Here is a 72,089-nt window from a genome sequence, read left to right on the forward strand (position 1 = left end):
TCACCTGAGTTTCCCTGTCAACTTCTTACAGGAGAGTTTCACAGAGGAGAACTGCTCAATGAGCAAAATGTCCTGTAACCAACCTCATCTGGTCCACATCATACATGGATCCAGGTTTTAGCTCCATTTAGACGACATGACTTAAGTTCTTTGGTGTAATTCCTTAATAGGTGTTCACTGCTCCTTCTCAGAACCACAAGTATGACTTCAGTGAGGTCCATGTTCTCCCCACAAGGGTTAGAAAGCAGAATAAATCTGCCGAGCCTCCTTTTAAGGTTTGAGAGGTTTTTCCTGACTAAAGACATCATAGAAACTTAATAGTTTCCCCAGAAGTCTTTTAATTATAGTTTCTAGGTGTTTTGATTTAAAGAGTAAATAGTTCTGTCTGAGCTGAAGCAGTATCATTTTAACAGCTTTCATAAATCCAGTGAGCTTTCTTTGTACCCCTCTAAAACATGAAAGGAACTTAATTTTTCAAGCCACCTCTTGGCTCAATATGTTTTCCCTTGAATGAAGGAGCAATTCACCAGCCAGTTATCCATATTATACAAAAAAGGGGGAAATTCAGCACCTGTCATAAAAAGGTGCTAATAGAACAGGCAACATTTCAAAATTAAGACATTCTAAATCATTAAGAAAGAATGACTATTCACTAAATGGGGGAAGGGGTGGGTAAAGTAATTGGAGCTGTTCATTCCATGGGGAAAATAAATATGAAGCGGCTCATCATACCTTCATGCTATATAATAATAATAATAATAATAATAATAATAATAATAAATGGCTTAGGAACTACATGTAAACATACTAAAACCCTTAATGACTCAGGAAATCTTCCCATGAAGAATCCACCCTGAAAATCCATGAACTCAAGCCTTCAGATTACAGTAAACTTAGTCAAGGAACTGATAATCTTCTTGCCGTTGCTCAGTGTCCTCTGCTCAGTTCTGACCCACAGCAACCTTCTGTACAACAGAACGAAACATGGCCGGTCCTGAGCCATGCTCACAATTGTTCTTATATTTCATTGTTACAGCCATGATGTCTATCCGTCTTCTCCAGGGCCTTCCTCTTTTACATTGATGCCCTATTTTACCAAGCATGATATCCTTTTGTAGGGACTGGTCTCTCCTAATAACATGTCCAGTGGATGTGAGGCAAAAATCTAGCCATCCTTACCTCTCAGGTGCATTCTGGCCGCATTTCCTCTGAGACAGATGTGCTGTTCTTCTGCCTATCCATGGTACTTTTAATATTACTCAGTCACCACATCCTCCAAATGCATTGATTTTTCTTTAGTTTTCCTTATTTAGTGTCCAACTTTCACATGGGTGTGAAACAACTGAAAATGCCAGGGCTCGGGTCAGGTTCACCTTAGTCCTCAAAGTGCCATCCTTGCTTTTCAACACTCCAAAGAGGTCTTGTGCAGCAAATCTACCAAATGCAATACATGGTGTGACCTCTTGACTTCTTTATGCAGCAGATTTATTCAATACAGTGCATCTTTTGCTTCATGAGCATTGATTATGGGGCCAAGCAAGATGCAATCCTTGCCAACTTTGATCTTTTCTCTGTGTCTCATGCTGGTCCAGCTGTGAGGATTCTCTTTTCTTTATAGTGAGTTGTAATCCACAGAGAGGATGCAATCCCTGATCTTCATCGGTGAATGCTTCAAGTCCTATTCATGTTCAACAAGCAAGTTTGTGTCATCTCCATATCACAGGTTGTTCATAAACTTTCCTCCAATCTTGATGCCCCATTCTATAATCCAGCTCTTCTGATCATTTGCTCAGCAAACAGATTCAATATGTATGGCAGAGGGTGATGCATCCCTGACACACACCTTTCCTGATTACAAACCATGCAATGTGCTCTTGTTCTGGTCGCAAAACTGCCTCGATGTATGTACCAGTTCTCCAAGAACACAATCAAGTGTTCTAGAATTCTCGTTCTTCTTAAGGTTATCCAGAGTTATGATCCACATATGCCTTTGCATAGTCAATGATACACAAGTAAGCACTTTATGCTATTCTCTGATTTCAGTATAGACCTATATGAAATAAACATTTTTATTTCTTCTTCCACTTATATCATTTTCAAAATCTGGCCCAAACCTCTGGAAGCTCTCTGTCAATGTATTGCTGCAAGTGTTCTTGAATTACTTTCAGCAAAAATTTACCTGCATGTGATATTAGTGATATTGTCCCATAGTTTGAGCATTCTGTTAGATTATGTTTTTTTTAATTGGTACAAATATGGATCTCTTCCAGCCAGTTGGCCAAGTAGCTGTCTTCTGAATTTCTTGGTATGGATGCGTGTGTGCTTTCAGTGCTTCATCAGTGTATTGCACAGTTCAATTGGCTTTTTGATAATCTCATGAGAGACCCTGAAAGAAAATCACTCAACCAATCTGCTCCAGGAATCTAACCCAGAGAAATTTGCGATACATTGATTTCTCTTTGTTGAACTAATTTTCAAACTTTCGGCTAATAATTTACATGCCAAAAAAATCTCTTGGCATCCTGGGTTAAGAATGGGGCTGATAATTGTAAGGTCAGTGGTTCAAACTGCCAAGAAGAAAGCAAGGCTGTCTGCTTCCATGTAGAACGCAGTCTCGGCACTCTACGCAGTCCTCATTTACCCTAGAGGGCTGCTATGAGATAAGATTCACTCGATGGGAGTAGAGTTTTGCTTTAGTTTTTGTTTTCTGGTTTGGATACCTATGTAACACTGACTGTAACTAACCTATTTTTCCATTCTTTTGTGTGATTTCTTTTTCTAATTCTTAGAATTTAAATAAACTTGAATAAATAGTCTATTTGGGTTTTTCCTATTCCATATTCCTGTGAAAGCTAAGAAAAAAAACAGAGCAAACAAAGACCCCACCACTAATATCTTTCCCAGAATTCAATGTATTGCTTTGCATTTATGTAATCAGTTGGGGGAGATGAAATCTCTATGCCTCTGTATCTCCCTCATTATGAATATGATACATTCCAATTTAGCACAGGCTGATCAGTAAAAGGGCTAAGGAGATTATTTAAGGAGGCCAGTTTTTCTTAGCCATCACTAAACACTAAAAGCACCTGGCAAGTTAATAAATATTGCAGAGATGCTGATTTAATTGGTGCATATTGAAACTGAATGTTTGCTTCCCTTAAAATCTCCCAGGTAGCTTAAATATGGCAGCCACATTTAGGAACTAGCAATCTCAGATTACTATATGATTGCAAACAAGCGATTTATGAAAGAGACAAGGATTCTAGTCTTCTTATTGGTGTGATCCTCTCGTGTTCAATCCTGTTATTGTTATTCTAAGTAAAATTAAGGACTTTTTTGATGAAAGGATTTCCCAGAATTCCATCAAAAAAGATCTAGTCCTTTCATTGGCATCTACTTGTCAATGTTCACTGCTTATCACCTTCCAGTACAATGCTTCTTGTTTGTCATTCACAATAACCTGCATTTTACACCATAAGATAGGTGGCAAATTCAAATACTTCAAGGTCACTCCCTCAGTGCTGTTTGGTTGATTCTGACAGGTAGCAATCCTCAGTCGGCTTGTGACTCTTTAAGGAAGCACGTCACCCCCTCTCCTCTGAAATGGCCGAAGGGTTCTAACTATGGAGTTTTCTGATTACCACCAGGGTTGCAGTTCAGTGTTGAACCAGGATCCTACATCAAGTTTACAGTAAAAGAATGATCTTTATTATTATATCCTTATCACAATCCATTCTTAGTTTACCCTACAAGGAGAATAGATAGACTGGAGGTCTTAATCCAAGGGATTTGGAACTGCTGTGTACTGATTTCTAAGGTTCCCTGGTGGCATTGTGGATGGTTCCAATTCTCCAATCACACCTTGGGAGAAAGATGTGACACAGATGTGTCGCGGATGTGACAGCCTGCTTCTGTGCATGGGAAGCCCAATTCACTGGCTTTGAGTCAGTGAAATCACTATCAGTTTTGACTCCTAGTGGCCTGACACTCTACCTTGGAAACACTGCGGAATGACTTTAATTCTGTTCTGTAGGGTTGATATGTATTGGAATTGATTCAACAGCTGGAAGGTTATATGTCTATTTACTGGTCCAGATTTTTCTGGAAGCAATCTGAGAAATGGTTAATAACAGGGAGTGGAATTTGGCTGCTTGTCATAACATTCTTTATCTCATGGGTTTAAAGGAGTTTTTCTCAAATCAGTGATCAAGTCATAGATTCTATATAAATATATATAATCTTTACAACAGAAAACAATTTATTAGGTATTAGCCATAATTGACTTTTTGTGGAAATTCTGGAATAAGTCAAAGGAGACTAAGATGCCTTGCCTAAATTCACTAGAGGACCATGAGTGTTACTTACAGCAATAACAAAAATTTGTGACAAGCAAACTTCTAAACCCAAACTCAAATCCAAGCTGCCTGCCATCCAATCCATCAGAACTCGTTTTGGCCCATGTGGACTGAGGAGAACTCTTCCATTGGCTTTCCGAGGTTTTCTGGACCTTTATAGGAACAGACAGTCTTATCTTTATTCGCCCAACCCACCAACTCAGTGGTTTGTCCGTCTGAACAATTGATCTTTGATTAGCCTCCAAATTCTTAACCACTTTACCACACTCAAAACGCAACTCACTACATAGTCAGGTCTGTTCCAAATCACAGTGACCTATAGGACTGCCTCTGTGCCTCTGTGGGTTTCTGATATTGTAATTCTTTAGGAAATGGAAGCTCTTGTCTTTCCCCCTCAGAGGGTCAGGTGCTTTTGAATTGCAGACCTTGTGATTAATAGCCCTGCATGTACCCCAACCATAAAATTCTTTTTGTTGCTACTTCCTACCTGTAACTTTGCTACTGTTATGAATCATAATGTAATATGCAGGATGTTTTTTCATTGTTACAAATTAAATATAATTAAAGCATAGTGATCCTTCACAAAACAATATGTAATTATATATTATGAAATATTTATTTCTAATGGCAAATAAATGAAACTTTGTCTTTCTTTAGTGAGTGAGTGAGTGAGTGAGAGAGTGAGTGACAGTGAGTGAGTGAATGAGTGAGTGAGTGAGAGTGAGTGAGAGAATAAGTAAGTGAGTGAGTGAGTGAGTGAGTGGGAGAGTGAGTGACAGTGAGTGAGTGAATGAGTGAGTGAGTGAGTGAGTGAGTGAGAGGGTGAGAGTGAGAGAATAAGTAAGTGAGTGAGAGAGTGAGTGAGAAAGTGAGTGAGAGAGTGAGTGGGAGAGTTAGTCGAGAAATTTTGTCTTGAAGCATGGTATAGCATGGGTAACAGTCTAATATAGCAACATTAAACTACATTGCTACATTTTCTGACAATATGTCCAAGTGCATTAGATGGAGTCTTCCCATCCTTGCTTCTCAGGAGCCCTCTGGCTCAACTTCTTCCAAAACAGATCTGTTTGTTTTTTGGCAGTCTGTGGTACTTTCACCACCAACATAATTCAAAAGCACTGGTTCTGCTTTGGCCTCCTTTATTCAATGTCCAATGTCATAGACTTTTATAGCTTAAAAATATAAGTACACACATAAATGTGGTTTATATAATATTAAAACCGGTACTTAGTGTACATATATATGACATCCTTAACTAGTTTTAAGTCTAAACTATGTGTACATCATAGCTGTGCGTAGCACTAGATATGAGTAATTGCTATAATGGTCCATCTATGTCATTCTCTTTTAAAATGACTTGTGTAACCAGAATTCTGCATGTAGGAACATGGCATACAAGGGACTAACCAACTGATAAATCCTTATTGAAAATATTAAGAATTTCAAAATAGATTTCAATAGAATATGGTTTATTGAACTTCCCAGATAACAGTACAGAGAGAGGAGAGCCAGAAGTAAGGAAAACTTATCTTCCATGAAGCACAACTAGAGATAAGGAAAATAAGCGGCTTCTACTAACCCTTTCTTACTTTTAGGTGATCAAAATGAATGGATGATTCTCTATGTAAACCAGAGAATTAAGTAAATTTCTCATCATTTACTAAAGCATTACGACTACCTAATGCATGGAAGTGAGATCAGATTATTTAGTGTGGCAGAATTAAATTTCTAAGATTTTATTTAAGGAATAATAAAATGATTTCTATATCACATAGATTATAAGTCCTAAATGCTATTGGCTGGAATTTTGTTTATAGATTTGACTCTTTTTGTTGTTGCTACTTCTGATTGTATAATAATCCAAACACTGGCAATGAAATTCCACATGAAAAACTTGTTTACATTGACTTTTGAAGACAGTTATTCAGAATGCTGAGGCAAATATAGAGGCTTGACTTACAAATTTTTTAATCTATCATTCTTCAATCAGGAGCCCTGATGGGGCCATCAGGCAAGTGATAACTGCTAACGACAAAGTCAGCAGTTCAAATACACCAGCTTCTCTGAGGGAGAAAGATGAGGCTGTCTGCTCACATTAAGAATTTAACCTGAGAAACCTTATGTGAGTTACTATGTGTCAAACCAATGCAACGGCAGTAAGGATGCTATAGTTTCTTTTAAAATAATGTGAGTAATTTGTTATTTTTCACTGACCACCCTCCCCAAGGAAAAGATAATGTTGCTACATTGACACGCTAATCAGTTAATTTATTGCTATATTATAACTCATGACAATGAGAAGACCAAGTCTTCATTTAAAAAAAAGAAAACAAACTATTAGAGCTCAATGAAGAAAACTAAATCCATGTCCTCAAACACACTGATTCAGTAACTTGACTAGTGGCATAGTGGTTACTTGTTGGGCTGCTAACCACAAGGACAATGGTTCAATACCCCAGCCAGCCTGGCAGGAGAAATATGAGGCTTTCATCTCATGTAAAGACTTACAATTTTGGGAGGGCCCCTGAACAGTTCTACCCCATCTTATAGGGTCAGTAGGAGTCAGTATTGACTGGGTGGCAGTGAGTTTGGTTTTGTTTAACCCTAAGCATTTAAGTCAAGAATTTTAAATGTATACATAATTTTAGCGTTGTGTTTCAGATTGTCTCCAGCATATGAAACATGCCATAACTATGCAGTTATATAAGTTTAGGAAAATGTTCCATCTTCCTTTTGTTTAAGGGGTTTTCCTACAGAGAGAAACTACATAGTAACTCTGAACTGTATCTTGAAGAACACTATGTTTTGTTCAATTTTTAAATGTATTTATAAGTATGGAGAACCCTGTTGGTTCAGTGGGTTATGTGTTGGTTTCCTAACCTCAGGATCAGTAGTTCAAAACCACCAGTCTCTTCAAGGGAGAAAGATGAAGCTTCCTACTCCTACGAAGAATTATAGTCTCAGAAACACACCGCAGTGGCAATAGGGTTGCTATCAGTTACAATAGACTCTTCAGAAGTGAGTTTTGGTTTTCATTTTAGATATGCATCTTCTGTTCCTCCTTATTGCTATCTTCTGAATCTGAGTATCTATAAGACGCAGTGTGTGCACATGTTCATGTGGTGGATTATTAGGGGACATTTTCTGAAGGTGTTTTCAAGGTGCAGTCTGATAAATAATGATGTCAAGACTGACTGCAAATCAGTCTCTTAATTTTAGGAAGAAATGCAAGCATCACTTCGATCAAGTGAACTGAGTAATAAAAATTGCACGGGCTGCTAGTGACCTGGAAAGCAGTGCAATCAAAGCTGCAGAAAAGCTACAGAACTCCATGCTGCTCTTTTGGTGTGACAATCTGCTGGGATGTCAACAAGGAAAGGCATGGCTTGGAGCCCATGCCTGCTACAAAACTTCAAAGGGTATGGAACTCATTTTTATAGATGTTTTACTCTGTCATGGAATTTAAACACAAAACCAACAGAGCTAAAATGTGTGTGTGTGTGTGTGTGTGTGTGGCCTTTTTAAAGGGTTGATGTTGTAAAAGAAAATTAAAATGGATAATATGTGGTGCATGTTCTTTCTAAGCAGAATGTATTAATTGAGACAAAACTTGTGGCTTCCTCATTACTAGAATGATTTTCTTATGATAGATTCAAATGTATGTATATCATAATATTAAACAAAACAAAATCCAGCTTACATTATTTGCCAATATTTTTCTTTATCTGACAATTACTAGTATCCCATTCAGAACATGACTCCTGTATACCTGATAACTCTTCTTTAAAGACTATTCCAAATAAAAATTCCAACTATATGTTTGTAAGGATTTGGAGAAAAAAACAATAAGGATTTAGAAAAGTAGGTTTTAAAAAGACAATTTTTAAACAAAATGGCTCCTGTTTTATATTAATATCATAACATTTTAGCTCTATAGATACATTAACTATCCAGGATGAAAAGGTTTATTCTTCAACAAGAAATTATTTAATTCAAGTTAAAATAAGGCAGTGCCAATTTTATTCCAGCCTAGACCATTAGAGTGGGTCTGAAAATACCAGAAACTACTGAAATCCAATAGCGTCTTCCAATCATGTGTACTTTGATCAGAAATCAGTAATGAAATGATAGTACAGAAATCAAAGTTGTTTCTAGAGAATCCATTTTTCAAAGTGGAAATAAATGATTTTTAACTGAATCATAGGGAAAGTTTATGTTAAAACATTTGAGATCAAACTCAATTTATACTTAAATGTAAACATACAGATTTTCATGCTTTTATTAGGGAAAATCTATTCTGAGAAGGAATGAAATAATAATCCATCATTAACAGTTTTAAGCTATAACCAAATAAATTACATGGGTTAAAATAAAAGAATAATGATTTAATTAGAAATTAGTAAATTATAAAACAGATTCAGAATAATCTATATAAAACCAAAAACTATTTATTTTTAAAAAGTGCTGAGATTGACCACCTTCCTGATGGACTGAGCAAAAATAAATCAAGGATATGTAAACTCTTCCAGCTGCCCTGCCCTTTTTGACTATTTCTCTATCTGACAGTTTGCGTGGACTATTATCATGCAAAATCTATGGTCTATTTACTTTGCACAGTAGCATCAGATAGCTGGCAGTGCCAAGTACCACCTTGTGAGACTACTGCAGCTCTGGCTGTGCTGGTTACAGCTCTGTGCTCATTTGTCTGGCTCCTGGTTCTCAGTGGTTTGGCAGCTATGTAGTGATGTCATTTGTCAGTTATGTAAGCATGTCCTCTTCTTTGCATCTCACCAATTTACACAACATGGCAGTCTTGGGAACTTTATCATGTCAATAGGTGAGGAAAGTGTATTATTATATAAGTTCAAACATGGTATGAAGAGTTAAGTGTATATTTTAGACTAATGTCAATAAATATGACATTTTAGATATATATTATTTACGGTCAAAATACAACTTTACAAAACTAAAAAAGGTATGGAAACCCAATTTTAATTCAAATCATATTTAATTTTTATTCATTAATTTTTCCACATAAATCATTCAGGCACAATTAAATTTACTGACGAGTTCTATCAGATATCCAAATCAAGACTCCTGTCACATGAAAATGGTCCCTTAATTAGGAAAAGGAACATAAAGAATACAAGGAATGTTTTTGAGCTAGTTATCACCTTCAAACAAACTATACAAGGATAGTCTGAAAGTATAATAACATGAAAATTACACCTCTAAGTTGAACCAGACATATATGTATATATATGTCATAGGTATATGAATGGAATTTGGACTCATTTAATTTTAGCCCCAATCTAAGAATGATTGCTTGATGCTCATCTTTATGAATAGATCATTGAAGCTACGGGTACAAAATGTGGTGAAGGGACCAGATGGTGCCGGGCCACCAGGACAAACAGTATCTGGATTCTCAAAGGCTTGCCTTCAAACAAGCAACTATCTAAGTGAGGCATCAACTACGTCCATCTGGAAGAAGCTCACCAGCCAGCGTGATCCAAGGTCTGTAAATAATAAAATCCATATACAAAGAAATAATATTAGACCTTCAATTTTGAACACTTGGATGGCAGGAAGGCTATTCAGGACAGTGGAAACCCCCAACTCATTGCCACAGCTACGTAATCCAATTCTCTATAAGGCAAACATCGATATAGTCATTTTGGTGACATCATTACTATGGTGCTTCCTGTGACAATGGTGGTTTTATTAATAGTAGTTTTAGTGTTGTTGTTATTAGGTGCCATCTAGTAGGTTACAACTACCAAAGCAACTTACTGAATAACAACCCAGAATGAAATACTACCCCTCCCTGCACCATCTTCACAATTGTTCTTATACTTGAGCTGACTGGGGCAGCCCAAGTTCTTGAAGGCCTGCTTCTTTTTCACTATCGCTCTACTTAACCAAGTAGAGGTTGATAACATGCCCAAAGCACTAGGGAGGGAATCTCACATCCTTGGCTCTAAGAAGCATTCTGGCTGGACCTCTTCTAACACAGGCTTGTTTGTTCTCCGGGCAGTCCATGGTACACAGTTCAATCATTTTCACCAGCACCACAATTCAAACACATTGATTCATCTTCTGTCTTCTTTATTCAATGTTCACTGTCCAAGTTTCACATGTAAATGAGGTGATAGAAAATACCATGGATTGGGTCAAGCACACCTTAGTCCTCAAAGCAACACCCTTGATTTTCAACTCTTTAAAGAGGTCTTGTGCAGCAGATTTCTCCAAAGGAATGAATCAGTTGATCACTTTACTGTTGCTTTTCAGCAGTGATTGTGGATCCAAACAAGACTAAATCCTTGACAATGTCAATCTTTTTTCCATTTATTGTGAAACCACCTATTGGTCTCATATCTTTAAATTCTAAATTTGTACCTTAACATATCCCTGTAACATCAATGGAAAAATTAATATGAATGAATAACCCTCACTAAAGTTTAATAGTTGTCAGAAATGTTAAGGTATCTTCTAATTATTTTTAATTGAGAACTCTTACAGATATGAGAACAAATAATTCAATTAGATCAAGAATAATTGTACAGTTGCTGCCAACATCATTTTCAAAACATTTTCTTTCTTCTTCAATTCTTTGATATCAGTTACCCTTAATCCCTTTCCTCCCTCTAACTCCCTCCAAGAATATCTATCTATCTATCTATCTATCTATCTATCTATCTATCTATCTATCTATCTATCCTTAAACCATCCAATATATCTATTCACCTGCAATTCTGTTATTCATTCCCCTCAAGTGGGGTTATATTTTCATCATTGCTATCAATTCTCCTTTCTTCCACCTTTTCTTGTACCCTCAGGGAGCCGTTACTCCCATTACAATTTCTAAAGGGGTTTTCCATCTTGGATTTTATACATTGAACTGCCTTAATTATATAAATGAGCATACACAGGTCTCACAAGATTAATGAGGTGAAACTAAGATCATTAACAGTAAGGCGAGGAAATATTAAAGAACTAGGGGATATTTATGTGTTTTAGTTTCTAATACAGATTCCTGTCAACACATCATGATTGCACAGGCTAGTATGCTTCTTCCATGTGGTCTTTGTTGCTCCCCAGCTAGATGACTGCTTGTTTATCTTCAAGCCTTTAAGACTCCAAGAGAAATATCTTTTGATAGCCAGGCACTATCAACTTTCTTCACCACATTTGCTTATGCATCCATTTTGTCTAAAGCAATGTTGCTGGGAGGGTGAGCATTACAGAATGCCAGGTTGTCAGACCAAAGTGTTCTTGCATTGAGGCAAAGCTTGAGCAGAGGCCCCAAAATCCATTCACTACCACAGTATATTGCCATATAATTATATGTACATAGGCCAATTCCTCAATTTTTAGGAATAAATGTATTTACATATGTACACACTTATGTTTATACATCTATCTATAGCTTTGCTTCCTAGATCTTCCCTCCATATACTTCTACCTTCCTCCTGCCCTACCATAATGCTTGCCCTTCTTCTGCCTATTAATAATTCCTCTCAGCTAGATTGCTATTACTCCAACACCCCCAGGATCTCTACATCCTCTTTTTTGTTGATATTAATTTCCTAGTTGTTCCCCTGTCTATGGCATGCTTTTCTCATTGCTCCTTCCCCCACTTCTTCCTCCCCCTAAGTCCCTCTGGAAGAGTTGGTCCCATTGGAAAGACATATTTTAAATTGAATGCTTAGTTCACAATTATTACTCACAGACACCAGGTTAGACAATAGCTATCACTGCTGTTGGGTGCCACAGAGCTGGCTCTGACCCTCGGTGACCCCATGTACAATAGACGGAGACACTGTCTGGTCCTGCATGATTCTCAAAACTGTGCTCCAGCCCATTGCTCCAGCCACTGTGTCAACCCGTCTTATACAGGGCATAGACAGTTTTTATTGACCTACTTTACCAAGCGTGATATCCTTTTCCAAGTCTATGTCCTTCTCATTGTTGATTTTCATATATCTTTTAATAGCTGGGTACCATCAGCTTTCTTCACCACATTTGCTCATGCACCCCTTTGTTTTCAGTGGTCATGTCGAGAAGGTGAAGCGCATGCCACATTATTCGAATAAACCATTCTTGTACTGAAGTAAGATTTAAGTTGCGGTCCCAAGTCCATCTGCTTCCTCTTTGTATTTACGTATACACAGACAATTATACCTATGTTTATATATTTATACATATACATATCTTTATTTATACTTATATATGTTTTACTTTCTTCTTTTTGTTTTTTCTATGTCTTAAGCCAAATAATTTCTGGTCAGTGGGATTTGTGAAAGATAAAAAACACACAAAAAACAAAGAGATACAAAGTTGTGTTTTTTGTAATTATAAGTTGGAATGCTTGCAAAAGTAACTTTAATTTTACCCTGAATTTCCCTTAGATATATAGTCTCACCCTCTATCCATTCACAATTTAAAATTATTTTTCACTTTTAATCATTTTATATGTGAATGTTTTGATTTGACATACTTTAGAGCTTCATATGGGCCTACCTATTGTTTTCTCTAGGAAAGCAGAGTAACTTGTTTTCTTCCCCTTAGAATATGTTTTATTATTTATTCAGAAAACAACTAGGTCAGCAATTAGTTATTAATATTTAAATTTTTGACAAGACTGCCAATGAGGTATATAGCATGATTTTAATTTTAAAAAAGGATATTCATATCTACTCAGGAGAAAAGAGATACATTTTCTTGACTAATTTTTACTAGGAGGAAATCAGATTTTTTAAGAAATCAGAATGTGTAGTTTATTCATACAATATTACTTATGAAGAGTCATTATCATTGCTGAGCAACAACATATTCAACTATATGGTGGATTATTAGTTTTTGAAGTTAATTTGAATTGGGTGCAAAATGGCAGATGAGGTTCATATAATCTGTCACTATTAATTAGGTCTATCAGTCCTGGTGAGAAGCTTATGGAAGGCAAAATAGATGTTTTTCATTAACTAACAATTAACCTGGTTCCATTATGAAGGTCAAAATTAGTCAGTGGCTTACAACATGTTGTTCACAGTTTTTTTTAAATTTAAATAAATGTATTAATCTAAATACTCTCCAGATAATTTAAATAATGAGATAGAAAGACTCACAGTTGGTGAATAAATAGTAACAACAAACCCTAAATAGAAGAAAGTTCCGGGTGGTAAAAAGTCAGATGAAAATAAAGTTTTACTAACCACTCACCGTGTACCTGATATTATCACTTATAGTATTGATTGAGTGGACTTTTCCAGGGTAAAATGAAATAATATCATTGTCAAATAAAATCCAAAGAATCAGAACTTCAGCAATATTAAATAACTTTTCCAAAGTCACAAATAATTTAAGACATGGCTTGGAAAGGTAGATTCCATGTCTGTCTTCTGTCCTAGTAGCAGGTGATACTGTCAGTAAGGGTTGGCATGCTAACCACAAGCTTGGTGATTTTAATCAGTCTTGGAAACCCTATTGAGGTTTACAGTGACTCATAAACCAGGAGATGGCTGTGGATTTGCCTTGGCTTTAGTTGTTGTTAGGTGCTGTCCAATAGGTTTCCACTCACATTGATCCTGTGCCCAACAGAACGAAATACTGCTCAGCCTACCACCATCCTCACAATTCCTATATCCGTGCCTATTGTTGAAGTCATTTTGTCAGTTCATTTCATTAAAGCTTTCCCCCTTTTTGCCATTCCTCTTTTTTTTTTTTTTTTTAACCAAGCCGAATGTTCTTCTCCAGGGACGGGTCTCTCTTGATAACATGATAACCAAAGTGTGTGAGATGAAGTCTCATCATACTTGCTTCGAAGGTGCATTCTGCCTGTACCTCTTCCAGTATGGATTTGTTTCGTTTCTTTGGTAGTCGATGGTACTTCAAATATTCTTCACGAGCATGATAATTTAAATGCATTGATTCTTCTTATAGCTTCTTTTTCCGATGACCGACTTTTGCATACATATGAGGTGATCAACAATACTATGACCTGGGTCAGGTAAGCACAATGATTTTTAAAGGAAATAAATGCAAAGATACATAGACTATTATATAATAATAAATATATCAGTCAAAGTATGTCTATTAAAGTACATAAACATTTCTCCAAGAGTCATTTGACTCATCCTATATTCAAGATTTTTAGTAGATGGCAATGACACGATAGACTAAATGGGAATTAATCCTACCATACTGCAGCTAATATTAGAAGAAGGTTATAGGAATCTTAAAAACGATTGCATTTTATCTGTACATCAATTTGGGTGTTGTTGATGCTAAGTCTTCCAATTCACAAAGATGAAATGCCTTTTCATTATTTTAAGCTTTCTTTCCTTGTTTCAGCAAGGTTTCAGAGTTTTCAGTGAAGAAACATTTACCTCCTTGGTGGGATTTATTTCTCTGTCTCTGCACTCATGACTTGCCTCCATGTGTCCCTGCCTCTATGCTTTGAACTTGATCCACTGCAATCTATTGCTCTACCTATATATGAAGAAGCTATTGTAATTGGGATGGTTTTCTTGGTTTCTCATCTTGTCTGTTCATTGCTGGTGAGTAGAAATACAATTGATATTTTTTGACTAGTGATATTGTATCCCACAATATTAGTGAGAATGTTTACATGTGCTGTGTAGTAGCTGATAGTTTTTAAAGTGGACTCTTGATTTGTCTACACATCAGATCATGTCATCTATGAATATAAAGCATTTTTCTTTCTGATTTGGATTCATTTTGTTTATTTTCCTTGCTTACTACCTCTAGGACAGGGTTGAATATAAACGATCAAAGCAGGCATCCTTGTTCTGTCTCTACTGTTAGGGAAAGCAAACAATAAAAAACTTTTGGACTTTCACCATCGAATCTGATGGTACTTCTGGGCTCTTCGGAGTTATAATTTTGGGAACTCTTTCATTTTTTCCTTAGTCAATCTAGTCTCTGCTTTTGCTTTTTTTACCTTTCACAGACTCTCCATAGGAGCTCTTGGTACTTTACATTGAGTTCTACACAGAGAGCTGAATAGCTCTTCTTGCCGAACAAGAAAGAGGGAAACTGACTAAAAGACTAAATGTCTAAAATCTAGAATAATCCAAGAAGTTGTAACATAACCCAAATAGATAGGAACACTCAATCCTTGAAGAAGTAATTAACGTTCTAATGAGAATTATGTTTCACACACATTATTCCCACCACGGGCATTACTGGCATATTTGACAGGTGGAAAATATCTTCCGGCTCACAGGGAAGGTTTGCATTACCCTCGGTGCAGTCAAACAGGCCTTAGGCTGGGCGTGTTGTTTGATCTCCCTTGGAAGTTGCACTGGTGGTGAAGAGGATTGAGGGTTGGGCAGCTCATGGCAAGATTGACAGATCAAAATCTTCAGCCTCTTTAGGGGAGAGAGATGAAGCTTTCTAGTCCCATAAAGATGTACAGTCTCAGAAACCCACCAGGCCAGGTCTACCTTGCCCTCTAGAACAACTATCAGTCAGAATCAACTCAATGGCAGGGAGTTTGGTTTTTGAGTTTGCACGGTGTGCACGCGCATTATCCTTGCCACTACCATCTCATCAATGTGGCATGTCATCAGATTCAATTTATAGCAGCCTGGTGGTATAAAGTATTTTAAGTCTATTGAATTGTTATATATACAATTCTTATTTCAAATGGTTCAGCTTTAAATGGCTCTCTCAAGGATTGTTTTCATCTTCTGCTTCTAGGATTCCCCAGTTCTGTTTGAAGTCATCCACGGAGAAAAGCACTCTCTGTTTTGGGGTGAATGAGCTGGTGAACATATTCCCTCATTTAAAAGGTAAGCCAGTACCACCCAAGAATTCTCTGTGAAAGGCAGGTTTAGACAAGAATGGTAACATTAGAGTTCAACTTGCTTTCTGTAATTGCGCTAAAATTGTGCATGTATGTGTAACAGTGCTTTAAAACGATGCCTAAGGTTTCTAGAAATTGACAGAATGCCCGTTGACATTTTTCATAAAGCGGAAGGAGCACTAGAAGCACTTACTCGTCGATGCCAGGGAATTTGAAGATGTTTACTTAGCCAACCGAGTGGAAGAGATCCCAATGTGTGCCCATTCCATCAGAATGCTCAAACTATAGAACAATATTATTGATATTGCACACAAGTAAAATTTTGTTTAAGATTAACTAACAACAGTTGTCACAGAGCATTGACAGGGAACTGCCAAAGTTCATGTCGGATTCAGATGAGGACAAGGGATATCATTGGTGATATCAGATGGATCTTGGCTCAAAACAGAGAATACCAGAGAGGGGTTTTACTTATATTTTATTGACCACACAAAGTCATTTGATTATGTGGACCATAATAAACTGTGGATAACCTTGAGAAATGGGAATTTCATACACATCATTGTGCTCATTCATAACTTGCATATGGATCAAGAAGCCCTTCTGCGAAAAGGAAAAGGGAGTACTTCATGGCTTAACCTCTATAAAGGTGTTGGTTGTGATAGGTTTATCTGTTCTGGATTCCCTGTGTTACAGGCTCTTATCTATAGCAGTGTACATGTGCTGGTCTAGTCAGATTTTTAAGGTAGAATTGAGGTCATGATGGGGAGGCATTAAAGAACTAGAGGAAAGTTGTGTTTTATAAGTGCTATACTGTACCCTGACTGGCTCGTCTCTTCCTTGTGACCCTTCTATAAGAGGATGTCCAATTGTCTACAGATGGGCTTTGAATCTCCACTCCTGGTCCACACATCCCCTTCCCCCCATCCCAATTCACATTGATGTGATTTTGTTCTGCGTCTTAGATGCCTGATACCTGACTGATCCCAATGATACCTCATGATCACACAGGCTAATGTGGTTCTTCCATGTTGACCTTGTGGCTTCTCAGCTGGAAGACCACTTGTTTATCTTCAAGCCTTTAACACCCTAGAAGCTATATCTCTTGACAGCTGGGCATCATCAGCTTTCTTCACCACATTTGCTTATGTACACATATTGTCTTCAGTGATTATGTGGGGAAGGTGAGTATCACAGAATGCCAAGTTTTTAGAACAAAGTGTTCTTGCGCTGAAGGAGTACTCAAGTCAAGTTCCAAAGTCCAACTGCTACCTTAATAACTAGCGTATAGATATAAGTACACAGATCTAGTTCCCTATCATTATATAAAAATATACTTACATATGCACATACCTGTATTTAGACCTCTATAAATGTCCTTTGCTTCCTAGTTCTTTCCTATATTTCCTTTTACTTTCCTCTTTTTCCACAATCATGTTCAGCCTTCATTCGGGTGTCAGTACATTGCCCTTGATTAATTCCCCTTCTCTCCATTGAATTTAGTTCCCTTGTTGTTCCTTTGTCCCTGGGTTGGTTGACAAATCCCCCTTCCTTTCTCCCATTTTCCCTTCTCCCATGTCCTCCCAGAACAGTGAGTACCGTTGTTTACGTCTCTGAATTGTTTATCCCACCTATCTTAGCTGGATAGGCATTCAGAGACATTAATAAGTGCAAAAACAAGGTAAAGCCAAAGAAAACAACAAAGGAAGACAAAACTAACCAAAAAAAAGCACAACGCCAAGCACACACAAAAAAATCCCAAAATAGCAACAACAGAAATAAAGCCAATGACAAAAAAGAAAAAGCCTATAAATAATTTCAGGTCTGTTTTTTGACCTTTGGGTGTGTTTTCCAGTCAAATCTGATAGGATAACACTCTGTCCCCAAAGTCTATTTTTGCTATTCCTCAGGGACTTTATTGCTTTGCTCCCCTTGCTGCTCTGTTGCATGCCATTTGTGTTTTGGGTTCAGATTTGACACAATTTCTGTGTTGTCCCCTGTGGTGCTATGGTTCAGTGAGAAATGTCCTGCTTGTGGTGGGGGTTGGGGGGGGGCTGGCCCTATGGTCCTCTCTGTGTATTGTCTGCTCTGAGCAGCAATTGTGTCCTCTGAACTTGGTGGATCAGGATGTGTTCCATTCACTCTTCTTCCTGTTTCATTAATTGTTTAATCTATATGCTGAACACATAATCAGAGGAGTTGCTTGTCTTATATAAACAAGAACATGACCTCAGGATTAGAGGAAGACTTCTTAACAGCCTGCAATATGCCAATGGAACAACCTGGCTTGCTGACAGTGAGGAGGAATTGAATCACTTGATGAAAACTAAATGTCATTAAGACCCAAATCCTCACAACTGGACCAATAGGTAACATCATGATAAATGGAGAAAAGGTTAAAGTTGTCAAGGATTTTGTCTTACTTGGATCCACAATCAATGCTCATGGAAGCAGCAGTCAAGAAATCAAGAAATCAAAAGTTGTTAGGTAAATCTGCTACATGAGACTATTTTATAGTGCTGAAGAACAATTGCTGGGCATTCCTTGAAGGACTAAGGTACACCTTACCCAAGCCATGATATTTTCCCTTGCATCATATGCATGTGAAAGTTGAACATTAAATAAGGTAGACCTAGGAGTATTTGAATTGTGATGCTGGAGAGGGATATGGAAAGTACCGTGAACAACACAAAGAAGAACCTTTGTGATGCTGGAGAGGAATATTGAATGTACCATGGACAACACAAAGAAGAAACGTATCTGTATTGGAAAAAGTAAGGCCAGAGTGCTCTTGAGAGACAAAGTTGGCAAGACACATACTTTGGAAATATTGTCAGGAGAAACCAGTCCCTAAAGAAGATAATATATTTGGTAAAGTGGAAGGGCATCAAAAAAAAAGGAAGGCCCTCAACAAATTGATTGACACAGTGGCAGTGCCAATGGACTCATGCATATGAATAATGGTGAGCTTTTAGCAATACTATGCAGTGTTTTGTTCTATGGGTTGGGACCTATGGTCTCTATGGGTTGGGACAGTCTTGATAGCACCTCACAACAACAACAACACGTGTACATAAACAGGTAACACCTTCTTTTGTTTGTATTTGGAAATTTGTCTTTTCTCCTCAACTTTACACTTCTGAAACAACATTCAGGCTACAGCAAACATATGAGAGTTAGCCAGAAAGCATCTATGAAAAAAATCCATGAGTTGACCTAGTTAATCATGTTAATGTATAAATTATTTTTTTATCTAGAAAACAAAGGCACATTGGTACACTAACATCATTACCTTACAAGAAGAAAGAACCAGTTATGGTTCTGAGAGTTTAGGCATGCTTTGTAGTCACACTTTTGTTTGAAAAAATTGAGAAGAGCTGATTTACTGAGTAAATTACATACTATGTGTCCCTAATAGACCGGCAATCACTGTATGTGTTCTGTAATTCAATACAAATCATAGTTAATAATGTTTAATTAAAACATCCTGTAGAGTCATCAAATAGTGTTCTAGAAAACTTTATGAAAGCTTTCCTTTGCATTTCCATTAATATTTTAACTAGTATAAATCAATTGCAGGTGCTGGAATGGAAATGTATTCAAAGCTGTAGAGCTCAGCTTCCAAGGCAACAGACCCTCCAAAAAGCATTTATCATCTTTTTCTATGATGTCCTAATGGATGCAGACAATTAGGGTATTAAAAGAAGAACAGCAAGCTGGAAGTGCTGCGTTCGTATGATACATCCTGAATCGCCACCCATGTGTTCCTCGAGCTGCACATACTCCACACATTTAAAGTACATTTTTGTTAATTTCCCCCCAATCTTCCTGTTATTTTTGAAACAACAATCCAGTTCTAATCGTAACACATGGACTATTTTTAAAAAGCAGCTGCACCTCTCTGTATGCAGATCTGCATTATGAACTAACCAAACTGACTACATCTCTGGAGAGAGATAGGGACACTTAATTTCCCCAGGAAGAACAATGCCAGTGAGTGACATCAATTACTCTTATGGATGTGAAGGTGAAGATGAAGAAAATTAGAACACGTTCCTGAGAGTCAAAGTATGGCTTTGAGTACATTACATCTGAATTTAGCATTCATTTCAGGAATAGATTTGACACATTGCTCCCTGATGACGTAAAGACCAGAGGATTGTGGGCTGATGTGAAGGATATCATGCATGATGAAGTCAAAAAGTTATTTGAAAGACAAGAGGAAAAAGGAAGCAAAATGGATACCAGAGGAAACTCTGAAAGCTGCTCTTAAACAGAAAATAGCTAACGTGAATGGAAGCAACGGTGAAGTGAATGAGTTAAGCAGAAGATTTCAAAGGATGGCTGGAGAAGACACGATACTTATAAGGAAGCAAGCAGGTTCCTGAAGTTAGAAAAGCAAAAGTGACGAGCACACTCAGCACTGCTGAAGCTGCACATACATCGAAGAAAAGACTCATTCATGTTGCAATATTAAAGGATTCTATGTGCAAGTAAAATTTTGCTGAAGTGAATTCAGAAGTGGTTGTAGCAATACAATAAGGGTCAGAAACTTAAGCTGTATTTAGAAGAGAGTATAGAATGAGGACTACCTCTGCCGATGTCAGCTGGATCTTGGCTGACCGGAGAGACTATTTGGAGGATCCTTACCTGGGTTTAATTGGCCGTGAAGATCATCATTTATGATGGGTGACATGATAAAGAATGGGAGCTTCAGAACACATCACTGTGCTCACAAGGACACTGAACGTGTACCCAAAGGTAGAGATTCAAGCAGAACAAGTGTAGAGTGTTTGGTTGAGAACCAAGAAAGATGTGCATCAAGGGTATATTCTTTCTTCATACCCATTCAATCCTTATTTTGTGCAAATACTCTGAGAAGACAGACTGTATGACAGAGAAAACCGTTCTGGGATTGGAAGAAGACTCATTGACGGCCTGTGGCAGCAGATGAGATAGCCTGGTTTGCTGAAAGCTAAGACTTGAATCACTAACGGATGAAAAACAAAGACTACAGTCTTCAGCTTGGATTACACCTCAACATGCGACAATAAAGTTCTCACCACTGGACCAACAAACAAACAGCATGGCAAGTGGAGAAAGCATTGGCGTGGTCATGGATTACTACAATCAACTTCCATAAAAACAGCAGTCAGAAAGTCAAGCAAGAGAGAATCGTCTGTTCTTTGGAAACTCGTGCCTGGTTTAAGTGCAATTTCTTGAATAGCTGCTTAGTGGAGGCCTGCAATCTCATGACCTTTAATTCTTAGTTAACATTTCTTATAGAAGCTCCTAGAAACTTTTCTTTATGTTTTAATATTATTTAAATATACTATTTATTTGTCTGACTTTTATTCTAAGATAAATATTTGAAATAGAAATCATATGATTATAGTACTAAATATACTGATTAGAATATAGTGATGTCAGAAAGCTGTGGAGGGTATGGCTACTCTGTGTGGTCTTCATTGCGAAACTCTAACTTCTATCACCATTTTAGCTTCTCCTAGTTTTTTGTTTTTAAGATTCCTGGTGACAAACTGGGTTAAATGTTGGGCTATTTACCAAAATGTTGACTATTTAAACCCACCAGCCACCCCTTTGGAAAAGGAGTTTTAAGTCTGCCTCTATCAACATCTACAGTCTCAGAAACCCTGTGGGGTATTTCGGTTGTTATTTGTAAGAATGAACTGCCCTGCCAATGTCACCCTCACCATTATTCCTCTGCTTGAGTCCATTGCGTTAGCCACTGTATCAATCTGTCTTGTTGAGGGTCTTCCTCTTCACTGCCCTTGTATTTTACCAAGTGTGCATCATGCCCTTCTCCAGGGACTGGTCTTTGTGATAATATCTCTAACGTATGTTTGATGAAGTCTCACCATCCTTGCCTCTAAGAAGCATTCCAGCTGAACTTCTTTCGAGGCAGATTTGTTTGTTGCTTTGGCAGTCTGTGCTAATATTGTGTTGTTTAATACTCTTGACAATTCAAATGCATTGTTTCATCTTCATTCTTTATTCATCGTCCAATTTTCACATGCATTTGAAAATACCATGGCTTGGGTCAGGTGTGCCTTATTTCTCCAAATAACCTCGCTGCTTTTCAGCAAAGCTATCTTGTGTGGCATATTTACTTAATGCAATGCGTTACTTAATCATTTGAGTGTTCCTTCCATGAGCATTTATTTTGGATTCAAGAAAGATGACATCTTGACCATTTCAAATTTCTCTCCATTTTTCATGATGTCCCCTGTTGGAACAACTCATGGGCTATCATTCATGCAGGGACAGCAAAACTTACTCACTCCAGGCTGAAAGACAAAGCCCTCTCTCCTCAACTTTCACTAGAGCCAGTTTTCATCCTATCAGCCTTCTGACTGGTTTCGGTCCCACGTAAAGCCCCTGGGAGGAAATTGCTCTAGCACAATTCTATTATTGGGGCCTGTGTAGACAAAAAAGAGCTAGAGTAGCATAGAATGCCTTGGCGGTCCAAGCGCCAGTGAGTCTTCTTGGAGGGAGGTTTATTCTTTGTATATTTATGTGCATATTTGCTTGTTTGTTTTTCATCTTGCATTCTCAACCCCACTGGCATAAAAGTAGTAAACTGTTATTATATTAGGGCATGGTTTGGGCCAAGTCTTAGAATAAGAAATATGTGTGTGTCATCCATGTATATAATACAGCATGGTCTATGTGTTAGGCTCTGTTCTAATTGGTGATGCTTATACATGTATATATTGAAATAAATATATATCAGAAAAATCACTCATACAGACTCAGTCTAGTCAAAGTAGACACAATCAAATCTGGGCAGGTACCATGGCTGTGGGTCATATGTTAGGCTGGAAACTTTTCTTGACTTATAACTGCTGTGGCTGATCAACCAGGTGAAGCAGAAAAGTGACAGGCTGGCGAAGACAGAGTCAGATGAACCCACAGCCATCAGGTCCGATAGAAAGCCACAGGTCAAATAGAATAGTTTCAGGATAGGCAGGCCATTTTCTCAAGATCAAAGAACCAGAACTCAATGAGCCAGATACAGGATCCAGACTCAGTATGAAGCAAGCAATCTTCTCCACCAGGTCTACTTATGTAAGAACTGGCCACAACCTTGAGGAAACTTCCTTTGCATTGCACCTGTGTTGTTCTCTGAGTACAGGGTTTCACTCCTCTCCAGTTCTCCCACGACTGCTTGGCTGGTAAAAGCAGACCCTGTAATGGAGTTGATTCCATCGTGCCAGTTCAAATCATGGGGGATTACTAGGGCAAACCCCTGAGAATTCTCACCCAGCCAAGTAGATGAAAAACCTAACTAACCATCACAGTATATTTATTTATTCCCATCTTCCTGGCACCCTGGTATCAAATGAAGGAGAGAGGGCCATTCAACCATAGTCTGACTTTGTTTAAAACCTCTTCAACATTTGTTTCCCAGTAATAGAATGGTAAATTCTGAGTGCCATTAATTTATATATTCTGGAAAGTGTAAAAAGGGACATTTGTTTAGATTAGTTCTGCATAAGCAGGTCTTTTAGCATTTTATATCTTGGAATAAAAAGGAGCAGACAGAGGGCTTTCTGTGAAAATGTCGAATGGGACAACAATTAAGAACGAAAGAGCTTTATTCTGACTTTTATGTTTTAATAGCATTTATAACAGAGGGCTGATGATTGCTTTAACAGGAGTTGCTGGGCGGGGATGAAAGGCACAGATCATGCAATAACTGACACCATTGACACCAATAAAGGACGAGTGTGTAACATAAGTGAGAGTGAGCTCTCTTCTGTGAAGTTCAATATTTAATATCTTCATTTTGAAGCTGGCCAAAGATTCACAGTAAATAATTGTCAGCCAGGTCTAGGGCACAAATGTGTCACAAGGGGCAAAATGCCATATGTCTTCCAATATCCGGGTTGGTAATGACATTAGGAAAGGGTTCATTGCCCACCCCGGAGTCCAGGTGTAATATGGCATGTGGCTCTTCTCCTGTCAAATTGTGAATCTCCCTGCTCCTCTCAGCAAAGACCATTCAGAGGCTCTAATTGCTATTTATGTACAGGCAAATATGTGATCTGCTGTTTTAGTCAAGGGCTCAGGGTTGCAATGATTACCATGTGATTTAACCATGTGGCATTTCATACTGAAATCCTCCTAAGGGATATGAATACAGACAGACAGGATTCACAAATTTGAAAACAACAAAAAAGTAACTGTTAGTAGATTAGTTACTTTATATGCTTGAATTCACTTAATTTTCAGTGTCTACAATAACTGTGCTAAATTTATAAAATAAAATTTAAAAAGCCAAAAAATTAAAGTGAGTAATTTGCCCAAGATCACACATAACAAAAGAAAGAAGTTGTCATTCAAATCCAGATAGTGCTAATTATACTTCCATGCCCTTCCTTTTAGACCAGGGACTGATAAACTTGGACTCCAGCCAAAAAGGGCTATTTCGGCACAGACCTGTGGATCTGAAGTAAAACTGGAAAAAATTCAAGTATATTTTTCAGATAATAGAGATTTCATTTGTTTGTAAAATGTATTTATGCCTCTCGAGTAATTTTTGAATCATTGTGAGGGACAGGATTTCTTCTTCTGTCTCAAAAATTGTGCTGACAACTGCATTAGACTATCCTTCTTTTAGAAGGTTTTTCCAAGTTGTAACATCATGAGAACAGGACACATGGAATATACTGTCCTATTTTGGGTAGTTAAAATAATAACTAAACTGAAGATAAAGGTCTACTGTTGAGTCTCTTGAGACATTGAGTTTAAAAAAAACCTAAATATTTCTTCCATCAAGTAGGGGACTTGAGTTTAGTCTCCTTATAGGTGTACTGGAGTTAGAGACCTACTTTTCTTACATAGTAATAACAGACATGATTACACACCTTTCTGAGCTGTGTTTGGCTCTGTCTCAGTCATATGGTCTAATGCTGGAGGAAACCTTGTCCTCAGAAGCTCTCTGGAGAGGCCTGGATGGAGAGGGCTGACTCTTCTTGCTAAAGCCATGTGGATGAATTTAGGGGAAGCACTTTATGCCCCTTCAAACCCACAGAAATTAGACCTGCAGCAAACAATTTGACAATAATCTTGTGTGACATACCGATGCAGGCATGTTTGATTAAAACCCTATGATTATGATTCTGGGAAAAGCAGATGTGTGTCAGAGTTGGACTGGGATGCACAGGGCTTTTCCTGGATGGGTTTCAGGGAAGTGAGCTGCTGGTTATTTCTTCCTAGTCTGTCTCACGTTGGAAACTGTGTCAAACCTGTTCAGCATCCTAAACCCAGTAACAAGTAGCAGATTTGGACTCATGGTGACCATAAAAAAGGTCTCTTTCTGGGAACAGGCAACCTTGTCTTTTGCTCTAGTAATGAGTGGTTGGCTTAAACCACAAATCTGGTGATTAGCAGCTCTTTTTCTCACTGACAGCTCCACCAAGGCCCGTTTTCATGATCATAGCACACACAGGTTGCCACTGGCAAATGGGCAATGGCTGTACATGAGGTACATTGGCTGAGAACCTACCCCGAGTCTCCTACCAGGTCGGAGAGAACTCTCTTCTGGAATCTGCACTGGCTCACACCACATACACTTGGTCTGTTCTTCTCTATGTGCTGAAAATGTATATGCTATGCGACCCCCATATTAAACGTAAAGCCTAGGAAACATGAACCATTTAAATTTTTTTTTGTGCTGCCAAATATTGCCTCTGTACCTCCAACAGGAAGAACTACTTTTTAATCAGTAACACACCTGGACACATTTGAAGAAGCAGAGCAATCTAGATCTGTTTGCTTCTTTTATCATGTTTGTTTATATTTTACTTTTTTACCACTTGTCTGTCAGTTTGTCCTATGGTGGTGACTTGTATGTTGCTGTGATGCTGACAGCCATATCACTGGTATTTAAAGTACCAACAGGGTCACCCAAAGTGAATACATTTCACCAGAGCTTCCAGACTAGGAAGTTTAGGAGGAATCCCACTTAGGAGGAATTCTCCACTGAAAACCCTATGGAGAGCTTCAAAAGTCAGTCAGATACTGAAAGCCTACTGAAACGAAGCAAAATATTGTCAGAGAGATTTCCAAAGATGAGCCCTTCGGGTCAAAGATACTCAAAATTTGACTGACGAGGAGTTGCCTTCTCAAAGTAGAATTGTATGAATATAGGAAATTGGAAGTCATCAAACATAAAGTGGAAGGCATGAAGATGGATGTCCTAGCATTTGTATGCAGGAATGGATTGGTACTGGCCAATTTGAACCAGAAAATCATATGGTTTACTATTCTAGGAATAACATAAGAGGAATGGCATTGTAATCAATGTCCAAAAAGATATTTCAAGATTTATCTTGGGAGTACAATGCTGTCTGTGATAGGATTATATCTATTGGCCTTCAAGGAAATCCAATTAATAAAACTATTATTAAAATGTATGCACCAAATTGTAGAGCAGTGGTTCTCAACCTGTTGGTCATGACCCCTTTGCGGGTTAAACAACCCTTTCACAGGGGTCGCCCGATTCATAACAGTAGCAAAATTACAGTTAAGAAGTAGCAATGAAGATCATTTTATGGTTGGGGAGTCACCACAACATGAGGAACTATAATAAAGGCTTGCGGCATTAGGAAGGTTGAGAACCACTTTCTCCTGAGCTAATGGTGAGAAAAATGAAGTCAAAGTTCTTCAGTCTAAAATAGATGAAACATACAATCAAGATGCATTTATAATTACTGAAGATTGGAATGCAAAATTTGGAAACAAAGAGGAATGAACGAATCAGAACCCAAACCCACTGGCATTGAGTTGTTGCTGACTCACATTTCCCCAACAGGACAGAGTAGAACTGGCCCCTGTGCGTTTCAGAGACTGTAACTATTTATGGGAATAGAAAGTGGTGTCTTGCTTCTGAGGAGAGGCTGGTGGTTTAGAACTGCTGACCTTGCAATTAGCAGTCCAACACATATCAATGATGCCCCCAGGGCTCCTTAAGAGGAAAGTAGTTTTAAAACATGGTCCTAATGATATAAATAAAGCTGGAGATCATATGATAGAATTCTGCAAGACAAATGCAAGACCAATTTTTAGAAAATACTTTTTCAACAATACAAATGATGACTAAACATGTAGACAGCTTTAGAGGGAATACACAGAAATAAAATTGACTACATCTGTTGTAAGATGAAGAAGCTCAACGTCAGCAGCTAAAACACCGCCAAAAATGACTGTGGAATAGACCATCAGTTACCATATATACTCAAGTATAAGCGGACCTGAATATCAGCTGAGGCACCTAATTTTACCACAAAACTTTACTAAAAATGTGCTAAAAAACTAGACTTATACATGAGTATGTATGGTAATTCCTCACATTTAAGTTCAGGTTGAAATTGAAGAAAATTAAAATAAGCTCATGAAAGCCAAAATATGACTTTGAGTATATCCTACCAAGTCTCAAGAACATTTCAAATACAGATTTGTGTCATTGATGAGCTGTGGGAGAATATCGAGAACATCTTTCATTCATGAAGAAAGCAAGAGGTGATTAAAAAGACAGGATGAAAGGAAAGATCAAAGTGGAGGTCAGAAGAGATCCTGAAACTTGCTCTGAATCTTAGAGTAACTGAAGCAAAGGGAACAAATGACAACTCAAGAAGACAACCTCAATTATTGTAGAGTGTAAAGACCTAGAATTAGAAAGCCAAAAAGGAAGGACGATCCCAGCATATCTTAATGGGAAAGAACTCAAGAAAAAAATCAAGCTCAAGCTGCAATATTGAAACATTTTATGGGGAAAATATTAAAGGATGCTAGGAGCATCAAAAGAAGGTAGAAAGAATACAATGTCATGATACTGCAAAGACCTAGTCAACATTCACTATTTCAGGAGGTAGCATGTGAACAAAAACCAATGGCACCAAATAAAGAAGTTCTAGCTGTCCTAAAAGCATTAGTTAAAGCACAGTGCCAGGATTTGATGATCAGCTTAATTCTTTCAAGCACTGGAAGCCCTTGCCTGTCTATGCCAGGAAATTTTGAAGCCAGCTACACTTGGACAACTATCTGGAAGGGATTCATATTTGTATGCATTCCAAAGAAAAGTTATCTGATAGAATGCCCAAATTAGAGAATAATGTTAATACTACATGAAAGTAAAACTTTGCCGAAGAATGTTCAACAATGATTGCAGTAGTACATTGACATGGAGCTGCCAGTGGTTCATGCCAGACTCAAAAGAGGATGTGGAATAAGGGATGTCACTGGTTTCAGATGGATCTTGGCAGAAAGAAGAGAATTCCAAAAGGAAGTTTCCTGGTGTTTGACTGAATATGTCAAGTCATTGCAATTCATGGATCATAACAAACTATTGACAACCTTGAGAAGGATGATAATCCCAGTACATTTTATTGTGTTCACGTAGAATTAATTGTACATGGAAGCAATTGTACAAATGGAATCAGGGAACACGGCACGGTTTAAAATCAGGAAATGTGTTTGTTAGGGTTGTTGCATCCTTTCACGATACTTATCCAGTCTGGATCCTGAGAAAATAATCAGAGAAACTGGATTATATGAAGAAAAATGAGGCATTGGATTTATAAATTGGATTTATAAGAAAGCTTATTAACAAGCTGTGATATGCAGAAGACACAACTTTGCTGGCTGAAATCCAGGAGAATTTGAAGTACTTGATGATGAAGATAGAGGATTGCAGCCTTCAGTCTAGATTGCAACTTAATGTAAAGTAGACCAAAATCCTCACAATTTGACCAATTGTAGCATCATGATAAACAAATAAAAATTGAAATTGTCAAGAATTACTTCTTGCTTGGATCTACAATCAAAGTTCATGACAGCAGTAGTCAAAAGAATGATGCTTTGCCTTGGGAAAATCTGCTGCATGAGAGTTCTTTGGAGTGTTCAGAGGCAAGGAGGTAACTTTTAGGAATAAGGTGTATCTGACCCAAGTCATGATATTTTCAATCACCTAAAACACATGTGAAAGTTGGACATTGGCTGGTGAAGATTATTTTAAGTACCATGGTCTGACAAAGTATGGCCAGAATGCTCTCTGGAGGCAAAGATGGTGAGACTTTGTCTCAGGTACCTTGCATATGCTGCTAGGAGAGACTAGTCCCTGGAAAAATAGATCATGCTGATGAATGTAGAGGGGCAGTGAAAAAGGACCCTGGGAAAATGGATTGTCACAGTGGCGGCCACAATAGGCTCCAGCATCAGAACAACTCTGAGGCTGGTGCAGGACAGGGGCGGATTTCACTTTGTTGTAGACAGGGTCACTGTGAGATGAAAGTGAGTTGATACAGCACACAACAATAAGATAGGATTCTTCATCTTATGAGGATGCCTTAGCTTAGCTACCCATGACCATTTGGGGCCCATTTAATTTATTTCCTGACTAACATACTTGTATGATCTTGCTTCACATTTTCACACGGAATGGCTGCATCTTGCTTCAGCCTCCTCATTTTGGTCTTCACCATCTCCAGCAAACACCGTCGCAGATTCTCAGGTTTGGATATGGTATTTGCCTTCCTATTTTCAAACAAGTTAGTTAAAAGCTATTTTTATTTAATTTTCCAACCTCAATAGATTCAGCAGAATAATGCGCGCGCGCACACACACACACACACACACACACACTCAAACATACACCATACTCAACCCTCATATCCACTGAATTTTGGAGTGTGGGCAAGTAGATTTTTGCATCTTTCTCTTACATCAACATGTACATTCATACTGATACTCGGTGAAAATGTGAGCGTTCTAAATCTTTTTCTCCTCCTCTATTAGCTGTCTCTTGATGCATTGATAGAAAGTGCATCCTAAATCTATCGGTATAGAAACATCTGAAATCTGCGGAGCGGACATAAAAAAAAACAAACCCAAAGCTCCCCTCACTGCCGTGGTGTCACTTTCGACTCATAGTGACCCTACAGGACAGGGGAGAATTGCCCATGTGGATTTCTGAGGTCATAAATCTTTATCAGAGTAGAAAGCTTTATCTTTCTCCCTATAAGAAATACAAGCTATTTCTTACAGGCAATAGATTCGTGTCTAGGTACAAGTTCTATAAACATGAGTTATGGGTTTCAAAGTCTTTTTTATGAGATAAATGAACAAGTATCAGCTCTTGGCCCACAAGCTACCTGGGCAGTCTCCACGAAGCATAATTTTAAAGGGCAGGAAAAAAATAGACGATGCACTGTTACCACTTTCCTCTCACAGAGATAATCAAATGAGGTGTCTTCAGGGAACAGAAGTAAAACCACTGTGCCTCATATCTGTGTTGTCTACACGTGGGCATGTTATCACTTACAAACTTAAATGCATGGATTCCTCAATGGGGAAGCCACTGAAAGAGCAGATTCACTTTGTTGTCTTCTCCTCTAGATGGTACCCCATTGAAGACAGGGTTTCCCATGCAAGCATCCTTCTCACTGGCAAAGCCTCCTCTTGTTTCATGTGGATTGAGCCTTGGACATACCTCTGGATTTGACTCACCTAGATGGACATACTTGCTCGATCACTGTTTCCTATGTGAAGAACCCCTGAATACAAAGTTCATGCTCTGAGAAGAGCAATTGTTTTCTAAAATGGTAAACAAATCTTACTTACATCCTTCCTCATCCCATCACAGAGCTGAGGGCTTTGTTTGATGTAAAGTAACTGTAACACAGCAGCCAGCAATGGCCTTACACTTTGCATAAAAATGTGCCTTGTGGGCTCCATGCCACTGACACCCCTGTCTGGCTTAGCTTTCTCCCTGGTTCACACATTTCCCTTCTTAATTAGAACTCAAATATGCCGACAGTTTTCCTTGCTGTGAAATTGCCTTGCTCTCTCTTCTTAATGTGTCTGTATGTTATTATATTATGAATAAAATCTTGGATCTTTTATTAAAATATGGTCTTTCTGACAAAAAGATTGCATGCCATCTAGCAACATATCATCTCAGTATCATGGGTATCCTACTTAACTATACACTCCTATGTGATGGAGGGGTTTTACTCCTAACGACACTGGGAAACCAGAGGATGGATCTTTCTGTTACCTCTGGTTTTCCTAAAGATAGTAAGTCCCAGGACGTTGTGATGTCTTAAGATGCTAGGAATTAAACACACACACACACACACACACACGCACGCACACACACACACACACACACACACATACCCCAACAACAAAGAGTTTGATTTTTTAGAGTCCTTTAACATAAGGCTTATGCAGAAACCCTGCGGTGTAGCTCTACCCTCTCCTTTAGGGTCGCTCTGAGACAGAGCTGATTCAATGGCAGTGTGTGGTGGTGAGTGGAATTAGAAAATAATTTTATCCGATATAATTAAAGGGATAGAGGAAAGTCATTTAATATTTTTATCCGATATAATTAAATCTCATTTTCCATATTAAAAAAAGAAAGAAAAGAAACGGAGCATAACAGTGGTTAAAAACAACAATAAAACTGAATGAACACATGTTATCTCAATAATATTGTGTCAAAACATTCCATAATGGTGACATTCCATAAGGTTGACTTTCCATATGGTGATCCATTAAAAATGTAAAAAAGACTTATATAGGAGGGAGAGAAGGAACCTTGGTTGTACAGTGGTTGTGACTGCTTAAAAAAAAAGGTAACCGTTTGAATCCACCAACCATTTGGCTGAGAGAAAGATGTGCCAGCACCGTCCACTTCTGTGAAAGAGGACAGCCGTGGAACCTCTCAGGGGCAGTTTTCTGCTGATAAGGTTGCTGTGCATCAGCATTGACTAGCCCAGTGCTTCTCAACCTTCCTAATGCCACGACCCTTACATACAGAGCCTCATGTTGTGGTCACCCCCCCAACCATAACATTATTTATGTTGCTACTTCATCACTGTTATGAATCAGGTGACCACTGTGAAAGGGTCATTCGACCGTTGAAAGGGGTCATGACCCACAGGTTGAGAACTGTTGGACTTGACAGAAAAGCATATTTTTATAGGGAAGGATAATAAAGGGTTTGTGGAACTCAAAGATTATTAAGTATAAATAATGTAACAGAGTGACTTGTTTGGGCCTACAGGTATTTTCACTGTATAGGTGATTGCAAGAGAAATGAAGGTGTTATATCATGTGGTCCTTTCAAGCACACATGTAGATTATCATTATAGGCTCTTTTTGATGAGTTCTTTGTAATCAGGTGCCTGAATATTAGTGTTCTTGTTTTCTGAAAAACACATGAAAAAAGAGGTGGTCCTAAGCCTAACTAGACTCCATCAGGATTAAGAATAAAACATCAGCTTTGACAAGTACAATGCTTCTCTACTTTTGAACAGTGCCCACATGAGACTTGACTTTGAATCCATGCAAAACTCCAATCTCTGCCCTGTTTATCAAGATATTGTTAATTGGACCGGGTCTGAGGACTTTGTTTCCTTAACATTGAAATGCAGTTCTCAATGTTGTACTGAATGTTCAAGTCTCTGGTTTTCCTATTCAAGTGTTTCAAATCCTCCCTATTTTCAATAAAGAAGGTTGTGTCACCTCCATATCACAAGGCACTAATATGCCTTCCTCAAATACTGATGCCACCTTCTTCATATAGTCAATCTTCTTAGATTATTCCTTCAGCATACCGATTATAATAGGTATGGTGAAATGACACAACCCACATGCACACCTTTCCTGAATTTACGCTTCGCAGTTCCGTTCAAGTAATTGCCTCTTTCTTCAGATTGCACATAGCACAAGGAAGTACTCTGGAAGTCTCATCATTCTCAAGGTTACCTGTGGATCCTTTATATAATTGAATGGCCTGCACAATTAATAAAACAACAAAAAACCCCACCTTTCTGGTGTTTTGTATTTTTCCTTTTCTATCAGCCCCAACCAATCTTATATCAGCAATAATATTGCTCATGCCACATTTCTGGACCTGGCTTGACTTTCTGGTAGGTTTTTGTTGATAAACTGATGCAGCCATTGTTGAATGATATTCAGTGAAATTTTACCCACATGCCATATTAATAATATTGCTTGATAATGTCTGCATTCTATTGAATTTCCTTTGAATGGGTACACATTTGGATCTCTTCTGGTCAGTTGTCCAGTTATGTCTTTCTAATTGTTTGGCATAGATGAATGAGTGCTTCAGGTACAAACTTTATCAGTCTGTTGAAACATTTTAATTGGTATTCTGTCCATTCCTGGAGACTTGTATTTTGCTAATGGCATCAGTGCACATGGACTTCGTCCTTAGGCACTATTAGTTCTTGATAATATACTACCTATTGAAACGTATTGGTCTATCAATTATTTTTCATAGTTACTCTGTGTATATCTGTCATCTTCCTTTGATGTGACTACATCATTCAATATTGTTCTCATAAAATCCTACAATATCGAAACTCAAGGCTCGGCATCTTCAGTTCTTTAAGCTTGAGATATGCTAAACATTTTCATCCTTTATGGTTTTCTAACTCCCAGTCCTTGCATATTTCGTGGTGATACTCATTTTTTTCTTCTCAAGCTGACTTTTAAATGTTCTGTTCACTTCTTTAACGTCATGGTGTATTCCCTCTACTTCCACTACTTTATGTTGAAGAAAAGTTTCAAAATCTCGCCTCACATCTATTCTTGCTTTCCCCCCCCTTTCCTTTATTTTAAATGACCCTTTGCATTCTTTAGGTATGATGCTTTTGATGCCCTACCACAAGTCAGCAGTCATACTGTCATTAGTGTCCCACTCATAAACTCTATTACTGATATGTTATCTAATGCTCGGTGGGATACATTTGAGGTTACATTAAAATTTTTATAGCTTTGTTTCAATTTTTTTCTTCTTCAACCTTAACTTGTATACAACTAATTGATGGCCTGTTCCACAGTTAGCTTCTGGACTCGTTTTGAGTGTTTATATTCAGAAGAAATGAAAATATATAGCTGTGATCAAATAGACTTTAAGGAAAAACATGAGCAAAGAAAAATATTATATAATTATGAAATGACAATAGAACAAGAGAACGTGGCCATAATATATATCTGTGTGCCTGATAAAAAAGAACCTCAAGATATAAAAATTTTTAACAGATATGAAAAGAAAAGTGGATAACTTTATAATTACAACCCAATCTCAACCAAATCAAACATTTCTGTTTAATCTACTTAGACTCATAACAATCCATATGACCAAAGTAGAATCACACTCGTTGGTTCACAAAGCCTTGGATTTTTATAGGAGCGGATAGCCTCATCTGTAGCAGTTATCAGTCCAAATTCACTATGCCACCAGCGCTCTATCATAATAACTGTAGAAAACTAATATACCACTTTTAATGAAAGACATAATAACCAGAAAGAAATTCAATAAAAAGCACATGAATGAAATAATACAACCAGCCAACTGGATCTCATAGACTTTTGGTCTCAACAACATCACAATATACATGATTTTCAAGTGCACCTGGAACAATCTCCTGAATATACCACATGTTAAGCTACAAGGAATGCCTCGACATTTTTAAATTGGAAAATATAAAAATATCTTCTCTAATTATAATGCTATACAATTAGAAATCAATAGAAAAATCAAGGGAAAATTCAGATACGTGTAAAATAAATGATGGCAGGAAACTTGACATCCAAAGTATGGCTTTGGCTATAGTGGGAGGGAGTTCCATACAGGTCAGCAACCATAACAACAAGTGGAGAATCTCCCCGTTCACAGTTTGCCTGTCAAATGCCCAAACATGAATAGGCTTAAAAATTTAATGGAGCTAGATGGCTGCTTGTTCACCTGCAAGTCTTTAAGACCCCAGATGCTATATCTAAAAGGGTTGCAGGTAAACAAGCAGACATCTAGGTCAGAAGCAACAAAGCCCATATGGAAGAAGGACACCAGCCCGTGTGACCATGAGTTATAGAAGGGACCAGGTAACAGGCATCAAAAAACAAAAACCATAGCAGTGGGTGCCAGCTTCCCGATATGATCACTGAAGACAAATATGTGCATAAGAAAATGTGGTCAAGAAAGATGATGGTGTCCAGCTCTAAAAAGATACAGCTTCTGGGTGTTAAAGGTTTGAAGGTAAACAAGCAGCCACCTGACTCAGACACAACAAAGCCCACATGGGAGAAGCACACCAGCCTGTGTGACATTGAGGTATCAAAGGTATCAGGCATCAAAGAACAAAACATCATATCATTGTAAATGAGGGTGAGAGCAGACTGGAGACCCAAAGCCCATCTGTAGGAAACTCCCCCTCACAGAAGAGTTGTGGGGAAGAGATGAGCCAGTCAGCATGCTGGGTAGCAACGATGAAACATACAACTTTCCTCTGGTTCTTAAATGCTTCCTCCCTTCACTATCATGATCCCAATTCTACGTTACAAATCTAGCTAGACCAGAGGATGTACATTGGTACAGATAGGAACTAGAAACACAGTAAATCCAGGACAGATGATCCATTCAGGACCAGTGGTGAGAGTGTCTATACGGGGAGGGTGGAGGGAAGGTTAGGTAGAAAGAGGGAATTGATTACAAGGATCTACATACAACCTTCTCCCTGGGGGACAGACAGCAGAAAAGTGGGGGAAGGGAGATGTCCGGCGGTGTTAGATATAACAAAATACTAACAATTCATAAATTAACAAGGATTTATGACAGAGGGGGATCAGGAAGGGAGAGGGAAAAATGAGGAGCTGATATCAAGGATTCAAGTAGAAGCAAATATTTTGAGAATGATGATAGCAACACATGTACAAATGTGGTTGACACTACGTATGTATGTATGTATGTATGTATGTATGTATGTATGTATGTATTGTGATAAGACTTGTATGAGCCCCCAATAAAATGATTGGGGAAAAAATTCATGGAAAACTCAATTATCTTTGAATTCAATATTCCACCCTCTTTTGAAACCCCTTCATATATGAATGGCAAACAAACAAATCACAGCATGTGTATATAGACTAAAAATGGATGTTTCTTGTGCTCTACAAAATGTTTCCTGTGCTCTAAAAGTGAGTACCTTGGCAAGTACGACACTTTATAAAGGGACTCCTTAGACACTACTTTAAAATGAATTTTTAAAAATATTTACATCATGAATTTACTAATTCATCTTCAGAGAAACACCGATCTAAAATAACTTAAAATGCACTGCCAAGGAGTCGATGTCAACTCAGTCACCCTACAAGAGAGGGTAGAATTGCCCCTGCATGTTTCTGAGATTGTAACTGTTCATGGGAGTCGAAAACTTCATCTTTCTCCCACAGAATGGCTGGTGGTTTTGAACTGTGGACCCTGCCAATCACAATCCAGCGAGTGTGTCACTAGGGCTCTGAAAAAACTTACTAATATACTTTGTTGCTGTCGTAGGCAGAACAATGACCTCCCAGGATGACCACATATGGAAAAGGGGACTTGGCAGAGGGATAAAGTTAAGGGACTTGAAATGGGGACCTTCTCCTGGACTACCTAGTAGACACAGACTAAACACATGTATCCTTAATGATCAGAGAACTGTTCCCAATTGTGCTTAGATATGTGAGGCCCAGAAAGAGTCAGAGATATGACTTTCATGACTTTGAAGATAAGGAAGAGGCCACAAGAGAAGGAATCTGAGGGTCTTCAAAACATTCATGGAAACATTGTTGTATGTTTTCCTTTATGTTTTCTATAAATTCTGAAACTCCCTCACACTTTCAACTTGTACAAGTTGAGAAAGGCAAGATAATAATTCTTCTCTGAAGCCTCCTGTGGGGTGGGGTGGGGGTGGGGCAGAGTATGCAACCAGTAACTTTGATTTAATCCCAGTGACAACCATGGAAACAGATTTATAGAACTTTGAGGCAACACATTTATGTTGCTTTATGACCCTAGCATCATGACATTTTTCCTGGTAGCAATAGAAAACTAACGTGGTTGTACTCCTGTAAGGTAAGCAAGTGGCAGACTTTCCCTTTCTCCCTTTAAAGCTGAGCCACTTGAGATGCAAGAAGAGTAAAATACTGATTCAATGAGAAAACACATTTTAGGCGCTAGAAAACTAAAGAAACACGACTCTACATGCCTGCAAAAGTGTCGCATGGGCTCAAAAATACAAATGCTTCTCTACTGCATGTACATTGTTGTGGTAAAACGGTCAGTTTTGATTTTTTATACATCATGAATTGATAAGGCACATCATGAAAAATGGAGAAAAGATAGATGTTGTCAGGGATTTTGGTTTGCTTGGATCTCCATACAACTCCCCATGGAAGGAAGCATCAATCAAGAAATCAAATAGCTTATTGGATTGGACCAATCTAATGCTAAAGACCTCTTTGAAGTGTTTGCAAGCAAATATGTCACTTTTGAAGACCAAGATGCACCTGACCTAAGTCATGGCATTTTGAATCACCTCATATGCATATAAAAGCTTGAACTTGAATAAAGAACACCAAACAAGAATTGATGCCTCTGATTTGTGGTCTTGATAGAGAATATTAAATATAGCATGGACTGCCAGAAAAATGAACACATCTATCTTGGAAGAAGTATAGACAGAATGCACTTAAAAGGCGAATATGTTAAGACTTCCGCTCATTTACTTTGGATATGCTATTAAGAGGGACAAATTCTTGAAGAAGGACTTTATGTTGGTAAAGTCAATTAAAAAGAAGAAGACCTTTTTCAAAACAGACCGATACAGTGGCTACAACGCCTAGCACTAATATGTAGGATGGCTTAGGACAGGGCAGTGTTTCCTCGGTGGTCCACAGGGTTGCTGTGAGGGCCGCGTCCTGGCCATGACCTGGAGCAACGAGAAAACCATCTGAGTAAAAAGAGTTTCCGAAGAGAAAACTCTCAATGTTCTAAGGACGAATGGATCAATTCCAAGGGGAAGGCACTGCTTCACAACCACAGGGCCCTTTGATTTTCTACGTGAAATCCCAGCACCCAGGCAACACATAAAGACGTGTCACTCAGACTTGATTTCCAATGTTTTGGTTATTTAATTACAGAAATTGAGATCGTCTTTTAGGTAAGAACTTTCAGACGCCTAGAATTGATGGTGCCTCCGAACCTCAGGGCAAAGCCACATCACAGGTTACAGGATCTGTAAGAAAAAGAAATTGCAGTAGAAGCAATTCCCTGAAAGTGAGTTCATGGGGGGAAAGAAGTAATGTGCACTCCATTAAATGAACTCTAGAGCTGGAAGGTGAGTATTAACACTGTCCTCAGTGTTTTCCAATAAAACACTATATGGTAGACAGCCAGCTTTCCTGTTGGTTGGAAGGCTTGGTGGTCTATTTCTGAAGGATCAGCAATGAAAACCTGGTGGATAAGAATGGTTTCCGGCTCATTGTGTATGAGGTTGCTAAGAGTCAGATCTTATTCCATGGAGGCTAACAACAGTGTCACCGCTGAGGGAAATGAAATAGGGATGATAACCTACTTCACAAGGGTCCCTCCCTGAGAGTGCAAACAACTACTACTGGATTCAATGTAATGCAATCATAAGGAAAGGAGTGGGGTTGGGCTTATTGAAGGTGCTTCAACGAAGGTTTCATCATCCAGGTTGACAGGAAAGAAATCAGATGAAGGAACTGGAAACAGTTTGTAAAATTATTCCATTTTTCCATGCAATTTTAGAAATCTCCTTGTGTGTTAGCTAATCAGACAGGGAAAGAAAACATTGAGATAGAGCAGGAATGGGATATTAGGGCACTCAGATGATGGGAAGACCAGGTAAACATAGTTCTGGAGATATAATTAGTGTATAATGAGGATACCTGTACATGCAGCCCAGATGACAAAGGAGGGGCGGCCGAAGAGACTGCAAACGATTTGTTGAAAATGAGAAAGAGATTGAATGTTCATAATAAAGAGATGATATGCTGGCCTTTCATAAATAAGAAAATGTATGAATTTTATCACAATATTAAATAAAATTCATTTAAAAGTAATCAGAATGGCTGAAACTTAACATTATTTATAAAGAATAAAAAATATGTTTTATGTTCTTAAAGCATTAGATTTGTTTTGCTTATTTCAACTCTGTGCCTTATTTTTGTCTTGTGGAAATTGGTGCATACTCGTGTAATAGAGTTAGATCCCATTAATGATTAATATTATTTCAAAATTGAGATCCATGATTCATTGTTTATACAGAAGTGAGCTATTCTAATGTCATGAATGAATAATACAAAATATCACGGAAAGGATTTCAGGTCCATTTCATGAATAAAATGGTAGACAGCTTTTGGATGAGCTGTACAAATTTACAGTTCCCCAAATAAATGTCTTCATAAAAAAAGAAAGTACTGAGTTTAGAGGCTAGAGGCTAAAATTATGAAAGCTGTGGAATGTTACATTTTGGTAAGAACATTCCCACTCGTCATGCCTCTAGCAACATCATCTCATTTTAATTAGTCATCTACTTTCAGCCAAAGTCAATAAGCTCCCAAATTTATTTGGCCACCTGCCCTTTTTACATTAAAAAAATTACTCAGCACCCCACTGGAAATGAAAAACTTTTGTATTATAGTCAATAATGAAAGATCAATTACAGAACCACTGTCATCAAGTCAGTTGTGACTCAGAGCAACCCTATAAGACAGACACAGAGTGCTGCTGTGGGGTTCCAAAGCCAACTCTTCAGCGAGTAGAAAGTCTCTTCCCTGGAGCACTTGGTGGTTTCGACCAATTGCTGACCTTGTAGTTTGCAGCCCAACTTGTTTCCCACTACACCACCAGGATTCCATAGGATAAAGCCTAGGGATCTATTTTTGCAGCCCTTCTGGGTTATTTCAGCCCCTTTCTCACCCCACCCCCGCCAGGGCTGGTATCACCCACTATGGGAAACACTGACCTAGACCATTATAGATTAAAATAGCCATGCACAGACCCGTGGCATCCAAAAAGTTAATAAACCCCATGAGTCTCATTAGTCCTATCTTTAATATGGGATTAAAGTCACATAACATCTTTCAGTGACGTTTTAAAAATGAAATGTCTGGTACAAAATAAGACTATCTCTTCAAATGAGAAAGTTAGCCAAGGTCTGTTTATTTTCTCTTACTCCTGAGGCCACTTCCTTTTGCTTTCAATGACTTGCAGATTCTGGTTTGTAAGACTACCTGGACCTTCCCGCCTTACTACGAACAATGCCAGTGGCACAATGCTGGTACTTTCTATTGCATTCTAGGCTCTTTAAAAATGTATACCACAGAAAAATTGTAAAACTAACTGTGTCTGCTGAGTTTTCTCACATTTAAAGGAAGCAGACAAGTCTCGTGCAATTGTTATATTTCTCATCCTCTCAAATAGTTTGACTAACAAGAAAGTAAGTGGCTGGTTTATGAAAAGTTCATAAACTTTCAGTTTAGCCTCTTAGTTTAGACAGGGTTCCTTATTTTCAAAAAGTGTGATTAAATGTGCCTGAGTCCAGAACCACATGCTGTTGCTGTTGTGATTTGCCGTCAAGTTGCCTCTGACCCACAGCAGTCCTGTGGACAACAATGAAATGTTTCACTCCACATCATCCTCTCAGTCACTGCTTTGCACTGGCTCAGTGTGACAGACATCGGGTGCTTCTATCGCATTGAGGATTGTCATCATTTCCACTGTCTACTGTATGAAGCCTGAGACCCTTTACATCTTTTTCCAAGGATGGGTCCCTGCTAATAGTCCAAAATAAAGGAAACACATTTTGCCATCCTAGTTTCTAAGCACATTCTGGCTGTACTGTATCTTCCAACACCGATATTTTGGTCTTCTGATAGTCAATGGTATAATCAAGATTCTTGGCCAACACCATAATGTACCTATATTCATTTTTTAAAATGAACCAATGATGTAAGAAGTGAATGCTGACATCGCATTTCTGCTTCTTCAAAATGCCTCATTGAGGCTGTTTTCCATTCTCTGTCATGCTTTCTCAGCCTTCTTCATCTGCCCAGATAGCATTTGTTGGCTCTGTCAGATCTTAAGTCAAGAATGTCTTCTCCTCTTCTTGATACTATTGTATGAAATGTATTCCTTGGCCATAGCTATATTTACCCAAATATCTGTGACTCTCAAAAATATATGTAGCGCATGCTGTACTCTAATCATTGAATATAACAGTCGTTTCCACACCTCCAACCAGGTAAAGCAGAATTGCGCCTTTTTAACATGTTCTCATTAGAGATAAGGATCATACCATTTACTGGTAAAGGTCTCTATTATACCTGCATCATCCCCTATTTTCACATAGGACATACATTCCCTTCCTTTGATTCAACATACAAACCTGGGAAACAACTTTGATTTCCCACTTTTTTTTTATCCAGCCCACTGATGATTATTGGCTTTATTTCCTAAATCAGAAAACCCCAAAGACCCACCCCCCCAACCCATTCTTAGATCCTTTAACTTTATCAGTCTTTTATCTTATCTTTTGTGATCCTACCCTATCCTCTCTTGTCACCACATCCATTAATGCTCCACTCACTGGCCAGGGTGAGGGTTATTACACCAGCAATTTGTCCACAGTCTCTACAGTAACAGTTTAAATTGTGAAACATCACTGTGGCACAAGCAATCGGAAACATGTCAATAAAAAGGAAGAGTGACCATGAAGTTAACAGCTACCACCAGGTCAAGACAAAGGAAATCAATTGCAAATTCCATAATCCGGTCACTGACCACTTTCCCCCCATCCTCTCTCAGAATCACCACACTCAAACCAATATCAATCACTCCCTACAGTTTCTACCTGCTTCATTGTTTAATTCTGCTCCCCCAATGTGAGCTCTCCATATTTGCATGTATTTTAGGTACAATGTAACTGGAATGCTATTTGTGTACTGAGGCTGCTTCCTCTGTTCAACACTGTTCTTCCAAGTCAACCCTATTCATACAGGAGGCTGTATTTCACTCATTGTCAGTTTTGTTTTGTTGACTCCTTCCCACAATTATTTGTCTATTCTAAATTCATGGACATTGTGACTCTTCTGGTTCGCATGGCATTGTTACCATGGATTCTATGGTGTGTGTGTGTGTGTGTGTGTGTGTGTGTGTGTGTGTGTGTGTGTGTATGTGTGCGTGCGTGCAGGTCTCTCCGAGAGATGTGTTCTATCGTGGACAAACTATGTGCGTGTGATGTCAGTGTTTCCCAAACCCCTATGTACTTTAGAGCAGGTCTTCAAATGAGCTCATTCCAGTTTGACCACCTGGAAACACTGGCATTTCCACCCCAGGTAAACTGAATCAGAACCCACAAATCCTCCAGTGATTCTTATAGGTCCCCAAGATGATTCTTATGGATACAAATATTTATTAATTCTTGACAATCCTTTGATAGTTATATAGGTTGAAAAGACCTTCTCTAGTTTTATACATACTCTTTCTATTGTCTTTGGGTCTATTTTTAAGCATTCATATTTATTGATTACTTTCCTTCCTTATCTGTGCTTGTTTCGAGTCCAATTAAAAGTCCTTCCTCTATATCAAGTTCATGAAAGATTTTCTCCTATCTTGTGTTTTAAACAACATGAAATGTGGTTGTTCACATTCTCTTTGACCTGCCAGAAAACACAGAGGAGGAAGATGCCATGAGGCTATGGAGTTGCCGGCGTTCCTCATTTAATTCCTGTAACTTACATTTTTGTAAATTCAAGTTGATGCATTTTACATATACTTTATTCTAGGAATAGAAGCAAACCACATTAAAAAAATACCTTGCTTGCATTAAGCATTTTCACAGTAAGGTATAATTATCTTCCATTGTCTCTTTTCGAACGCAAAAAATAGTTCCCTCTTGTCTATAAAACTCCAGAAATTTCTATTTAATGATAAAGGTCAGTGAGACAACTGACAGAGATGACTTAAGATAAAAACAAAAACCTTTCAGGAGGGGGACATCAAGAGAACTTCCTATAATCTGCCAGCAGTTGCAGCAAAATACTACTTTCAAAATGAGAAAAAAGAGGGCTTCGTCACTTCAATTCTTACATGGTGCATTATACTACCAAGCATTGCATAAATTGTTTCAACAAATTTTATTTTAATCTCAAGACTAGGTTTCAGCAGCTCTTGAAACTAAGGATCCTCTCTTCTTTCTCAGCCTTAAAAACAAGTTGTCAGAACAGCAAGGAACATAGCATCTGACAGGGAAGGGAGCCAAGTCACTTTTATTAACTAAAAAACGGAAAAATAAGTCGTAAAGTATAACTGTGTACTGGGATCCCCTTCAGTGGAACTCACCTCAGTCTAGACGAGGAATGGAACCCCATGTGGGGTTTGCCAGCTTCTTTGCAACAGAGAAATGTTTGTTGGAACAGAGTCAGTGGTTTTCTTTAAGACTCTTAAAAATTGATCCATTACCTTGTGCAGTTCATGAACTACAGAATATGTTCTTGGTACAGACACAAAAATAGCATTTGTCTTAACTGCTCTGAGAGCTAAACATTGTGACACTGATGAGGTCTTCCAAGCCTCTTAATTTGAGAAATCAGTGACTTTCTTGATTGCCCTAAATATGGATTTGATGTAGTCATATAGATTTCTACCTTCCTTCCACACAGCTGCAGGTTCCTGTCCATAAAACGTGCCAGCAAGCCTTTGCCCTCCATGGACTGCCTCTGAGGGCCAGTGCTGGGGGACTGCACATTGGTCAGCCTTTCTATAAGCCTTCTCTCTTGTTATCAACCAAGATAACAGAAATTTTCCCGTTTTGATATTTATATTACTTTGTATTTTCCTGTAAAACATATTAAGATAGTCTACCAAGTTTATGTCCTATATTTACTACCCCCTTCACCATAGCAAAAAGTAACAAAACAAAAGACCAATTCACTGCCATTAAGCCAATTCATTCCTAGTGACCTGATAGGACATAGTAGAACTGCCCAAGTGTGTTTCCAAAGTTAGAAATCGTTACAGAAACAAATTGATCATCTTTCTTCTGTTCAGTGGCTGGTGGTTTGAACCACTATTATGATTACAGCAGATTGCTCATAAGCACTGTTCCTCTAGGGCTGCTGATGGTCAATAAATCCAAACCCACACCCACTGTCATAGAGTCAAGGCAGTGGTCCTCAACCTTTCTCATGCTGCGACCCTTTTAATGCATATCCTCCTCTTGTGGTGACCCGCCCCCAATCATAAAACTATTTTTGTTGCTACATCATCATTGTCACTTTGCTACTGTTAGGAATCAGGCGACCCCTGTAAAAGGGTCGTTTGACCCCCCAAAAGGGGTTGCAACCCACAGGTTGAGAACCGCTGACTTTGAGTTACTGTAGAGGCCAGAGTAGGAATGCCTCTTTGGGTTTCTGATGCTGCAAACCTTCAAGGGAATAGAAGCCTAACCTTTCTCCCATGTGGCAGCTGGTGGAGTCAACTGCAGGTCATGGAGTCACCGGCTTTGCCTGCCAACTGGGCTCCTTGGTTTTCTAATGGCCAGGTGTTTTAGAATGTTAATTTGTGAAAGCCAGGTAGGACAAGTTGTGGGCACTGTTTTAAGGGCTCAATATGCAGTTTTTTCTTCCTGCTTTCCTCCCCACCTTCCTCTTTGCTTTGCAACAGGGCAAAGAGCTGGGAGTCACGGCTTCACAGACCTGCTCATGCCTGGGGTTGGGGTGGAGGGGGTGGGAACAGAGTCCATTGGAACATAGCAGGGTACCCAAAACTTGTAGAGTTAGGTGGCCCACACAGGTTCACCTGTGGAGGCAGGTACAGAGTTCCAGGAAGCAGGAAGGTGAAGGAACAGAGAGAGATAGAGGGCCCCAGATTTTTGCTGATAAGAAGGTCACAAACCCAATGAAGGCAACATCAGGCTGAAATCTGTTGGACAGACTGGATTCCACTCCTACACTTCATACACATTCAATTTGACATACACTCTAGCTGCCACAGTCCCTATGAGTCAGAACCTACTCAAAGGCAGCTAACACCGACAACAGTAGTTGAATGAGCTCTGGTGGTATAGCAGGTTAAGTGTTGATCTTCTAACCCCAAAGACAGCAGTTCAAATCCACTAGCCACCATGTGGGAGAAAGGTGAGGCAGCCTTGCAAAGATTTACAACCTTGTGGGAATGTGCTACTCTGCCACAATATACAGTTGTTATGTGTCAGAACTGACTCAATGTCTATGGATTTCTTTGGGAAATGAAAGTTAAATCATTTTGTACACTCTGCCAAGCTCATACCAATTTTTACTTATTTTTTCCTGATTCTAAATGCTTCATCTATGAGTCCAGAAGCCAGGAGGAATAGACTGGTGATTTTTATGAAAGGTTTGCTCCTATGATGAAGCACACATTTCAGGAGAATATTATCCTATAAGGAAGGTCAGTACAGGGTGACTTGTGCTTACTCATCTGTAGTGAAAATTTTCACATGGTAAAATCCATGTAAAATTATTAACTACACAAGGTTTAGTATTAAGGTAACAGAGGGACATTGGGTCTTCACTCAAGTACTCCCTCAAGGCAAGAATACTGTGTTCTATTAAACTGGCATTCAATGATGTGTACCTTTCTGACATGATCACTAAAGACAAAGTGGGTGCATAAGCAAATGTCACCACACTTAGTTGATGGAGGCCAGCTAAAATATATAGCATCTGGGGTCTTAAAGACTTGAAGGTAAACAAGAGGCCATCTAGCTCAGAAGCCACAAAGCCCACATGGAAGAAGCACACCAGTGTGTGTGATCACGAGGTGTTGAAGGGATGAGGTATCAGGCATCAAAGAACAAAAAATCCTATCAATGTGAATGGGGGGAGTGCATAGTGGGGACCCAAAGCCCCTGGACAGCCCCTTACAGGAAGGTCGTGGGGAGGAGACAAGCCAGTCAGGGTGCAGTGCAGCAACGATGAAACAGACAACTTTCCTCTAGTCCCTAAATGCTTCCTGCCTCCCCACTATCATGATGCCAATTCTACCTTACAAATCCAGCTAGACCAGAGAATGGTACAGCTAGAAACTGGAAACACAGGGAATCCACGACAGATGATCCATTCAAGACCAGTAGTGAGAGTGGCGAGACCTGTAGGGTCAAGGGAGGGTGTGGTGGAACGGGGGAAATGATGACAAGAATCTACATATAACCTCCTCCCTGGGGTCAGACAACAGAAAACTGGGTGAAGGGAGATGTTGGACAGTGTATGATATGACCAAATAATAATTTATAAATTATCAAGGGTTCATGAGGGAGGAGGTCACAGGCAAGGAGGGGGAAAAATGAGGAGCTGAAGCCAGGGGCTTAAGTGAAGAGCAAATGTTTTGAGAACGATGAGGGTAAATAATGTACAAATGTGCTTAGCACAATTGATGCATGTGTGGATTGTAATAACTGTTGTATGAGCCCCCAATAAAATTATTAAAAAGAAGAAGAAGAATGGGGAAAACATTATTAACTACAAATGTGTAAATCTGCATAAGTAAGCTCTGCTTGCCTCGCTTACTGGATATTCAGCCTTTGTCAGGGATTGTGAATTTGTAAAGTAAATAAATCAAGACCCATCATGAGGCTTATTCAAAAATTAGGCTTATTCAACTCAGATAACAATTAATGACAATGAAGCCCAAGGTTAAAAATGTCAGAAAATTGAAAAATCTGGAAGCCAGCGACACATTACAGGAAAACAAAATTACTAATAAGCAAGATAAATACCTGCTTCCTAGTGCCCATTGGCAGCAAACAATTTCACATGCATTTCACTGTGTGATATTTGAGACCGTTCACTCACAAACCCAAATTTGTTATCATCCAGTCAATGCTGCCCCATAGTGACCATTGGACAGGGTGGAATTGCCCCTGTAGGTTTCTGAGACTATAACTCTATGGAAGTAGAAATCCCGTCTTTCTCCCATAGAGCAGCTTTGAACTGGTGACCATGGAGTAAGCAGTGTAATGTGGCATGACTTAACTACCAGGCCTCAGAGTAGTTCATCTGTGGGGAAATTCCAGGGTCTCTTTGCATTTTTTTCTGGGAGCTTTTTGAAGCCCCTTCATTTTCATTTTTTGGCCTTTTTTTTTTCAAGTTAAGAATTTTAATATAAATAAAATGTGACCTTCCCAGCTAACAGGTTAGAGAAGCTGAAGCAAAAGCAAAACCCAATTGTGATGGAATCAGTAAGCATTTTATTGATGAAAAGAAAACATAAAATATCAATATTGAGATACATTTTCACTATATTCCATTTTAAAGGATATGAAAAATCATTTGGTGCCTTTCATGATTCAATACTGGCCAAATGTTAACATGAATGTAAGTTGAAAATTTTAGACAAAGAATTCACAGAAAAGAGAATATTTATTAAATCTTGGCTGAGAAAATATATGTGTGCTACAGTGTGCTTCAACTAAAATTACAGGCAGCAACATAAATGATTTTTTAAGATAATGATCTCTCAATCTAGTTTAATTCCTAAGTCAAAATAAAGAAGCTTAAATTTAGGTAAGTTTTAATCAATGTTTATAAAACTTTGTTGATTCCATATCAGGTTAGTAGGAGCTAACTGGAAATTACTCAAACTTTTTAATATTTTTGAAATGTTTTTACTCCCATAAGTTTTTATAATACAGAATGTCAGATAAGAGATCACAGAATTATGTAATACAAATACCATAAGAAGCATGGTATATCAGATGAAAAATTTCCAAATGTCTAAATATTTTATATTATACTTTAGACTGGAAGTTTTTCAGTTACTTAATTATTCTTTCTTTGGATATATATCAGAGGTTAATAAATATTACTACATTGTATTATGTTTTGCTACATAAATACATGCTATAAATATTATACTTATGCATTAATAACATTGGTGACAAAATAGCACATCTTAAAAGGGAACTGGTGGATTTTATGATTTGGGAAAACAGGTATCAAATCGTACACATAAGGACTACTTCATTCTCTGACATTTCACTTTCAAAACAATAGTATAAAATCTATCAGCTACTGTTATGGACGTTGGTGAGATAGGTCTGGCAGTAAAGAACACGAATGTGTAAGATGAGAGTCATGCTGATTATGATTGTTAAAGTGATGTGGCATTGTGTGGTCAATGAGGTCAGGGGCCCAGAGATGTAAGGAAATTTGGAGGTAGGTAATGGGTCGCCATGATTCAGAACTGGCTCCGTGGCAGTGAGGTTAAAGTGATTAAGTGCTGGTGTGAGTTGACAGGTAATGATGCGGTCATCCTCCCTTTTGTAGTTTGATGTGATCACCCTCCCTTTTTACATAAGATCGCTTTGGGATTTCTTTTCTTTCTTTTTTTGCATGATAACCTGGTCTTCTGAATCTAACCAGGTCAAAATGTGAGGAGTGGGTGCCTTTTAAAAATTAATCAACATTTCATATTTGGAGTTAAAAAAAAGGGACACATTTTTTTCTGCTGACTCTTGGTCATGTCATTGCTCATGGATTGAAAGCTACAATTGATCTTGCAGGACCTTGTTAAAGAAAGTGAGGTACACGTTGTTCACAGGCGTTTCCGACTGTGTTGCCTGGATCTCTGTTTTATTCAGCATTCATTAGGATTGGTCTTCTGAGTAAGGATTTTTAATTGACTCTTTAAGTGCCATCAAGTCAGTGCTGACTCATAGCTACTCACTGGTGGGTTTTTGAGACTATAACTGTGCGCGGGGGTGGAAAGGCTGGTCTTTCTTCTGCAGAACTGCTCCTGGTTTTGAACTGCCAAGCTAACAGATCTCAGCCCAATGTGTTGCAACACTAAATGTAAAATATGAATTCATTTCCACATAGTGTTGGCATAACACACACACAAAAATATGCTTCTACAAAACATGTGTTAATGACCGCATACAAGCTAATTACGTCTGCTTCGCTATTTCATTCATTGTCAAAATAGAAATGAACACTGTAGCGATTTTGAGAAAGTTTCCTAAGGGACCACTACATTCCACAGTCGCATTCCCCACGCATTAAGAATCAAAAAATACTGAAGAAAAATGGCATTGTACCTATATTTGATGACAATTTTCAAAGCACAAGAATGAATTCACTTTTGCTCAAAGAAAACATCTTTATGTCTATGTTAGTCTGTGTTGACTGGAGAAACTGATTCATAGACACTCATATGTGCTAAGAAAGAGTTTTATATCAAAAAGTAATTGTACATTAAGAAAACATCCCAGCCCAGATTAGATCAAGTCCGTAAGTCTAATATTACCCCATATGCCATTACTAGTCCATAAATTCCTCTGTAGACTCATGCAGCCATGTGACAATAGTGACTGCAGGAAGATCACAGGCCAGTGGGTGGAAAGTCTTGTGGGTCCACTGGTGGAATAAGCATCTCAGCAGTGGTGTGTGTTTCCACATGGCTCCTCCAGCTCCAGGGCTTTGGCTCTATCAGCATAGCTCCATGTAGCCTGTCAACAGGAATGTCTCTCACAGGGAGTGTTTGTGCCCTGCTTCCAGTGATCTATTTACCCCTGTGGCACCTCCAAATGAGGTCATCAAGCTGTGATCTGATTGACAGGCTAGACTCCACCCTTCATTCTGAATAGTCTCAAATTGACACCAGATTATGTAACTACCACAATGTCCTTCTTCAGTATCAAATAATTAAACATAGGAAGAAAAAAACTCCACAGAGGTTGGTTGTTCTAATTGGAACCTCAATGTCTGAGATTGGAGTCCATCTCAAATGATCCAATAGACATGAACAAAGCCTGTTTCCTGAAACATTTATAGAATTTTGCCACATTAGTGTGTATATAATGCCCCAGGAACATGATAGCTACTACCACAAAAGATGTTTGCCTCCATCTGTCGCCATAGTACCTAACAACAGAATCAGTAGTAGTTCAGTGGAAAAACACCAGTGGGTTCCTTTCTTAATATCTCATACTTGATTCATGTTTGTATGTAGACTTGTTCTGTTTTTGACTATGATTCCCTCAAAGGAAAGCAACACAACAATACAAACAAGAAACTACCTTTGAGTCTATTCTGAAAGTGATTTAAATATGTAAATGTAAACAATCTGTTCAAAGAGAAGATTTAGTCAATTTAGGAAAAGGAATTGAAGTCGTTTTCACGTTGTAGCCTATTTTTTGCATCTGATGTTCACTATTTTTCCTAAATCCTTCATGAAATACCTTCTGCATTATCCAATTCCATTTCATAAACCATTTCCTCAGGTCATGAATCTAGAGAAAATCTCCCCCGAGGACATTGTAGGGGCAATGTAGAAGGAAGAATGAGTGTTACAAAGAAATAATACACATCTCAGAAAATAATAATCAATCATTGAATATCTATCCCTCCGCCAAGGGACCAGGGAAGAACTGATGCATTTGCATGATGGTTTTGGTGAAGAACTTCAAATATACTATAGACGACCAGAAGAATCAGCCAATCTGTCTTGAAAGAAGTACAAACAGAATGTTCCTTAGAAGTGAGGTTGATGAAACCTGTTTCATATACTTTGGATGTTCTATCAGGAAAGACCAGGCCCAGGAAAAGGACATGCCACTTGGTAAAGCAATGGGTTGGCGATAAAGAGGAAGCCCTTCAATGAGACGGTGGCCACAAAGGATACAATAATGGGCTGGAAAATCACAATGATCCGGGATTTACGGACCAGGCAGTGCTGTAATTTGCTGCGTCTCATGTTGTTATGAGGAGGAACTGACTGGACAACATGTAACAACACATATCCTTCAATGGCCTGAATATATTCACTGTTATTTTTAAGGCTGTCCAAAAGCATGTCAATTTTGCAGATGAAAAAATATATACTTTAGAAGATTGCAATAATGCCTTTAAGATAATAAAACAAATCACAATATTAATGAGCAATCAAAATGAAACTTAAATTCTGTTCAGTCAAATTTTAAAAACAATACTATGTATTATTTATATATTCCTTCTAAATATTTTATTACTTCTATCAAATTGACTGTCTCCTTCTTATACCTAATGCCATTACTAACAAAGAATGAATATTTTTGTGAGCAATTAGTACATCATTATGCTCTCCTCTTGGACTCAGTAAGCTCTTAAGAATGTTCCTATACCTGTGTGTGCCCCTCATCATTCCAGCTCTGGATCAGAGCCTGTGTAGCATCTTCCCTCTGACATCCTCAGAGTGCTCTGGGACAAGTTAGGGAATATCTTTAAGTCGAGAGAAACATATAGAGGAAAACATGGGAAAACCCCAAATCCTGGGAGAAAGGATGCATCAAGCAACTATTCATGGCCATTCTCATTGCTCCTGCCTGTCCTAATGTTTTTAGGTCTGAACCTCTCACTGTACACATAGTTTTTCATGATGATGAAGGCAGAGTTAGCTAAAGGACAAGAAATGGGAAAGCTTATCAAGGGTATGTCAGTCTGAGTAGACTAGAGAAAAAAATCCAAGGACACACATCTGTGTATAAGGATGATATTTATATACGAGAGCAATTGAACATTGAGAAAACATCCTACCCCAGTCCAGATCATCTATAAGTCAGATATTAGCCCATATGTCCGATACCAATCTATAAAGTCCTCTTCAGACTCATGAAACATATGCAATGACGCCAAATGTAGAAGATCACAGACCAGTGGGTAGAAACTCTTTGGATCCAGTGGCATTGGAAATATCTCAGGACTGGCAAGGGTCTCTGAATGACTTCTCTAGCTTCCAGGGTTGCAATGGGGTGGGTCCATGTGTTTTGTCAGCTGCTATGTCTCCCAAGGTGTGAGCAGAGTCTCCCACCCCCAAAGAAGAAATACCAGCATTCCCAGAATCCTTAGGAGGAGGCCATGCCCACACAGAAGCCTCGTTGGCTATGATCTGATTGACAGGCTGGACTCCACCCCTACATGCTTAATCATTAAATTGACAGTTATATAACTACCATAAAGGGGATATAATTTCATTTTAAATGCTCCCGCTCACATGCCTTCCAATAGTTCCTTTCCTCCTCCAACTCCTCCATCCTGGACAGAATGAGATATTGATGGGTTGTGGATAAAAAAATATATATGAATAATACTTCTGAGGAGAATTTTGAACTTTTACTATGTACAAACATGGAAAATAATTATAATCAAGATAAATTTTCCAATAGTCAAATTTCAGGTTGAGGAGGGGAGAGAGGGGAAGAACCTATCATGTATTGCCATATGTCATATGCCAACCATGCATTGGTACCATGGATTTATCTCATTTCACACACAGGGGAGTCCTGGTGGTATGAAGTAAAAAAAAATTGTAGATTGGAAACAGATTTTTCAGAGATTAGTTAACATTTGAGCCATCAGCGAATGAGGGAATGCAGCTAATGAATCTTGGGTGTGAGCCCACATTCTCTTGACTTCCAGGTCTATGTTCTGCCCATTCACGTTAATTGAATCTGTGATTTCCTGAAACTTCTCAGATGACAAATTCCTCCAATTGTAAGATTACCCTCATTTCAGCAATTCAAAATAATTATGGCCCATTGCTCTGCTTTGGGAATTGGCAGGTACTTAAATCCATGCTCTGCAACAAAGACATGAAATAAAGGCCAATAGTCAAAAGCTAACTTAGAAGGTAATTACGTATAATAGATCTGAGTAGATCCTGTACCACCTCCCTGATCATTGGCATGCTAGATTCCACATAAAATGTTGAAGACCATCAGTATAATTTAATGGATTTGTTGTGAAAGGCCAAGAAATAGAGTACATTTAATTACTACAACAAACCTACCATGCAAGGCATCCTGAAGATTAACAGCTAAGACTGTCACAGCACTTAGAGCGACCAGAGTGACACCTAACTCACTGCCATCGAGTCAATTAAAACTCATAGCGACCCCACAGGATAGATTAAACTGTGTCTGTGAGTTCCTGGAGGTGTAACTTTGCAGAAGTAGAGAGCCTCTTCTTTTTTCCATGGAGCAGCTGGTGATTCTGAACGGTTGACATGTGGGCAGCAGCAGCCTAACGCATAACCCACGACTATGGCACATTGGGTTGCCTCCTGTGAGGTCATTCACTAGAAACCACCAGCTGCTCCATGGGAGAAAGAGGAAGACATGCTCTTCCAAAGAGTTAGAGTCTCAGGAACCCACAGGGTGGCTCTAATCTCTTCGGTGGGGTCACTGTGAGAATTGACTCAATGACAGTGAGGTTTGGGTTTGCTTGTTGAGTTTTAATTACAGGATGTAGTACAGTACAGTTAGAAAACTAATAATCCAAAGACTAAGTTTCTAGTCACATTACTTAAATGCTAGCTTGATATTGGTTAGTCAATTGTTTGATATAATACCACTAGTATATTATAGTTTATTAGGTAACCACATATATACTATATGGAATATGTTTAGAATTCTGGGTCTAAGTTGGCTGGGGGAAGCAAAATGATATCTATTTTGCATGAAAAATGTTAAAGTCTGTGAGGAATGAATAACTATTAACAAACAAACACATTAGAAGGTCTTGAATAGACTGGGAGGAAAATGTTTAGCGTAATTCAGAATCATAGAGGAGAGCAGGATTTCTGCTTAGAGCAGGGGTTCTCAACCTTCCTAATGCCATGACCTGTCAATACAGGTTGTAGTGACCACCAACCATAAAATCATTTTCATTACTACTTCATAACTATAATTTTGCTACTGTTGTGAATCAGGCGACCCCTGTGAAAGGGCCGTTCGATCCCCCACAGAGGCTGAGACCCACAGGTTGAGAACCGCTGGCTTACACAGAAGTGAATGGGCCCCCCCACCAGGCTCTAGCACTTAGTTACTTTTCAAGTGTGGACCTGAACTCATCCCCCAACCATGTTGAATAATCAACCATTTAGATCAAAAGTGCAGCATTGGCCCAAGGGCAAATTCAGAGGTTTTAAAAAGAGGAAGAATAGAAACAAATAAAAGTGAGATAAGCAATGATCTGTTGAGGGATTGTATGGGTGAGGAAACAAAATATTTGTGGGTTGTTGGATGTAAAATGCACGACTTGTTCTGTAAACCTTTACCTGATGCACAATTAAAAGTTTAAAGTAACAAAAAGCAAATAATAATGATAATAATAATAATAAAACCCACAGGACCTAAAATCTGGCCTATAGAACCATACCAGAGCAAATCAAATTCAATCTGCTCCATGTTGCCCTGATGCAAACAGCTGGAGAGGAACAGCTTGGCTTGTCCAGATGCAGACATATAAGGTGTTAATGTGCATCTCTATTAACTACCAGATGGTGTTCCTTCACCATTTTCCCATTCTGATTTAGATTCATGATATAGTCTTTCATACTGCATTAGTCTCTTACATGGCATCTTCCCTTAGGAAAGAAGGAGAAACTATGATGAAGCGGGGGTTTAGATGGCTGGATATGTCTTCCTTTGTGTAAGAAACAGCCTTTGCTACAATCATTTCCCAATAGGCTTATTTTAGAGCTGTCTGAATTGTGATCCACCCTCTGGATGAATCTGTTCTTTAATGTGTCACTTGATCTAATAGCCTGTCCTGCTTTCCTCCATGCAGTCTTCTCCTTCACTCTTGTGTTATTGCTTTTGACACTTTGCCACGTGCTGAAAGTCTTCAGAGAGCCCACAATAGATTAGGCTGTCGTTTGGGCATCTGGAGGTTTTGGAAAATGTGTATCTTTCCTTCTTCAACCATTTGGAACTCAGTCTCTTCCCCTTGACAGTAACAAACCCTCATTCATAGTGGACAGTAGTGAGCCACCGTCTGAGCTGTAGCACATTCTGGGTTGGGAAATGGCAATTATCAAACTACCCTTCAGTTTGACCTCTTGGTTTAAGCTTTGACAAGCTAACCATAAGGACATGGTTTCCCAAGTTAGGATCCATCCATCCATCCCTATATTGTTCTGTATGAAGCTTTTCCTATATTTCCGATGTTAAAATTCAATAAAAAAACCCAAAGCAAACCCACTTCTGTTGGCTCATTTTTGGATCAAAAGGAGAGTAGAACTACTCTATAGGATTTCCAAATCCATAAGTTTGTGTGGGAGCAGGTTGCTGCATATTTATCCCATGGACTGACTAGTGGGTTCAAAGGAGTAATCTTGGAAACTACTGTTAAAGTTAAGGAACTACTGCTCCACTAGGGCTCTCTGAGGATAATAAAAAAGATCCTGGACACATGAGGTCTTTACCAGATTTATAGTATGGTAGCGTGTGTGGTTTTTGTTAGGTGCCATGGAGTCGGTTCCAACCCATAACGACCCTATGCACGTCAGAATGAAACACTGCCAAGTCCTGCCCCATCCTAACTATTGTTCTTATATTTGAGATCATTGTTGCAGACACTGAGTCAACCCATATCTTTGAGAGCCTACTTATATTTCCCTGCTTCTCCTATATAGCTAGTATGATGTCCTTCCCCATTAGCTGGTGTCTCTTGATAACACATTCAAAGTATGTGGGATGAAATCTTCTCATCCTTGCCTATAAGGAACATTCTAGCTGTACTCTTCCAACACAGATATGTTTGTTCTTTTGGCAGTACATGATACTTTCAATATTCTTCTCCAGCACCATAATTCTTTGTATTTACAAAAATTGTTCTTCAGTCTTCCTCATTCAATGTCCACCTTTCACATGCACATTAGGTGACTGAAAATATCATGGCTTGGGTTAGGTGCCCCTTAGTCCCCGCAGTGGACTCATAGCTTTCAACCCTCTAAAAAGGTCTTGTGCAGCCGAGTTACCCAATGAATGCATCATCTGATCTCCTGGCTGTTGCTTCCATGAGCATTGTCTATGGATTCAAGCAAGACGAAATCCTTGTCAACTTTAGTCGGTTCTGCATTTATCACGATGTTACCTATTGGTCCAGTGGTGAGGATTGTAGTCTTTCTTACGTGGAGTTGCAATCCACACAGAAGGTTGCAATCATTTACCTTCATCAGCAAGTGCTTCAAGTCCTCCTAATTTCCAGCAAATGGTTCTGATGTCTGCATATTGTGGGTTGTTATTAAGCTTTTTTCTTACCCTAGGATCATATTTTTCTTCATATAATCCAGTTTCTCTGATTATTTTCTCAGCAAGCAGATTGAATAAGAATGATGAGAGCATACAATCCTGATACACACATTTCCTGATGTAAAACGAAGTAGTTTTCTTTCTCATTAATACAATTGTTTCTTGATTCATCTGCAGGTTTTACATGAGCACAATGAAGTGTTCTGGAATTATCATTCTTCTCAAGGATGTCCATAACTTGTGATCCACGCAGCCTTAGTATACTCAGATGAAACAAATCTTACAGGTCTTCTCTGCCTTCAGCCAAAATCCATCGGGCATTGGCAATTAAGGCCCTGTTTCCTGTCCACTTCTGAATCCTGCCTGAACATCTGGCAGCTTCCTATCAATGTACTGCTCAGCTGTTCTTGGATGAGCATTAGCAACATTTTGTTTGCATGTGATGTCAATGATATTGTTCTTTGAATATTCTGTTGGGTCACCTTTGTTTGGAATGGGTACAAAATATCAATCTCCTCCAGTCAGTTGGCCAAGTAGCTATCTTCCAAATTTCTTGACATATAAGTGAGTGCCTCCATTGACACACAAACTTGTTGAACCATTTCATTTGATATTCCAACAATATCTGAAGTCTTGCTTTTGGCTAACATTTTCAAGAAAGCTTGGCATTCATCTTTCAGTACCATTGGTTCTTGCTTATATGTTACCCCCTAAAATAGTATAATTTCTGCTAGTATTTTTTGTACAGTGCCTCTTTATGTATATTTTGCTTATATAGTGATGCTTTCCTCATCATTCAAAAATTTGTCCATAGATCCTCCAATGTTACAACCTTAGGTTTTCTTTTTTCTTGTGTTCTTTCAGCTTAAAATATGAGTGTGTTCTTCCATTTTGGGCTTCAAACATACCACATTTCATTATAATATTTTCCAGTGCCTTCTTGGGCAGCCCTTTGAATTTTCAGTGAAGCTCTTTGACTTCGTCATTTTTCCCAGTTGCCTTAGCTACTCTGGTAGTGGTGTGGCTATGCATTGGCCTGCAATCTGCAGTTTGAAACCATGGGAGAAAGAAGTGGCTTTCTATTCCCATAACAGTTACGGTCTTGGAAACCCACAGGGTTCCTATGAGTCAGCATTGCCTCGATGGCAGTGAGGTTTATTTGGGGGGGGGGGTAGAGTGGGTGCTCTATGTTGAAGAGCAAGTTTCAGACTCTTTTGACACATTTATCATTTCTTTTCTATCTTTAAAATGACCTTCTGTCGTCTACATGTATGATGTCATTCCACTTCTTTATGTTATCCCATAGTTCATCAGGTGTTCTGTATTAGTGTTTAATGTATCAAATCTATTCTCGAAGTGTTCTTAAAATTCAGTTGAGATAGACTCAATGCCATATTGATTACATGCCACAGGTGTAATCATCCTTATTTCTGCGTATTCCCTTGGACAAATTCACATGTATAGTTTTCTTTTGTGTTGTTGTGTAAAGTGGTTGCAATGAAAAGCTGGTGATCCTGAAAATTGTACCATGAGATTTCCAGATTTATTTCTATCACCAGTGCTATAATTTCCAACTATTGTTCCTTCCTTTTTGTTTCCAACTTTTGCATTCAAATCACCAATAATTATAATGCATCTTGATTGCATATTTGAGCAACTTCATACTGAAGATAATGATAGAATTTTTCATTTCTTCATCACTAGCTTTTGTGGTAGGTGCATAGATGTGAATAATAATTGTATCGACTGGAGCTCCTTGAATATGAATAAATATAATCCTGTCATAGATTGCAATGTCCTTTTTGACAATGAGCTGTGTTGTTCCTCTTGAATGTGCCATTCCCAGAATAGTGAACTATATGATTTTTTTCAAAATAGTCATCACCAGTCCATTTTCATCTCACTATATTGCCCTTTCTACATTCCATGTAATTTTGATGACTTTCCAACTTTCCTAGATTCATACTTTGTACATTCCAAGTTCCCATTATTAGATTTGCACAGCTGTTCCTTCTCATCTTGAGTTGTGCCCCATCTACAAACGAAGATCCCAAGAGCTCCACTCTCACAGACATGACTCCATTCCCATCACCACGGCCATCTCCACTTTGAGAAAGCAGATATATTCAATCAGATTTTGAGCATCTCCAAATTGTCCCAGCTCATCCTCCAGCACTGTCCCGGACAGTGTTCTGCTTCTGTCCACCGGGTCTTCAGTACCGGACAATGTTTTGAAGCTATGCATATGATTTTCAGTGGCTACTTCTTCCAGAGTGGGTAGCCATGACATTCCTCATAGTATGTTCTTAGAGTCATAGATTAGCTAGAAGAAGGAGAAGGAGGAGAAGAAGAAGAATCACGTTGTCAGAGTTCCTGTAAACATACTTGTTACTTACTGAGAGAAACCAGAGTGTCATTTCAGTGCTACTCTGCGATGTCCAAAAAAGAGTCAACTTTTCACCTTGAGAAATGGTGCTGCTGTCACCTGAAAACAGCAAAGTCCTGCTCTGTGGAAGCAGTGGAACAATGATGGCACATGGGCACCTTGACATCAGTGTATCGTTCTGGACTCAGACAGTATAGGCTTCACTTTACTGGTTCTCTCCACAAGTTTAAGGCTATAGAGGTAGATAGGTGGAGTAAAACTGTTACTAGGGGCTCTATGTTGTTTCCTTGTTGCTGTCAACTTCAATATAATTCATGGTGACCTTAGTTATAACAGAATGAAACATTGCCTTGACCCACACCATCTTAATGATCAGTGCTCTGTCTGAGTACATTGTTGGGGCTATAGTGTTAATTCAGCTCTTTAAAGATTTCTGTCATTTTCAGTGAACTTATACTTTATGAAACATGATGTCCTTCTCTATCAACTGATCTTTCCTGATGACGTGTTCAAAGAAAGCAAGGCGGTGTCTTGCCTCCCTTTAAGGAGGATCCTGGCTGCATTTATTCTAATAGTTATTTTCTTGGCTTTCTATCAATCCATGGTATGTTCAATTGATTGTGGACACTACAGTTGGAGTGCACCAAATAGTCTTCAGCTTTCCATGTTCATTGTCCACCTTCCACCACGGGAGATGGAAAAGATCCTGGCTTGGGTCAGACACACCTTAGTCCGCAAAGTGACATCGGAGGTTTTCAAACTTCAAAGAGGTCATTTCCAGTACAATATCAAAGTGATAATATGGGATAGTATATTGATAAAAGTCTAACAACAGCAATAAAGCTTGTTTTAAATAAATGCTGTTTTCAATAACACTGTTGTTATTCATATCGATTGCAAGGTTGGGGGTTCAAATCCACCAGCTACTTCATAGGAGGAATGAAGCTGCTTGTTCCTATGAAGATTTACAGTCTTGACAAGCCTAGGGACTATTTCAATTTTGTATGATGGGGTCACTATGAGTCTGAATCAACCTGATAGCAGTGTTGTATGTGTGTGGTTTATTCATTTCAAAGGCTATAATCATCTTTTCTAAAATTTAATATGCAGACATTTTTAATGAAAATATTAGAGAATTGGCAACTTTTAAAGACAACATTTGGCAGGGGATTGAAGTGATTCTATTTTTCCAGCTATGCACTTTTCAAGGAAAAAGTCACAGCCTTGAAAGAATGATCAACTTGGTGTCTCAGTGGACTGACAGAGCAAATACCATAAAACGAACAAACTACTCAAGTAAAATTCTTAATCAGGGAAATGTTACCAAACAGACAAGATTATTCCTGCGGGCCGGTTTTTTCTGTTTCTCAGGGGTAATAAATTTTGTGCTAGGAATAGTCAAAATCTTAATTACTTAGAAGCTAATTATCTGCTTCATCAATCTCCTAAGACCTTTTCCCTCGCAGGTTCTCTCCTGTTGGTCACTGTTCACTAGCCCCATGCCCCGTTGTGGGGGAGACAGGAGACTGGGAGTAGAGTAGAGCAGCAAATCAGAGGAGAAAGAGCAGATAAAACGCAAATTCATCCGATTTTATTATCTACTATTATCTTTGATGAAATATCTTATAATGAAAATGATGGATGATTAAAATGAACTCTCAGATCTTTTGTAACTTTGCAACATGAAATTAATGGAAGAAGTAATTCTTTTTAAAATCAATCTAGAAAAGGATATTATATAATATATTTGCAAAGTATATTTCACATTTCCAGTCAGTGGTTTAAAATTCAACTCTAATGAAATCTTCCTACCTGTGGTTTGAGTCTGTACATCGGAATTCAAACATCTGTTGTTTACAGCAAAGTTATTTTTTCTCAGAGAATATTAACAAACTCAATATTTTAAAAGAAATTAGTACATGATGTGAACATTTTATTTTATACTGCCATATCGTGTTTGTTTTTCTCAATAGTAAAAATATCTTTCATAAATGTTTTCCCAAAGTCTTGATTTTTTTCTTATGGCAGGGTATAATTGCATAAGCAATAAAAAGCATTCAATATTCAAAGTATAGGTTATAATGAACAAATAGACTTAGGCACAGAACTTCTAAAAGAATATTTTAGTAAGGTAACACGGGTTTGAAATGAAGGATTGAATGATCTCTAAAAAGAATAATCTCATGACAAAATAATAATTTATAAATTATCAAGGGCTCATGAGGGAGGAGGGAGCGGGGAGGTGGGGGGGAGGAGAGGACCTGATGCAAAGGGCTTAAGTGGAGTGCAAATGCTCTGAAAATGATGAGGGCAATGAATGTACAGATGTGCTTTACACAATTAATGTATGTATGAATTGAGATAAGAGTTGTATGAGTCCCTAATAAAATGTTTTTTAAAAAAGAATGATCTCTAAAAGGAAAGCATGATCTCTATACAAGTTATATTTCTTGAAAATATATGAATTCTGAATTGTAAAGATACACAATCTACCATCACAGGTCAGCTGTCACCCACAGTAATCCTATAGGACAGAATAAAGCTGTTCCATCGAGGCTGTAAATATTTATGTGAAAAAATGTAGCCCAGCCTTTGTCCCACTGAATTTGAAGTACCTACCCTTGCAGTTATCCCCTCAAGCTAAGCTCAGTGTGAATCCCTGAACCACTAGGGATCCTTGATTCACACACACACACACACACACACACACACACACACACACACACACACTCACACACAAACACCAAATAAGCAAACAAAACTCATGGACATGCGGATCCCAGCTCACAGAGCTCCTATAGCAATCCTATGGACAGAGAAGGAGTGGCCCTTGGTATTTCTCAGTCAGTACATCTTTAAGGGATAGAAACCATAGTCTTTCTCCAATGGAGCACCTGGTGCATTCTAACGGCTGATCATGCAGTTAATAAGTGCCAGGGTCATACAAGATATCACCAGTGCTTAAAATGCTAAGATATCGGTGGATCAACAAAGACCTTTGACAGGTGGCAATTTCCCACCATTTAGAAACAGTGGATCATCAACAGTCACTAAAACAAGGTCCCTGGCTCAAGCCAGTTCATTGTGCTCCACGAGCTATCAAACAGCTACCTAAGATTTTGTGACATGAAACATTGATTGGTTTTGTCCTATCTGTGTCTCATGATGCCTAGGACTCAGTTGGTAAGAAGACTGAAGCTGGAATCAGGTGAGGGCTTACCCTGATTGTGTGTGTGTGTGTGTGTGTGTGTGTGTGCACCCGCGTGCGTAACAGTTGGTGCTCAGAGGATTCAAACTGTGGCTAGGTGATCAGTTGTTCCCTTTGGATATCCAACTGCCTGTATACCTCCTCTAATGGTTACATCAGGGTAGCCAGATAGCCTTCATGATAGCTCAGGCTTCCAAAATTGTATAATCCCCAGGAGAATGTGGGCCATCTCTCACCTGGCCCACAGGTGAATTACTCTCAGTGTCTTCAGTAGAAGGAAGGTCCTGATTGGTCCCTGTTCACCTGGAGCCGAATTAGATGTCATCTCTTCATGAAAGGTGGGCCAGGTATTTTGTGAACATTTGGAAGACATGATGCACTATTAAAAGAAAATTCATATTTTCATCTAAAAGTTTTTAAAACCTAAAAAATAGAAGACATACGTGTTATTCTATTTTTGAAATATATGTTCTCTTTGCTCCAATGGAGAAGGAATGTGAGTGTGACATCAGTATTGATCTTCTGAGGTCAAAGAGATGTGTTATTTAAAGAGGGGGAGACCATGATTCAGTCACACAAAAGGCAATTATATATGTTTATCTCTCCATCTTGCTATTCTTTGGCAGGAGGAGAGGAAGGGAATTTCCTATCCTGCTAGAGAACTTTGGAAACTTTTCAAAGAGCAGAGGCCTCAGCTTTTTAGGGAAACAATGTCTGATCCTTATTCATGCTACTCTGAACATAACACACAGGCAATTTATTGAAACACCTTCTGAAAGATGGAATTCTCTAGATATTCTGATTATCTTATTCCTTGATGGCTGAAAATCACCTAGCAATTAATTTGTGGTCCACATAGTAGAATGGAGTCTCTCCTTAGATTTGGTGATAAATTCCCATAAAACCCGATGGAGTTTAACTAATATATGTGTATGTCTGAAAAATTTATCTCCCAAGTCAAATTTGTGTGTGTCATTTAATATGAGCTGGAAATCACCTTTGCCTACTGTGCTCACTAATAGGTGATAATCATAACTCAACACATAATCCAAGTTGTTGTTATAGGATTCCAGTTTTATCACTAGTCTAGAATAGAGAAATGTATATAAAGAAAGGCTTACTAGAAGTTACCAGAATCACAGATGAGAGGAAGATAAGTCAATGCTTAGGAGACAGTGAGTTTCTGATCATGGAAAAGGCATCCTTTGGAAATAGTGATGATGGTTGTACAGTGCAGTGAACATAGTTGTCACCAAACTGTACATTTCAAAAATGTTCAACTGACAATAATTTATTGTACTTATTATGATTGCAAAATGGAATGGTGACAAAATAAAAAATGCAGCAAATGCCATGTCACTAAGAGAGAGAGAGAGAGAATGAGAGCAAGAGAGAAATTGATGATCCCACATACATCCTAGTCAATTCTAAGTGCCCATATGCTAAAATTTCTTGGTCAATTTCATATCTAAAAATGGAAAAGTCATTTCTACGGAGCTTATAAGAACAGAGGCGTTTGGAATCTCAGGTCTTATAGTCATATTTCAGGTAAACACTGTGATAAAGCTTTCACTTCACATGTCTGACATTCCCATAATGGAGAAGAGTGGTAACAAGGGAAAACTTTATGAATTGCAAAGGAACAGTACTGGAATTTGAGCCTCTCAGAAGGCGGGCTCTCAAGACACAATTATAGACGAGCTGGTTCCCTAAGGAGAGCTTACCTTAATGATGTGGATGGAGAAAGACGTGTGGATCTTCACTTGCTCGCGCCGCACCACAGAAAATGCGAACAAATGGTGATAAACATAACTTAATAACAAGAATGTTAAATGTACAAAGGGGATTGGAAGGTGTTACTGGAAAATGAAAATCACAAAGTTCAATGGAACACATGATGAGCAATAGGTGTTGATCATTAGTGAATTTTAATGTACTGGCATTGGCTAATTTGAATCAGGCAATCACATGATCAGGTGTACCAGGAATGACAAATTGAAGAAGAATGGTGTCACATTGCTTATTAAAGGAAACGTTTGAAGATCTATCCCAGAGCGCAGCAATTCCAGTTCCAGGAGAATACCTGTATGTCTCTGAGGGAGACCAGTTTAATATGAATATTATTCATATTTATACATAAACCACTAATGCCAAAGAGAAAAAAATAAATACTTTCATCAACTTCTACAGTCTAAAATAGATGAAACATTCAAACAAGATAATTACTGGTGATGGGAATACAAAAGATCAAAATAAAGATGAAGAATCAGTAGCTGGAAAATATGACCTTGGTAATAGAAATTATGCTGGAGATTGCCTGGTAGAATTTTGCAAGTCTATTGACTTATTGCCTACAAATGCCTTTTCCACCAACGCATTTGGTGACTATACACATGAACCTATCTAGTTAGAATTCAGAAAGATAAAATCGACTACATCTGTGGAAAGAGATGATAGTGAAGCTCAATGCCATCGAGGAGAACAAATCCACGGGCCGACTGCAAAACAGGCCCTTAAGTGATCACATGCAAGTGAAATGGAAGCAGAAGAAAATGAAACGAGTCCACAATACCCATAGTATAACTCTGAGACATCTTGCCTGGTTTGGGAGAGCATTTCAAGAACAGTGGATGCATGGAACATTTTCATTGCTGGACCCCAGAAAAATTGTGGGATGGTATCGAGGCCAACATCCATGACCACTCAACTATAGATGGATTTTAAAATTCAGCCATTCTATACAGAAACAGAAACTGACCAAAAAGGAACAGCAATGGGGTACAACTAGAGATGCAGATATAAAATAACGGGGGAAATCAAACTTACACAAAAAGTCATAAATCTCAAAAGTGACTTCAACTCACCAGGCAAAAAGTATCCGCTTGTTATATTGAAGAACAAAAATAAAGCAAAACCAAAAAAATCAGTTATGTCTTGTATTCTCATAAGGCAAGGTGAAAATACAGAGTCCTCGTGGTGTAGTGGATCATATGCTATGCTGCTTACAAAAAATTCAGTCTTTGAACCCACCAGCTGCTCCTCAAGAGAAAAGCAAAGCATTCTGCTATGTCAAGATTTACTGCCTGAAATACCAAGGGGAAGTTCTGCCCTCCTCTGTCGGGTCAATGTGAGTCTTCAACTACTTGTTGTTGTGGCCTGGCAAGTCAAGCAGAAAAGAGGAACAACCTACAGAAAAGTTGACTCCTAAATACAACCCCTCAAAATATATATTGATGAAGACCATTATTAAACAGATAACTGATATCATTAAGAACTTCATTCCAGTAGGTTAAAATTGCAAATTCCTTGAAAAAATGCCAACTGAATTAAGGAAAAAGTAGAAAGTGTGAATACCTGTAAAACTCTTAAAGAAAACAAGTTAGTCATTAAACTCTTTCCATACTTCCAGATGGTTTTACTGGTAAATTGTGAAATAAAAGCTAAGAAAGAAAGCCAAAAGGATATAAATGCTTTCAGAGAGCACAGAGGAGGGAGTCCTTCCTAATTTGTTTTAAGATGTGACCATAACCCTCTTAATAAAACAACAGAAGAAACATTATAAGAAAAAATATAGACAAATAATATTCATGGGCATGACTACATATGTCCTATTGATTCTCTTGAATAATCATTGAAAGCAGATTTTCTCTAAGAAAAAAATACAATATTGTATACTTTCAAACATGGAGTTGTTCTATATTTTAAATATCCTTTTTTTTAAATAACCTTTCTTAATCACAACTCAGTCTCCTTCAGTCAAGTAGGAGCATAGACACCCATGGCCTTATTTTCAAGTGACAATAGCAGACACTGTTCTGCTCTTCCAACAGGGACCGTCCTTTTGCTTACATTTATGTTTTAAGAGTCCACTTTGACGCATTGCCCTTTGAGTGGTTCGTCATGCCTACATGCCTAGACATCCCTGTCACTGTGAGTTGTTGCAAAAAGTTCACACGCAGCTGCTCATCACCATGTTGGCTGTGTGAGTGCATCCAGAGGCCCCTGAGAAAAAGTCCCGGTGCTCTACAGAGCATGGTTCTGTTCCGACCCACAGGGGATTTCAGTACATCAGAACGGGCATGGCAGCCCCAGGCTTGGACATCGTTATGCGCCATGGGATGCACGTGCGATACCTGCGGGGACAAAAGGACTGTGAAGGCTTGTAGAGAAGGGCTCGTGGGGGTTCATCACTGTCCTCTGAGCAGGGGATATGTTTATATTTTGGGCTTCCCCCATTTCACAAAGTTTTGTAGCCATTAGGTAAATGGGAGTTAATTATTTTTGAGTTTTTAATCATTTTATTGCAGGCTCTTACGATGCTTATCACAATGCACCCATCCATTCATTGTGTCAGGCACATTTGCACACTTGTTGCCATCATACTTTTCAAAACATTTTCTTTTTACTGGAGCCCTTGGTATCAGCTCTTTGACCACCATGCCCCACACACACCCTCCCTCCCTCATGAAACCTTGATAATTTATAATTTTAAAATTCTTATACTGACCACTGTCTCCCTTCACCTACTCTTCTGTTATTCATCCCGCTGGGAGCGGGTTATAGATAGATCATGGTGATCGGTTCCCCTTTTCTCCCCCATCTTCCCCTTCCCCTTTTGATATCACTACTCTCATTATTTGTCCTGAGGGGTTTATCTGTCCTGGATTCCCTGTATTTCCAGTTTTTATCTGTACCAGTGTACATGCTCTGGCGTAGATGGATATGTAAGGTCAAATTTGGGTCAGGATAGTGAGGAGAAGGAAGCATTAAAAAACTAAATGAAAGTTGTATGTTTTATCATATCTATAGTGCACCCTGACTGGCTCATCTCTTCCTTGTCACCCTTTTGTAAGTAGATGTCCAATTGTATACAGATGGGCTTTGGGTATCCTCTCATTCACATTGATATGATTTGTTGTTCTGTGTCTTTGCTGTCTGATTCCTGATCCCACTGACACTCGTGATCACACAGGCTGGTATGCTTCTTCCATATGGGCTTTGTTTTTCTCACCTAGATGGCTACTTGTTCATCTTCAATCCTTTAAGACCCCAGATGCTATATCTTTTAATAGCCAGGGCATCATCAGCTTTCTTCAATATATTTGCTTATGCACCCATTTTGTCTTCAACCTTCATGTCAGGAAGGTGAGATTGCAGAATGCTGGGTTATTAGAATAAACGGTTCTTGTGTTGAGGGAGTACTTGAGTAGAGGCCCAATGTCAGTCTGATACCTTAATTCTTAACATATAAATATATGTACATAGATTATTTCCCTGTTGTTATATATAAATATATTTACATGTGTAAATGCCTGTATTTAGACCTCTATAAATGTCCTTTGCCTCCTAGTTATTTCCTCTATTTTATTTTACTTTCCTCTTGTTCTACTATCATGTTCAACCTTCATTTCAATTTCATTAATTCCTCTCAGCTACATTGCCCTTGATCAAGCCTCACCAGGAATCCTACACCCTTCTCGCCACCAATTTTAGATCACTTTTGCCCTTGTTTCTGGGCTTGTTGAAACCCCATTTGCTTTCCCCCGACTCCCCTCTCTTGTGTGACTCCCTTTATTGTGATATTCATATGATAGCAATTATCTGTGTCCCAGCCTTCAAGAGCTCTGACGTGTGCATGGAAAATCGCAGGAGCAAATGTAAGAACATTGCTTTCTCTAAAACCTCCCAGATAGTCTGTTGTCAACCATACTTACCCTTATATAACTAATATGCATGTTCTGCACCATCCCCCCAAACTTCACCCCCTTCTCAATTTGATCTTCAGTAAACATGCTTGCTTGGAAAAATAAATAACTTCCCATTATTTGTGAAATAATAAGACAAATAATTTCACTGACTGGTCATTGTAGAGCCTCTGCATTGCTACTAAGCCTGGTAATGTCGAGGGTTGCACCCTGGCTGCTACCAATAAGGTCATCAGTTTGAAACCACCGACTGCTCTGCAGGAGAAACATGAAGCTCTCTTCTACCATCAAGACTTATGTTGTGGGAAACCCATAGGGGCGGTCCTACTTTGCTCTACATGGTTGCTGTGAATTGAAATTGCCTCAGGAGAGTGAGGAAGCCATTGCTACCATGTGCCTTCTCCTTCTTGAATTGTCAGAAAAATGTACTGATCCTGAATCGAGTATCTGTGTTGTACATTTGTCCTCTCTCCTTTGTCCTCCACACACAAGATGTGCAAATCCTTCTATAAAATGCAGATCGTCCCATGGTTCTGCTCAAACCTTGCCACAAGGGACCCTCATTTTCCTCGGAGTGAATGGTGGAACTGTCCTTGCTTTCTCCTGTGTGTGAACTTTGGCAGTGCTAGAGCCAATTTTGGGAGGATGATTTTTTTCAACAGAAGAGTTTTAAGCAAGGTTGGTACCTATTTTCCCTTCCATTGGATGAGATTTATTATTTTGTACTTCTCAAGAGCACTGAAACAAAGCAGAAGTGTAATTTCGAAGTTGTCAGAGAATTCTCTTACTTTGACACGCATGATCAGAAAAGTTCATTATGCAAATTAACTGACTTTTGATTCATCTGAAGTCTCCCCCCCACACACACTTGCAGCACTTTGAAAGCTAGTTTAAATCCCTCCTTAATGACCTGGTTATAATAATTTTCTCCCTCCTACCCCTACTGCCCCCAAATTTCACTATCAATGATTTATTACAAGAAGGGAAAGGTTGATTCAGCAGTCATTTGAATTCAGTTGCCCATTATTTGCATCTCTCTTTTGTTTTGTAAGGAGTTTGGCGTCTGCTGACTCCTTGTTCTTCTAGATCAGGAAAACTGCACAACAGTGGCCACTAAGCACTGAAATGGAAACCCAAACCAAGGTAGAGCTCATTCCATGAGCCCTTCAGGTTTTTTTCTCTTGAGTGAAGTTACATCTCTCAGAGTAAGAATAATATTAGGTCATAAATGAAAGGCACAATCTATCTTCTTCTTCCAAATTTTCATTAAATTACCCCTCAACTCATGCCTGTGTGTTAGCATACAATACACACACATCTCTGCCTACTCATATGTGCAAAAACATGCATGCTCATTTCTCTGGGCCTTTGTTCTCTTACTGACATAAATGATGAAGAGCAAATGACCATTATCATCCTCTTCAGCAGGATGTCTAGAGAGTTCTGATTGTGCTGAGCACCACTGAGACGCTGCCTAGACATATGTGGGGATACGACTCAAAAAACCATTTTTAAGCTATGTATTTTATTATTTTTTACAGAACAATCTTATCACCTTCAAAGTACTCTGAATTATACTGAATGGATTTGTCAACTCTGCAATTCCATTCATGAAAACATTTTTTCAAACTTATCTGTTTGGATAGCTGACAGCACCTCTCTCATTTTTTTCTTCACCCCTTTTATATCATCAAATCCTTTCATGTCCCTCCACCACATTCACAGAAACAAAAAGAAGTTGCACGGAATCAGATCAGTGAGTAAAAGGTACATGGAGCCAGAGAAGCATACTGTTTTTTGCCAAAAATCTGGCACACTGTGATAGCAGCATGAGCAGGTGCATTGTCTTGGTGGCAAAACCAGGCCCACATCTGCCACAAATCAGGGCTTTTTGTTTGCACAACGTTATGCAATCTTTTCAGAACCGCTAAATAGAGAGCTTGATGAACAGTCTGACCTGGTGGAACAAACTCCAAATGCACTAGCAGTCAGAATTTTGTACATGAATGAAGTTGACAGACATCCAGAACGAGGTTGGTCATGAACCAACATTTCACATTTTTTAAAATGAGAAGATCACTCGTACACTTGAGTTTTTCCCACAGGGCTGTCCTCGTAACCTGTGTTCAACATCGCAACAGTTTCTGTGGCATTTTTCCGCAGAAGAAAAATTTTCACAGCCACATACGCTTCTCTTAAATCAGTCATCACAAATAACAACAAATGAGGTTCCATCAAAACTGCTTTGACAAAAAAAGTTCACTGTGACCAAAAATTCACTGTCATCTTCCCAGGTGACACCACTAACTCACTACCACTTTTTTGATGCTCTCCTGTCAAGAAAAAATTAGTAATTCCAAAGCTCTCTTGGGCTTTAGTTTGGGGGATGTAACCCATTGTCTGCAGGCTTTCTAAGGCCTGCTTTCAAGACTACTTGGTCTTGCGAGACATGAGGGTCATCAGGTGATTGAATTAGATATTTATAAAATAAAACAACTGTTCCATTGGTACAGACACAAGCACACCCAACAATATCAAGAAAATATACATTTCACATGCACACACACATACAAGCGACCTTGGAAATTGTTTAAAGCATCCCTAGCTGAATGTACATTTTACTGTGTCTCTATTATGAACAGTTTTTGTGACCACTGATAAATGCAGATTGAGGAACTATTATAAATGTTATCACTGGTTTTAAACTACTTCTGGCGGTGTAGCAATTATGTATTGATCTTTAAGGTCAGCATTTCAAACTCACCAGCAGTTTCCAGGCAGAGAGATGAGGTCTTTGGCTCTTGTAAAGATTTTCAGACTTGGAAACCCAAAGGGTCACTTCCCTCTCCTCTTGAGTCATCAGGAATTGGAATCAACTCGACTGACTATGAGTTTAGGGGGCTTGTATTGTGGTGGAGGTTGTGGACTATTCTCCAGGTCTTCTATTAACACTGAAAACCAGGCAAAAGATCTCCCTCAAGGTATAACAAAGGGAAAATTCTATAAAATATTACATATGTTCTAAATAAGAGTGGAAGGGAAGGTGGGATAGAAAGGTGGAGCCAATTACAAGGATCTACATATAATCTCCTCCCTGGGCGATGGAGAACAGAAAAGTGGGTGAAGGGAGATGTTGGACAGTGTAAGATATGACAAAACTATTATAATTGATAAATTATCAAGGGTTCATGAGGGAGGGCCGAGTGGGGAGGGAGGGGGAAAATGAGGAGCTGATATCAAAGGCTCAAGTAGAAAGCAAATGTTTAGAGAATGAAGATGGCAACAAATGTACAAATGTGCTTGACACAATGGATGTATCTATGGATTGCGATAAGAGTTGTGCGAGCCCCCAAATGATTTAATAAAAAAAAAGAAAGAGTGAAAGGGCAAGGAAGGCCATGCATTACTGTGCTTTGCCTGCGGACTGTAAGAAAGAAAATCAGTGCGGGCAGCCCACTGTTTATAAGAGCATGGGAATTTGAAGAATTCTTGGCCTCTTAGAGATAGACTGAACATAACTGAAGGTGAGAAGCTGTGCTGTTAGGCAGAATCAAGTGTGTTTTAAGCATGCATTTATTCATTTCTTTTTGTACCTCCAACTATATTCTTCGAACTAGCAATTATGGAAGAATGAACAGAAAACGACCCCGCTCTTTTCAGTACAAAGAATCCTGGCACCGCCCCTCATCTCCAGAGGCTTCCCTAATACTGGATGAAATGGAGAGGGGATTTTGAAAGGTAGACAAAAGGCTGGATTTTACTTAAATATCAGCCAGTGACCAAGCCAAACAGCCTATCTTCTACCCTAAGTTAGTAAGAATTTAGCTTTGTGTATGCTTTCTTGTGTCCTTTGGACAAGGAAAAAACATTGTTTTTCAATCATTCATGAGTTGTATCCATTACACAGCAGAACAGCTGGGAATCTAGGGAATTGCCTTGCTTTCCTGGGCCTTGCAAGTTTTCAACCATTGATGGGCCCCATCTTTTCTACTACTCTCTGTCAGTAGAAAGTACTTGAGTTTTCTTTTTCAGAAATGATTCTTATGCAGGTTTCAGCTCCCATAAGCTTAAACAGAGACTCATTTTACATTGTATATGGGAGGAAAGGGGCTTTATTACTTATAAATATGGCTTAGCAGCCTGGATCCTCATAAGCCACTTGGAATTTCTGCTATAACCAAGGCCAAGATTGTTCTGAGTTTGAGACTGTGCTGACTACTCAAAGACAATCTCAAGACTGTCGTCGCGGGGCCCTGGAGTCATTCCTAAGCACGGACGCCCAGGTACAGCAGGCGGAAACACGGCCCTGCCCGCATTGTCCTCACCACTGTTCTCCCGGGGGAGCCTGTGCGGCAGCCACTGTGTCGATAACTCTTGTCAAGGGCCTTCTGCTTGTCCGCTGCCCTGCTCCTGAATCAGCTTGTTGTCTTGTCAGTGTGCTGGACTCTGGTTCTTTGTGTGTTGCTGGAAGCTGTGTCACTGATATTTCACATGCTAGAAGGATCGTCCAAAGCGGGCAGGTGTCAGCAGAGCTTCCAGCTAAGACCAGACCACGCAGAAGGAGTAGGCTGTCCACCTCAGGGGAATTGAACACTGAAAACTTGATGGGTGGCATCAAAACATTGTCAGATACAAAGACTGGTTCATAT

The sequence above is a fragment of the Tenrec ecaudatus genome, chromosome 15 (genome assembly GCF_050624435.1).
Source record: "Tenrec ecaudatus isolate mTenEca1 chromosome 15, mTenEca1.hap1, whole genome shotgun sequence".
NCBI lineage: Eukaryota > Metazoa > Chordata > Mammalia > Afrosoricida > Tenrecidae > Tenrec > Tenrec ecaudatus.